The 60,204-nt window shown below is 36.4% G+C and overlaps 5 protein-coding genes across 12 annotated transcripts in view; 2 read left to right on the top strand and 3 right to left on the bottom strand.

The window, feature by feature from the left end:
- Positions 1-7,296, bottom strand: part of LOC147544768 (RING/FYVE/PHD zinc finger superfamily protein) — a 7,806-nt gene extending 510 nt beyond the window's left edge. Inside the window, exons 1-9 of one of the 4 annotated variants that reach the window (XM_086673417.1) lie at positions 6,938-7,148; positions 5,827-6,740; positions 4,747-5,096; positions 1,614-2,819; positions 1,367-1,522; positions 877-1,222; positions 683-753; positions 459-581; positions 1-167 (exon numbers count right to left, since the gene is read on the bottom strand). The exon at positions 1-167 is cut by the window's left edge and continues 510 nt beyond it. In XM_086673417.1, coding sequence (XP_086529543.1) covers positions 1-167; positions 459-581; positions 683-753; positions 877-1,222; positions 1,367-1,522; positions 1,614-2,819; positions 4,747-5,096; positions 5,827-6,694 — 3,287 coding nt within the window. In that variant the 5' untranslated portion in view covers positions 6,695-6,740; positions 6,938-7,148. Of the gene's footprint in view, positions 168-458; positions 582-682; positions 754-876; positions 1,223-1,366; positions 1,523-1,613; positions 2,820-4,746; positions 5,097-5,826 lie in introns of all 4 variants that reach the window. The other 3 variants (XM_086673420.1, XM_086673416.1, XM_086673418.1) reach the window with 3 other exon arrangements.
- A 14,042-nt stretch (positions 7,297-21,338) lies between these two features.
- On the top strand, positions 21,339-25,697 carry LOC147544767 (polyadenylate-binding protein-interacting protein 12-like). 4 transcript variants are annotated; one of them, XM_086633683.1, is made up of 12 exons: positions 21,339-21,702; positions 21,867-22,372; positions 22,476-22,586; positions 22,702-22,746; positions 22,835-22,907; positions 23,025-23,137; positions 23,284-23,343; positions 23,416-23,463; positions 23,572-23,640; positions 24,690-24,751; positions 24,881-24,939; positions 25,389-25,697. In XM_086633683.1, exons 2-11 carry the CDS (start codon positions 21,929-21,931, stop codon positions 24,936-24,938), a joined length of 1,083 nt encoding a protein of 360 aa, XP_086489809.1. In that variant the 5' UTR covers positions 21,339-21,702; positions 21,867-21,928; the 3' UTR covers position 24,939; positions 25,389-25,697. The 4 variants fall into 4 exon arrangements, 3 of the variants coding, with proteins under 3 accessions (XP_086489809.1, XP_086489807.1, XP_086489808.1); XM_086633681.1 differs by having other exon boundaries at positions 24,881-24,953; XR_015223262.1 differs by lacking the exon at positions 21,339-21,702 and having other exon boundaries at positions 21,705-22,372; positions 24,881-25,276; positions 25,348-25,697.
- Positions 25,698-28,665: 2,968 nt separating this feature from the next.
- On the bottom strand, positions 28,666-32,506 carry LOC147544766 (RNA-binding (RRM/RBD/RNP motifs) family protein). Of its 2 annotated transcripts, XR_015239753.1 has the most exons (7): positions 30,917-31,392; positions 30,689-30,824; positions 30,430-30,538; positions 30,290-30,326; positions 29,972-30,191; positions 29,607-29,860; positions 28,666-28,870 (listed from the first exon to the last, which is right to left on the bottom strand). XR_015239753.1 is itself a non-coding variant. In XM_086673415.1 (6 exons), exons 1-6 carry the CDS (start codon positions 31,124-31,126, stop codon positions 29,769-29,771), a joined length of 804 nt encoding a protein of 267 aa, XP_086529541.1. In that variant the 5' UTR covers positions 31,127-32,506; the 3' UTR covers positions 29,098-29,768. The 2 variants fall into 2 exon arrangements, 1 of the variants encoding a protein (XP_086529541.1); XM_086673415.1 differs by lacking the exon at positions 28,666-28,870 and having other exon boundaries at positions 29,098-29,860; positions 30,917-32,506.
- Positions 32,507-39,862: 7,356 nt separating this feature from the next.
- On the top strand, positions 39,863-42,788 carry LOC147544765 (putative pentatricopeptide repeat-containing protein At3g08820). Its single transcript, XM_086637186.1, has one exon. It carries the CDS (start codon positions 40,086-40,088, stop codon positions 41,955-41,957), a length of 1,872 nt encoding a protein of 623 aa, XP_086493312.1. The 5' UTR covers positions 39,863-40,085; the 3' UTR covers positions 41,958-42,788.
- A 1,896-nt stretch (positions 42,789-44,684) lies between these two features.
- LOC147544764 (pyruvate dehydrogenase E1 component subunit alpha-3, chloroplastic-like) lies at positions 44,685-48,356 on the bottom strand. The gene is made up of 3 exons (XM_086634491.1): positions 47,157-48,356; positions 46,169-46,949; positions 44,685-45,199 (listed from the first exon to the last, which is right to left on the bottom strand). Exons 1-3 carry the CDS (start codon positions 47,415-47,417, stop codon positions 44,922-44,924), a joined length of 1,320 nt encoding a protein of 439 aa, XP_086490617.1. The 5' UTR covers positions 47,418-48,356; the 3' UTR covers positions 44,685-44,921.
- Positions 48,357-60,204: the final 11,848 nt, after the last annotated feature.

The following is a 60,204-nucleotide window of genomic DNA, read 5'->3' as shown; positions in this document are numbered from 1 at the left end:
CTTCTTCTCTTACGGGCTTTCCTCTTGCCCTTGGGGAAGTCTTCTCGTTGGGAATCTACATATTTAACTTCTACCTCCTGCAATGTATTGCTCTTCTCATATTCAGTTGAGATACCTTCAACAATAGGTGATTCAGAATCAGACTTCCGTCTCTTCCTTGCATTTGTCTGAAACAGATTCATGAATTTCATTTTTATTTGCTGAAAGGACAAATTAGAACAGGAGAAACATTTTTGGGCGAAAAACTATCTAAAATGGCTTCTAGAATTTTCTTCACAAGCCCAAAGATACTCTTTTGGGATAATAGAAGCATATATGTCTTCTTGCAGTTGTGTTTGCAGTTATTAAGGCAAAGTTCGTCTGTAGATATATGTCTGCTGCATCTTGTATTGTTTCATACAAAGGAAAGAAAGAAAAATATGCCTAACTTGGTCAATAGTATCAACTTATGTGCATACCTTAGGACCACGGTCAACCAACTGAGCCCACTCATTCCGGTTCCGCAGGCAATCAAGGACAGCCTGCGAGTGACTTGTGTATGCATATCGTTCCCCATTGTGCTTCCTTAACTTAGGCCAGTGCTGCATGTGAGATGCAAAAAATGGAAAGACTGATCAGAGCAAAGAAGCAAAAATAAAAAAAGACACGTTATCTAGAAGGAGAAGGATGGATTCAATCTTACAGGGAGGACAGCATTGCAAAGTTCTTCGTAGCTCATCCTTTTGCCTTTGCTCATAATCTCGTCAAGCAGGCCTATCACATGATTACAAGTAAATGTTTATATGCAAGGAGAAGAATTCCAAAACTCTTACAAGAGATGAAAATTCAAGAAGAGCTTTAAATCAGAAACCCAAAACCCATAATAGTTACATATACCTGGTAAAGTCCGTGGGAGCCTCAGAACTGCACCAGTATCATCATCTGAAATATCCTTAGATGAACTACGGTTGGACGAGAGATTCTGGTCACTAGCCTCAGCAGAGGAGGGTGGGCCCTCGATAGCATTGTGTGTAGATGGAGAAAGCCCGTTCTTCTTAGCAGGTATTGAATCTGCAGATCCATTGCATGATTCCTCCTTGCCAGAACCATTTACTGATACTGGATCTCGCCTTCCATGGTCTGAGCAAGATGTCGATCTCTCTCTCCTCTTCATTTCCTCAGTAGGCTCGCTGGGATTGCGGGAGCCACCTCTTGTTGCATCATCTCTCTTTCTTCTAGAAAACTGCAAAATTCGAATTAAGAAAATACTAATTAATGTAACTGAAAATGTGTTAGAGCCTTATGGATGCATTATCGATGCAAATAAACGCTTATTGCTTCATTGAACACGAAAACAGTGTAAAGAGAGGAGGAAAGGGCATCTTACCATAATCTGATCCTTTGCACCTGAACTGGTCCGTTTAATGAGCGTACTTGTAGCCGTAGGGGATCCCAATTGAGATACAGACCCCACATGCCGCACGCGTGGCACTCGAGGAACTCTAGGAGAGCTATTAAGTTCTTGATGTAACAATAAAGCGAGCTGCCAAAAAGAACAGTACGCTATATCAGAAAAGCAATGTAACCTTCATTAAGTAAATCATCAATAACTAAAAACACGATTCTTCTCTCACCTCTTCATCACTTAATGTTGCGGAAGAGTTAACAGGTGCTGGAGGATGCATTGAAGGTGAATGGTTCACCTTAGATGATGGCTGGGAATTTGACTCAGTCACCCTTTCACCTTTCTGAAAATATCCTAAAGATGTCTTATTTTGTACATGTGAGGAACTTGTTGTCTGCAACGAACCGCCAGCTTCAACAGAGCTTGAAATAGCTTCTACCTTATGGGTCACGTATGTCTTAGAAGATGGATGAAGTGCCTGTTCTTTTGACTCTGAAACCATACGGCTGGGAATAGAAGCTTGAGATATCTTGCTGGTCTGTGGTGCTTTCAACCCAGAACTGGAGTAGACCTTTGTGTGCTCTTTCCCTGTCATTCTCTGTGTCTCAGGTATTTTTTTATCCTTGATTACATCAATCATGGAGTGATCTTTCTTAGCTTCAGCATGAGAGTTTGTCTTCACACGTTGTTTAGAGGAATACGTAGCCCTTGGTACATTTTGGAATGCCTTGGTTGCACTATTCTTGGAGCTAGAAGACGATCTAGAGAACACAATGGTGGGTGCAGTTGAAGATTTTCCAACATCCGAAACCACTTTACCTTGAACGGGTATTGTATTAGGGATGGGGCTCATTTCACCAGATTCTGATTGCTCTCCAGCATTACTTGAATCGGGCTTTCCATCTTTTCCCGAGATTGGATCTACTGCATCATCCAATTTTCGTCCATGTTGATGAAGATCGCCAGATATGGAAATCTGCCCTTCTATAATTTTGTTCATATCACAAGGGCCAACTATTTCTGCTTCCCTGTTACCCTTTTGAGCTTCATCATCAGGACATGGTAAAACATTCGCTGCTCGGTTCTGAATCTGAACCTTTTCAAGCGGCTTCGTATTAGCAGATATCCCCGTACGTGAACCCAAGTGCTTTGCCGATTCGAGTTTTACATCTCTATGAGAAGCAAAAGGAAAAGAAGCTAAATCCTCTCGAGGTTGTTCATCACTAACGTCATATTTTACTTTCTTATCCTGTTGTACAGGGCTAGGAAAACCATCTTGATTGTCTACCACGTCAGTAATAGCAGTATGAGGATCTTTAACATGAGGCTTCAATTTTCCTGAGTCCTCTATAACAGCAGAAGAACTTCCATTTGAATCCTGATTATGGTTCCCATCCTTCAGATGGTTTAATCCATTAACAGCCATGTTAACCTCCTACATCAATAAAAAACAGTAATCCAAATCAGTCCATTCTAACAGCAAATTAAGTAAGAAGAGAAAAAAAGGATATAATAGCCCTGGATGGCAGGATCACACCATTAAACTAACTAAACGTTTGCACAAATAGAAAAATCTCAACTTAGTCAATCCCAAACAAACCGGTAACCAATGATCCACTTGAAATATGCTACAAAAAAAACTTATGTTGATATACATATATATCCAACAATGAATCCGCCATATCTTCAGAATATTCACCAGTTACTTAGAAAGCTATTTATGATGTTATACTTGATAAGATAGTCAAAATTTGGTGCAACGAAATCAACTACTGAAATTATGCGATTCAATTAGTACACTTCACAAACCGGATGTTACTAGCATAAAAACCAATAACTAATCAGATTTTTCTATTAACCTCCTAAAATCACTAAATATCAGAACTGGATCAAATAAATCTGTTGTAGATTATTTCATACAATTTCTTCCTTCTGTTAAAAAACATAGACAGTTTTGGATAAAAAAAGGCAATTTGTGGAACGCAATTGTGATAAGTAAAAATAACTAAGGGGTCGCAATTTCTAACATATTTTCCGCTAATATCGAAAGTAACTAAGAGATTGCAATCTCCAATATGTGTGCTTCCTAATGCAAAATATAACTTGGGTGGTTCTAAAAATGCAAACGGCAGATTCCCACCGTCACCAAAAGTTTCAAAGGTATCAAACAGATAATAATGTTTGGTCAGGGAAAATAGTATTTGCAAAACAACATTCACTACCAATTTAATTTCAGGTTTAGAAATTTAGCATCGTTGAGACTATCAGAAAAGCTTTATTTTATTTTAAAAACAAACTCATTTGCAGCAATGAAATTTGAGTTTACTAATTTGAAAATGTTAACAAAATATAAGGAAAAGATTACCAAAATTATAAATATAGAACCAAAAGCTACTGGAAAGAACTATCACAGAGAAAATAAAAAGGAGCAGATCATATTCGAAACGTCTATGTAAACGCTTATAATTATATTATATTATATTATAGCCCTAAAATTCCGATCAGTTTTCCACTTTAAAAATATGTATTTTAAGAAAAAAACATTTGTAGAAGTAGTTGGTCTGAGAATATGATCCCAAGAAATAGGAGGACAACTAAAACCTATAACTGTGCAGAAGGTCTAACATTTCTTTTTGAAACTATGAAGAAGACCTAGCATAATATCTTAATAGATTTTCCTCTACACATTCAGAAGTAATGCATAGCCTCCAGTATTTGTTGAAGAGACACTCAGCGCCCCAAAACACAGTAAAACGGACACTACCAAAAGGTGCATCAAACAAGTTGTAGCAAAACTACAAACATAATCTGAAGGGTACCGCTGACAATGTGACACATGGAAGAGAGATCTAGACTAATCCAAGCAATGGTGAAATTCTTTAAATAATTCATTTGCAGATAAGAGGAGCTCTTGTGACAATCTCATCAATTTTTTCAGTAGAGAAGTCCATGCAACAATATAAAGAGGTAAATAAATGAAAGCGGGATGCTTTTTTCTTACATGCAAAAGTATCAGAGAAAACTTTGAACTAATTATTCAGCCCTCATAGCACATCACCTTAAAACAAAAAAAGAGACTTGGAGCACACAAAACAATATGAAGTTGGTTGTGTGAACAACAACTAAGCATGACATAGAGAGAGAAGAATATGCTCTGGGATCTCGTTGGCATTTGTTTCGTGGTAGAGAAGGGTAAGACTGTTATTGCTACTCATCACAAATGTTTCTATCCTGTAGAACTAGTTAAATAGCCACTAGCTATAACAGAAAGGTCGCGAGTTCGTATCCTAAGTCGCAAACACTAACGAGAGAAGATGATTAGAAGAAAATGTCACCATACAGCAAAAGTTATTATTTCATACCTCTTTGTTGGTAAGAGAAGCACTAGTCTCGCAGGAAACGGCAACACTTTTTGGAGAACAACCAACACTTGTCGGAGATTCCTGGTTTACTTTCTCCGATTTGACACCTGAACCTGATAGTACATTATTTTTTTCGGCCTTGTAAGAAAAACATTCAGTGGCAAGAACCCTAGCCACTGACATTTCTTTTGACTTTTCAGAGTTACCAGCTACGTCAAGCAAACAATCAAAAGGTTCTGTGGACTTCGCTTCTGCCTTAAGTTCAATCTTAACATCATGAAAGTCTGTTTCGTCAACCTCAACACCTCCGTTGCTGTAGAACTCCACTTTCCTTTCACCAACTGTGGAAGCTAATAAATTGAAGCATGTTCAAATAGCTAAGAATGACATAGAGTAGAGTTACAGGATAGAACGTACGGTTGCTTATTAGCAATCACCTTATTACTTTCGTTTTGTATGCGAACTATTTATTGTTTACAGTGATATTGTTGACTCTAGAAATAATTCGGTACAGTAATTCGTGTATATAAGGCACATCTATGTTGTCAGAGGTGTGGGTTCCCAGCGTAAAAGGTCAAAAACATGACCACCTAAAGCAACAAAATATGTGTATATCCTATTGATCTCGAATGTGGTGTTAAAGGGTTTATTTAGCACCATCTACAATCTGCATATATAAAGATATTGAGGTAATTATCATGAATATTTACGAAAAATTATCGAAAATGCATGTAGGAAGTTAGAAACTGCACAGAAAAATACATTTTAGTTTAGCGAGGCAAGATGCTTATCATCGAGCCTTCCCTAGCACCTCAAACAGCATAAATGGGCATGTTTTCCGATGCTAATCCATTTACCAACTACATATTAAGCTAAATTAATAAAAGATACATTTGTACTTTATTAGTGCCGAAAACTTTCACCTAGAATTTTGAGAACCAACGCTAAAAATTGTTGAATGGCTCAGTCATTGAGTACCACAAGTTTTTCATGAGGTGGACTTCTGACAAGAGTCTGCCAATCATAAAACAAAAAACATATAAAGAAATCAGGTGATATTTCTGCATCTAGTGGACATACCTTTCTTCTTGCTATCTGTTTCTTTATCAGTACTTCTAGCTCTCTTACTCCTCTCTTTGGATCTTAGAAGTTCTTCCTTTTGTTTTCCCGTATTAACAAACGGTGTATAGGGATAGGTTTTTTCTTGCTTTGCATCAGCCTCCAAACTAATACTTTTATCATTCCCTCCTGATTTCTTAACCTCTTTTGAATAAATCTTCCTCCCACAATCTGCTTCATCCGTCGAACCTCTAAGACTTGTGTCCCCCTCAGCTGGTTTGGTCAATACAATCTCCTTGGACAAGGAGAATAAAACGTCAGCACCTCCTCTATCAGCCGGAGTATCCATTTCTTCCTCAATTCTTGCATCAACCATTTCTTCTTTCTCATCCCAACAAGGAAACTCTCTGTACTGAAAATTGAACTTTTTGGGTATGTTACCTCTACACTTCCACAACTCGGACGTGAAAACCGACGATAACCCTTGAAAGAGAGAAGGGTCTCCGCCAGGGACACCTTGAACATGAACTCTCTCTTCAATTGGAATTTCAGTCCAAAGCCTAAAAGCCGGACGAGGAGGAACTGATGGGGCACTAAGATTATCCATCCTAAGTGTCTTACTGGTTAACTCAACTAGGAATTGAGCAACCTCAGTCTCCTCATTATCGTTTTTATTCTTCTTACTTTTACACTTGTCACAAGAAAATGAAGCTTGCCCTTTGACGAAACGGGAGCATCTTGTATGAACCCAAACGCCACACTCATCACAATTCACCATTTCTTTCCCATCGTCAAAATTTACACCACAAACACAATCAACCGTCCATGAACCATTAACCCAGTCATCTGGAGGCTCGGTGCTCGCCAAACGGTGAGACCGGCCTTTCATGGTTTCCTTTTTCTCTTATCTCTAAATCCAAACCCTAATTCGTTCCCTACAACAGATTAACCCTACCCTTGTTCAAAACCACCATAGTTCAGTGATGGAAGAACAGAAAAACCCTAACTTGATTGAAATTTTATGCAAAATCAGAAGAAAAACCTAACTTGGGAGGAATTTGGTGTTCATTCACTACTACGCTCCAACAACAACGAATTCGCAGAACAAATAAAATTGTTATAGAAAGCTTACCTCAAAACTTGATTCTCAGATAAATCCGACGGAGAATAACCGGAAGCAAACTGGAAGCTGATCTCACCGATATCTCTCTCTCTCTCGGAGTTTCCTCTCTCTCTCTCTCTAGCTCGTGCTCCGACTTGCTATCTCAAAAGGACGGAAAAAGAGAACTTCTGACACGGTGAACCGGAACTAAAAAACAAAATAAAATTATAATTTAGGAACCGTTTGGCGTCCGGGGTACTCGATTGGCTTAGGGACCCATTGGCTTATACGGCTTGAGTGAGAAATACTTTTTGATATCTTAGTCGCGTATCAGCGTACGATACTCACGTGATTCACTCTGAAGTACGGTGATATTTGCCCTGTTTATCAGGCAGATCAGACAAAGAGAGTGGGCTGGTCATAGTCAACTCATGTTCTAGCTCAAATTCATTTCCCCTGAGGGTCCATGTGTGAAAATATTTGGTGGGACAATTAGAGTCTCGGCTAAGCAAAATCAATTAATGGTGGTTTGATTAAATCATCGGTCGAAATCGAGCCGATCAAATCTTCAAGTGACTTCATTCCATTCTGTTCGACTCGTCGGTGGCAGAACTGAATTAACCAATTCAAACATGAGGGAGGGGGGGGGTAAACTTAAGCAAGAAGAATGAACTTTAAAAAAAAAAAAAAAAAATGAAAATAACTTATCGGTCTTTCAACTATTACATATCTAAATACTTAAAAAAATCTATTTCTTAGTTTACGATCTATATTAGTAATGATGGTTAACTGAGTTATTTCCTTTTTGGCCCCCTATTTTGTGATCAATTTCCTTTTTGACTCCCTATTTTTCATAAATTCAAATTTGGCTCCCTATTTTCAACTCCGTCAGTTAATTTTGATAAAGATGCCATAACTACCCTTCTTATAAATATATTTTCAAAATAAAATTAATTAAAAAAAATTAAGCCACCTCATCCCACCTACTTTACCTCCACCTCACCTCTATCTCTCTTCACTTTGACCTCAAATCTCTCTCCACCTCACATATCTCTCCACTTCACATCTCTCTCCACCTCGACTCTCTCTCCACCTCGACTCTCTCTTCTCGGTAGAAGGTCGCCGGCCGAAAAAATTTCGGTCGGCGACCTTCAACACAAAAAAAAAAAAAAAAATTATTTTTCTCTTCTCTCTCTAAAAACTCTAGCAAAGGGAACCCCTTCGCGTGGAGTGTTTAGAGAGAGAATTTTTTTCTAAAATATATTTATAAGAAGGGTAGTTATGACATCTTTATCAAAGTTAACTGACGGAGTTAAAAAGAGAGGTCAAATTTGAATTTATGAAAAATAAGGGGTCAAAAAGGAAGTTGGTCACAAAGTAAGGGGTCAAAAGGGAAGCTGATCACAGAGTAGGGGGCCAAAAAGGACATAACTCTTATTAGTTTATAATATTTTATAATTTATACATAATTATATATACGTATAAATCAGTAGGTTCGATTCGGGCGTTTTTCAAAAATTACTCCACAATCTTTTGTTTTTTAATTCAGTTCATCATTTGAATATGCGTCTTTGAAGGTACACAAGTTCTAATTTATAGAAAGAAGTACAAAGATCACGTAGCCTTCCTCAAAATGGGTTACATTGGAAAACATTAGTTTTAACCTAAACCATGTGAGCCATGAAAAATCCAAGAATTTTGCTTTTGAATTTTACGGTTTCTTGTCAAATTATTTTGGTTTATTAACTATAAAGATTAAAGAAATGTTGTTGGTGAAGGAGAAAAAAGATAGATATGAGAAGGAAAAAAAATAAGTATGAGAAATAAAGATTCGTCAGTAAAATGTCAATGACGGTATAATATTGACGAAGGGATATGAGAGGTCAGGAAATATATACAAATAATAACACTCATAATAATAACTTTATTTTTCATATTTTTTTTAAGTGCAAAAAATGAGAATCCCTAATTTTCAATTAAAATAAAGGTATCCCTAATTGGACATCAACGGGAGGGGGTAATCTTAATTTCCCCCAAAATTCCCACACTACCCCTTTAATCAAACTGATTTATTTTCTCTCTCAAAACCATGCATACTCTAAATCCAAAAAATCAATCCCCTCAATTCGGTTTCTCTCCCTAAACTTCTCTCGACGTGAACGAAATCGTCAAATTCGATCGTTTGATCACTTGATTCTCTAAATGAACTTCTAATTTGAATGTGACATCTAGATTCATATCTATTCTATGAACTTTTTGAATATAACCTACTAGTTTTTACTATGAAAATTAGGTTCATAACAATTATTATATGATTACATGAAGTTTATTAAATGTAACATTATCTTCGTTTTAAATTAAAACTACTAATTCATTCTTATATTTTGTTTGATCACATGTACTATGATGTCTTCCTACGAAATCGTGGTCTAATCGTGTTTAATCAAAACCTTATACATTTGCAATCTGATCAATCATGTATGTCATGATTTGTACTCGCCCAGACAACTCATTTTCTTTGTGTATGTGTAGCATAAACCAATTAAATCTAGGTGAGGCACACTAGTTGTAGCTAATAACATTCTTAAGTACTTACAATGGACTCGAGATTGTTTCTTAATGTATAGAGGGAGGGTAATCTTATTGTTGATGGTCATGTCGATGCGAGCTTTCAAATGGATAAAGATATATTTAAGATCTCAATCTGGTGTCGTCTTCTACTTAAGTAAAGGAACAGTTAGGTAGAAAAACTCAAATCAGAGCATTATTGCATATTCTACAACTGAATAGAGTACCTTGCATTCAGAAACAATGAAGGAAGAAGTTTGGATCAAGAAGTTCATCACTGAACAGTGTGGTGGTCCTACCATCGAGAAGGGAGTCATTTCTTGTGATAATAGTAGGAGGCATTGCTCTAGCTTAAGAACCATAACCACACTAGAAAGCCAAACACATCTAAAGGAAGTAAAGCATGTGATACGAGAGATTACCGAAACAAAGAATGTGGTAGTTTGCAAAGTTCACATGTGTGACGAATTTGGCAGATTTGTTGACTAACCATTATCACAACCAAAGCATTAAAGTCATACTAGGTTTATAGGTATTAATCACATTAAAGAATGTCTCTAATTATGTAATTATGAATGAAGATATCAAAAATTTTCGTTCCCCTGTCATTCAAGCTGTGAGACTGTTTTGTTGAATCTTGAAATGCTCCTCACCAACCGGGGCAAAAACTACAAGGAACTTGGAAATCTCTCTGACGTTGATCGAAACTGTCAGATTGTCCCTAAAGTTAAAATATTGAGTATTGAATGATCAGAGTTCAAAAATTAGACTTTTGATTGATGGTATGCACTTTGAATACCGTTGTTGTGATTGTGATCGTCGTGCCATATTGAAGGCAAGTTCATTACCTTTTATAGAAATGTATAGTCGAATGCATCGAGCGACGGAGATCCACGTACTGTAATAAAACTACTAATTCATAGTCTTGGGATATTATGATTCTTTTTTAGGATTGCCCTGTATATTTGATAGATGCAAGTTCCCTTATTCAAGGGTATATGGTATTTAGGATAAATCAAATTTTCAATTGTGTTTATCTTATGAGGAGAGTTTCCTCTCAGGGAGACTCTTGTATCCCAAATTTAATAAATACGTAAGATCATCATCGATTGAGATCTTAGACAGGATTCAGGCTTAAGTCGGTAAAGCATTAAACACAGTTCCACACCCCCTTCTCATGATTTGTTATTGAGGCGGCGACTCCACTTATGCGGACCCCTTATCTTCTCTAAAATTCCAAGGCATGCCTGGTGTATTTGAGTCAAAGTATGACTTAGGCGCCTAAGACACTCGTACCGGTCCCTAGTTCTAGGCTTGAGTTGTAGAGTTCTTTCATATTCAACCTCGCTGGTGACTTGATACGAGTTGACCCGTTGGACTTTTGGTCTTTTCTTGACTTGTTAACCGCAATCAACTGAAGACCATTTCATCAATGAGTATCATAAAAGTGTTTATGTTTTGAGACTCATTTAGTTTATGCTTGATATCTAAAATAAATATTTTATTTTGTCATTTAATTATAGTTTAGAATTAAATGAAAGTCCAAAATAATGTATTATTTTAAATTCGATTTTCAAGTATTCTCTCCGTCTCAAAATGAATAACCAAATTGCTATTTTGGTAGGTCCTATTTAAATGTATTTTTTCTAAAATTAAAGAGTGCTACTTTTTGTATTTTGAGATAATGCCTATCAATATTAGTTTAATGACAAGTTTGATTAAGGATAAGTCAAAATTTTGTTCTTTCGTTAAAGACAAGCTAACACAAAAATTAAAGTCTCGCTAAAACATTTTCAAATTCTTTTGGTTACTTCTAGGACAAAGATTAACAACAGTTAATTTTATTCACCATATCAACACTATTATCAGAAAAATAAATAGAAAATAACAATTTAGTTAAGAATAATTTCATATCAATTTCAATGTCGAAACTGCAAATGATTTGCACAAGCTCAAAGTCACGTTCAAGATTATTAGGAAAACCACCAATTTATGTTAACCTCGCATTTCCCGCATGGAGTAGTTTATAACCATTTCTTTCATAATTCTTCATTATCTTAACCATACAATTTTGCAATATTAAAAAATGTAGTTGAGATTTTTATTACGTAATTCTTCAAATGCTTGTTTTATGATACTAACAAGTTATTCCATTGTTTTTGCGACTTCTTCTTCTTATAAAGATTGAATTGCACGAAAAACTCTAGGATCTAAAACATTTAAATTGGACTATTCGGTTGTTGAAATGTTAACTGGATGTCAAGACCATCCTTGGAAGATCCTTCAAGATTCTCAACATCACTCACATCAATGTGAGGTCTAACATCATCTTGGTGAATAAATATATTTTTTGATCTACCTTGAGTATGTCATTTAGCTTGAATGACGGGTAAAACTTTGTTTATCACCCAATCTCTCATCACTTCTTTCATTACTGATAAAATAAATTGCGTTTCAAGTGTACCTGCTCACGATTTTTGCCGGTTCTTTGTAAATGGAAGGAAATTTTTCAATCTTATCCGAAAATATACAATTTCTCTTGTTATCGAATCTAGGTCGAGCCACTGCAATTAAGAACATTACCTTATGAACAAATTGCTTACTCTTGCAAGTGCGTAAATTTTTAACTTCTCCAGTAAGAAGGTAATATTTTTGTGATTCTTTCGTCACATAAAATCATTTATCGTCGATATGTACATAGACATACATATTCTGGAAAACTAAAGAATTGGTACTACTACTTGGATTACCTTCTTGGAGATTTGATAAACAAAGTAAGAGTCTAGATAATCTGTCAAATATGGCTTCAAAGCATTAGAATGTGGCCTAGCAACACCCTCCTCCATTCGCCTATTAATTGGAGATTTACTTGTACATAAAGAAGACCTAATATCATCACGTTGGAATTCCTGTGAACTTGTTAATGTCAATTTCAACTCTTTTTCGACCAACCCGTGAAGCTAACTTATTGGATACATCATATATGGAAGCACCGTTAATATATTTTCTCCGTTGATTCTATATTCGACGAATAATTCTCCACTAACACTAAAGAATGCAATGACTTTTTCTTCTGAACCATATTTCGATCTTCCAACCTCACTATGTTTTGTCTCCATCTTTCTCCCTCTCTCTCTATAACCGTCTCCTAGAAACCCTAAGGCATATCTAAATTTCTCTGGTAAAGGGAGGATTCCCTTTGCCGACATCTCCTTTCGGAGGGGATGTTGTTTGTTTTAGTTTTTATTTCTTTCTTTAGCAATATGGAGTAATAAAGGTGGAAGATTAGAGGGAGGATGAAGTTGTTTCATTACGAAGAAAGAGATATTGCAGTTTGTTAGTGTGTAATGAGGATTCTTTCGCTCAAACTCGACATCAAGAAGACTCCAAGCATAGTTGACATGAAGATGAAAAACTCATCTTTAATCAACAACCTCAATCCACAAACTCGTCAATTCTCCAACTTCTCCACTATTTGCTATGTTAGATGTGCAGTACTCTGAAATCCAAGAGATCATGGATTCGATATAAGGGTGGTATTCATTACTCATATGTAAAAATTTTGTGATTATATGGTATAAATAAAGTATAGATCTTCTCTAGGTCTTCGTAATGGACTTTAAGGGTCTTGGTATAACCTTTTAGGGTTTTGCTATGATGTTATTTACTTTTGTATCCACATGATGTAATCAAAGTCATGTAAGATGTTTGGGATTTACTCCATCATTAATGAAATGAATATTTCTTTCAAGAAAACCCTCACTATGTTTTAATAAAGCCGCGATTTTGAGGAATAAAAAAAATTCTCCGATAAATAAAGATTTAGTCAATAAATATTGATTCAAGTGCATATTTATTTTTTAGTCCGAAAATTAACTTGATCAAACATTGCTCCCTAATCTCTATCTCTCTCTCTCTCTCTACAACTGCAACCCGAGGAATAAATATTGATTCAGGGGCATCATGTTATTCTTGAATAGATTACCTGCTTCTCACCACTTCCTCTCTAGATTATTTCGTTGACCTACAAACGTCAATCATTATTCTCTTCTTTTTTTCTCTCTAGATTGATCTGCAACAAGTGATCTAATTTCTTAATCAATCAAGTTATACTCTGGAGAATCAATTTTCATCAATAACAAGGAATTCAAGAATTTTTACAAAAAGCAATTCAAGAACAAGGAAGAAAGAGTACACATAAATTTATAAATTACTAGAGTGAGAGATGAGAGAGAGGGAGGGATAGAGATCTAAAGAGAAAGAGAGAGACGGATAGAGGGAGAGTTAGAGATCTAGAGAGAGAGAGAGAGGGTGACAGATCTAGAGTGAGAGAGTGAGAATGAAAGCAATAATAGAGAGAGGGTAACAATGAGTTAGAGAGGGGAAGGGAGGAAAGAGAAGAGATGGCAATAATGGTCGGAATGGTTATGGTGGGAAGTTGTGATGGTGAAGGTGATAAAGAAGATGAAGATTAAGGGTCAATGTTTGATCAAGCGAGTTTATTGACTAAAATAAAATATTCCCCGAGAATATACAAAAAACATGGATTCCCTAGAGAATTTATTTCCCGGAAATTATTCTTTATTACCCACAGCCGCGACCTTTAGTAACGCTTCAAAAATCACATGTCGTTGTTGATTTGTTAGATTTCTTTGTTGCAATTATGAAAGATTATTTGTTTAATCACTTGAATTATCTTCAATTGGTAATTTAAGAGAGTTTTATGGATGAGGGGTTATATAGAGTGGTTTATACAGAAACAACAAAAAAACAACTCACATTTTTGATTTGGCACACAATTTCAAGGCTAGCGATTTGGTGAAATAACAATATTTTTCGTGGTGCAAATACTTTGTCAAAAATCGGTCAACTTTACTTTGTAAAATACTTTGTCAAAAAATACTTTGTCAAAAATCGGTCAACTTCAATTGGTAATTTAAGAGAGTTTTATGGATGAGGGGTTATATAGAGTGGTTTATACAGAAACAACAAAAAAACAACTCACATTTTTGATTTGGCACACAATTTCAAGGCTAGCGATTTGGTGAAATAACAATATTTTTCGTGGTGCAAATACTTTGTCAAAAATCGGTCAACTTTACTTTGTAAAAAATCGGTCAACTTTAGTTGACCATATTATTTTCTATTTGTTATGGAGAAGTAATTTTGAGGGAAGGTTTTTGGCTTTCTTCTCATCTTAATCGTTTTTTCTCTCTTTCGTCCATCTCATATTCTCCATCTCTTTGATTTCTTCCTTATACTTTCCCTCTCTTTGATCTCTCTCTCAGATATGTTTATTTTTCTCTCTGATTTCTCTTTACTACCTCAGTAAAAATCTTCAACAATTTCACCAATTTTATCCTAAACTTTTCTCTTAGATATTCTGACTTTCTTACATCGATTCAGTTTACAATTGGTCCGAGTTCTTCGTCTTAAGAGAAATTTGTGAAACTTCGGAGTATAACTTGAAATCTTGTAAAAAGTGAAGAAATTCATTGATCTAAGGCACGTTGAAGATTCAGACTCTTCAAACATCTGATTTATGAGTTGATGATTTGTTCAGTCTCAGAATTCAGAGATAAAGTGAGAAAATTGAGATATTAGATAAGTACAAACTTTTCTGTGAGTACAGCTTAGAGTCAAAAAAGAAGACGAGGATTGTGATGAATTAAAAAGGAGAATAAAGAGAGATAGAGATTTTATAGAGAGATGGAGATTTTAGAGAGAATTTTTTTTTTGCTAAATATAAATTCAATTATGTTTGGTTTAGTTCACGTAATGTCTAAAAGATTGTGGAGTAAAGCATGAAATAACTTAGTAAGTGAAAAGGCTCCAGGAGATTCTACCTTTTACTGGATTTGTGACTTAGTTTACAAAATAATTAATATTTTCTTTACCAACTCTCTTTTCTTTGTTTTATAATTGTCATTGAAGAGTTAAAACTTGAACTATCTTCAATTCATTTGAATGAAAGGGGATGAGAAAGCAAAAGAAGTGAATAGAAAGAGGGAAGAAAAAAAAAGGAGGTGGTGGCTGGAGTTGGCGATGGTGCCTGGAGCCGGAGGTGGTGGCCAGAGTTGGTGACGGTGGTAGTTAGAGTTGGAGGTAAGTTTTGTACCCTAGAAAAATTCTTATTTTCCCAAAGTGCAAATCATTTTCAACGAGAAAAAATAAACTTTCATTTTGAAAATTTAGAATTATATTTGAAGTATAGAAAATTGGGGTGTCAGTTTTGAAAATAAAGTTGAACAATTTAGTAATAAATCTCAGTGAGACCTGGGGATGGCTTTTACCTCAATTTTTTAGTTAGATACTAAATGTATTAAATTTCTGAATCAAAAATTGTATATTTGTTGTATAAAGGTATAATTGGAAAAGATGTGTTTATATTAGGGTTATTTCCCAAATAGCCTCCAACTTTGTGACCAACTTCCTGCCTATCCCCCTACTTTATAAAAAATAACCAGATAGCCCTCTTTTTCAGATTTTGTTATAACACCGTTAAGTAGTCATCATCTCTCTCTCATCGATCTCATCACCTCTCTCTGCCACCTCATCATATTCAACGACAGAAGTCGCCGGCCGGCCACCTTCAAACACAATTTTTTTCCTCTCTTCCTCTCTCTCTAACACTCCGGCGAAGAGAAACCTTCGTTGGAGTGTTAGAGTGAGGAAGAAATTTTTTTATTTTTTGTGTTTAAAGGTTGTCGGCCGAAAAATTGGTCGACCGACGACTTCTGTCGTTGAAGATGATGAGGTAGCGAAAAGATGAGGTGGCAGAGAGGTGATGAGATGGAGGAGAGAGAGATGATGACTAGTTAACAGTGTTATAACGGAATTTGAAAAAAGGTCCCATCTGGGTATTTTTTATAAAGTATGGGGCTAGGCAGGATGCTGGTCACAAAGTTGGGGGCTATTTGGAAAATAACCCTTATTTTGAATGATTACATGAATTAAAGATGTTCCTTTTAAAAGTTGGGCTTTAGGTCATTCATTTTGAGACGGAGGGAGTATATGATTTGACGAATGAAACCTATTAAGTCAAATTGAAGTTATAAATTATTTAATCCCTAGTCTAGGTATTCGAATTGGAGAATAATGACTCATGAAGCCTAGTATAAAAGTTGTTTAATAACGTAATTTCATGAGATATAAAGGCATTGGATGTCTAGTCAATAACATGGATGTACATTAGAGAATGTATGTTGGGTTAACCCATATGAGAATTCTATAAGATACTAGGAACGTCATACAAGTAGATCATTTGAGAAAATTCCTTACACATGATTATTACACTTGTCCTTTATGAGGATTCTCATATCATTGGTCCCGTTAAACATCGATCCGTAAAAAGAGATTACAAAGTCGGAAACGAGGACTGACATGAATTATATGGAGATAAGTTGGGAGTGCGAGAGTGGATTGTACCCCCTATCACATGAGATTGTTGTATGTGATCTCTTAAAGAATGAGAACATGAAATGCATGATCACACTCAAATGGATGAAGGAATTAATCTTTTGATTAGAAAGTTGAACTCTGATTTTAAGGAAAAGATCCGAAAGTGAAATAATGACGTACAATCTTACTTGATTTTCAGACAGAAGATATTAAGTGGCAAGGCAAAAGATTATGAAATTGCACACTTGTTCAATGACAAGTGGGAGATTGAAGGAGGCATCCTTTAATCAAGATCATAATATCAACTAATAGTAAAGGGATTGATTAACGAAGATTATCAATTCAGTTACTTTGGGTGGTCGTAATATTTATTTAGAGACCAATTACAATTTGGAGTTCAATGGTTGAACTTATAGATTAATTGGGTCCTACAAAGGTTACACATCTTCAACATCACACTAGATCGAAGGCTTGGAAGGTATATATGATATGATTAAGGTGGTCGAGAAAACCTGGAAAAGTTAAGGTAGGCAAATTCCCTTTACCGAGGGGCATAAGCAAATGGTTGGACCAAGGTGGGAACAAGCAAATGTCTCGATTGAAGTGGCCAATACTAATCCATGTCTCAACCAAGATGGCAGAGGTTATGACAGGATAAGTGTCGACCATGTCTGTGCCAAAGTGGTCGGGGACACGAGGCATTAGCCAACCTGTGTCTCAACCATGATGTCTAAGAAGGTGGTGATGCAGCCTAGATAGGCAGACCGGAAAACATACGGCCAGGTAGTGCCAATGGCGAAGCCAGAATTTTGCACATGTGGGGATCGCCTTTTATATTAATAAATAATAACCATATAAACAAATATAATAACAAAGGATATCAACATTAAATTTTTAAATATTAAGTATATGTATACAACTATATAAAATTACCATTTGGAATTTGTATTTTGAAAATTGCTACGTAGAAACTATCTTTATCAATTAAGGCAATGCAATGAAAGATTTACATGGTGAAGGAGAAGTATATTCAATCTCATTAGACTATGATGAATATACTGAAAACTTTATGGTCTTTAACGTATCCTTTTTATAATCTATCTTTATGTGATTGTAGATACAAATGTTAATTGTGCGGCAGGTAAGTTTAGAAAGATAGTCTCTACTCTCTGTAATATGTATGTTCAGTAGGAGATTGTTCTTCCTTCTCTGAAACATGTAATTTTGTGAATCAATATTGATGATGTCCGAAAGTGGTTTCCTGATATCACTCAGATGATGAAGATCAACGAACAAATGGTGAACTTTTTTTTGTATAATGTGGAAAAGACTAAGAAACCTCTTTGACGCCCCAATTTGAGTTTCAAATAAGAAACCCCAAATTTGATTTCGAAGAGAGAGAGAGAGAGACAGGGGGATGAAAAAGAGAAAAAAATGAATGTTGATGATAATGGTGGAAGAAGATGAATCTTCATAAGGAAAGAAACAAAAGAAAAGGTAAAATAATCAATAAAAAAACTTTTAACATAGGATAAAATTTCATAACAGTAAAGCTGGTAAAAATTGGGCTCAGCTGGGCACATTGCTCATGTTAGGAGGCCCTTTATTGGTCTCGTAAAGAATGACAAAATTATTGCATAGTATCATAGTTAGGAAAAATGCCGAGATGACCCCCTTGCTGTGATATCTATGTATTGACCAAAGAGTCAAATTTTATCTATCCAAAATTATCCTTCTTTTCATTTTTCTTCTTTATCGCTATCCAGTCTCTTTTATATATTTCTGTCACACTTTTCATCTTCGTCTTTTTCTCTTTCTCTCTATCACTTGAGACATTCATTAATGGAAGCCTTATAATCAATCTTTTTAAACAAGATATATTATTAACTAAGAAACTAAAAAGAGAAAGTTATGTTCACGAACAACTAGCTTAATCTCTTTTTGAAAGAGTTTTTGTTCGAGTCCCTCCATCAACACAGCTGCTCTTCAAAAGAAAAGAATGAATAAGAGAACTTTATATTTTTTATTTAGAAAGATTTTTTTATTTTAAAATGGTTATTTTAAAGATCTCCATTAATATTACTCATCATAAAGAAAGAGAGAGAAAGATAAAAAAGATGAGGAGAGGAAATATAAGTGGCTAAACGTAAATAAAATTAAAAAAAAAAGACAAATGAGGGTAATATTAGAGAGATTAATTTTAGAGTCCATGGGTTTTAGGCCCAAAATAAAATTCAAAAGGGATTAAGGTCCAATCTTCCCAGAAAATAGGATTTCAGTCATTTTCCTTTTTGGAAGAAACGTTGTTGATACATAATGTGTTATGTATGACGCAAATAAAAAATGAAATAAAGTATGAAACTTTAACAATAAAAATAACACGTTATTTATGAAGCAAAACAAGAATCAATAAACAGAAAAACGTTGTAACTTTGACATCTAGACATACTTTAACTATACTAAATGTGTTTTGTTGTAGAAATATACATAATTGATACTAAATAACGTGTATATTGCGAAATAAATAGTAAGTTTGAAATCAATCGAAAAAAAATCTAAGAAAAAAAAGAAAAAGAATTTTGGGGATTGATTTTCAAAAGTGAGCTTTTTCTTATATAAAAGGTTATAATGGATATTATGATTAAATAGAAATGATAGAGATTTTTTTTTTTCTATAGAGATTGATCAATTTGGACTAAATATCCATTATAATTATTATTTTGACTTAAAATCTTATATTAATATTAGAGTAGGTTTAGATTTTTGGACCACAGACTCAAAAATTATTAATTTTACCTTTTTAGTAGTTTTTTTTTTCTTTTGGTAAAAGAATTTTTAATCTTTTAGTCTATGAGTGAAAAATTGTCCATGTGTGTATTTTCTACTCTGAGATTTAGCGAGAAACTAGTCATATTTTAGAGGGTTAGTCTAATAATAGAAAAAACGTGGTAATGTCAACACTTAATTGTCCGAGTGACTGATAGTGTTAACATAAACTCCAATCTAGGGCTGGGAAAACGGTCCGGGAACCCGGGGTCCGGCCCGGACCGTTTTGACCCGCAGCCCGAGTCCTACCCGAGCCGGGCATACCCGGCCCGATGGCTCGGGCTTATTGGGCCGGGACTCGGACAGACCCTCAATTCCGAGTCCCGGCCCGTTAGGTCCGTCCGACACCCGCCCGCGTAAACCCGCCCGCGTCAACCCGCCCGCATCAACCCGCCCGCGTCAACCCGCCCGCGTCAACCCGCCAGCGTCAACCCGCCCGACAAGCCCTTATCTATTATAAAAACCCTCCTCTCCTCAACAAAGAAACCCTAATATTAACCTAATCTCTTTCTCTCTCTGCCTCTCTCTCTTAGCCGCCTCCTCTCTCTACTCTCTCTCCCCTTCTCATCAAACATCATTACACCATAACCATTATTCTTTCTCATCTATTCAACACCATTTAGTGATGTTGGTTGATGAAGTTGATAAAATCCATGAACCCTTGTTCTTGTTGATGAAGGTGAAGATGTGGGTGTTGATGAGTTAGATCTTCTTCTTGTTGTTGTTCTTCTTCTTCTTCTTCGTTTTCTTCTTAATGGGGATGGGTCTGATGATGATGATGATGATGAAGCTGATGATGATATTGATGATTCCTCTGAGGATCCAGACTCAGATTTTTGTTGTCCTTTTCCAATTTTTTATGATTTCTTAATGAGAATAAATTTTCTCTCTAAACCTATATTATATGTTGGACCTTTTTGTGATGCTTTAAGAAAAATGGTAGACAATGGTGTGGCGAACATTATATGTCCAAGCAGTGGTGCCCACGTAGTGCTTCCAGATTATTATACTCCAGATGACATGGGATTTATCATTCCTAAAACTAGACATGGGATTTATCATTCCTAAAACTAGACATGGGATTTATCATTCCTCTTCGAGATTATTATACTCCAGATTATTATACTGCACATCCACAACCTCATGCAGAGGAGATAGATTTTTTTTCTATATAAACTACACTCTCATTTTCTCTCTAAACCTATATAAACTACACTAACTCTATTTCTTAATGAAGAAGGTAATCTGTGTATGATGGTTAGGGGTGGGAATCTAGGGTTTCGGAAATAGTTAGGTTAATTAATAAAAAATCTTCTCAAAAAAAAAAAAAGAAAAAAAAAAAAAAAATCTCAAAAACCCGAGCCCGTCCGACCCGAGTCCGTTGGAACCCGCTCGGGCAGCCGGGCTCGGACGGGCTACGGGCACTTCAATTTCATGATTCGCCCGGCCCGATCCGCCCGGCTCACTACCTCGGGCTCGGCTTATCCGAGCCCGATCCGCCCGAGCCCGGCAGTTTGTAGCCCGAGCCCGACCGCGCCCGCCCGATTCCCACCCCTACTCCAATCTCATGTAAGTCCCCGTTATTTTACGAGGAGGCATACTGGAGCTGGAGCAGGCACCCTTGTTAATTTCACTTGGCGCCCATTAAGAAAGGAGAGAGAGAGAAAGTCGGAAAGGTCATTTACATTTCTGATTACGTAGTTAGTGCCGTAATGAAAACGGAGGATCCATCGACTTACTTTTGCAATCTCTAAAATTCTCTCTCAGACTCCAAATCTTAAACAAGAATTTGGAATTTTTATTTTTAATAAAGAAAGAGAAACAAGAACTTCTATTCTCTTTCTCTCTCTCTCTAAAATTCTCTCTCAGAGAAGTTCTTTCTTCTGATTCTGATTCTGTGTTTCATTTCTTATAAGCGATCTCGAGGAACTGAATTTTATTATTATAGACTAATAATCTTAACAAAAAACAAAACAAATATTTAGATAATAAAGTAAAAGGTACGATTTTTATTTTACTCTTCTCAATTTCTAATTTGAGAAGTTTTCTTCTTCTGCTTTTCTTCTTCTTTTCTGTTTTTGGTTTTCTAGGGCAGATTTTATTTCTTTCTATATAATTATTATTCATCTAATAAGACATTTGAAATGATACTATCTTTTTGCAGTGATAAGATCTCAGATTTCTAGAGAGAGAGAAAGATAATAATAAGAAGAAGTTTTTTTGATCATGGCTATTGTTGAAAATTCAACTGTTGATTTGGGGGTTTCTAATGTTGCTGGTGGTGGTGGTGGTGGTTCATCAAATGGGAATTTTGAAGCAGCGAAAAATGATCAAGGGAAACAGAACAATTTAGGGTTGGGTATGGCCGATCAGACCTTTCAATTGAAACTCCAGCAATTTCAGAAGCAACAGAGAGGAGAAATGAACAATGGGTATGGGATTTTGAAGAATCAACAACCAAAAGGGGCAGATTTACATAGGAAAGAACAAGTGAGTGAAGGTTTTCAAAGGGATATGAGGGATTTGGAAGAACTTCTCTCTAAGTTGAATCCTATGGCTGAAGAGTTTGTCCCACCTTCACTATCTAATCATGGATCAGTTGGTGCTGCTTTTTACCTTAACAATTTTCTGATGCAAAATTCTCCTGGTCATGGAAATACTAATCTAAGGGTATGATGAAATCATGGCTTTTTGCACTTTTTTTGGTTGAAAATCTCAGTGTGTGTGTGTGTTGTTACTTATTTCTATGTTTTACTTTTATTTTCACTTTCAGAAGAAGATTATTACTAGCCAAGGGAGGCGGAAAATGAATGCCCGAACGAGTATGGCACAACGAGAAGAGATAATTAGAAGGACTGTATATGTATCTGAGCTTGATCACCAGGTAAAACAAGATACATTTGGTTCCCCTGAACTCGACATCTGATCTATGTTTTGTTTTGTTTTGTTTCGTTATCCACTTGCGCAGCTAGCTGACTTTTTTATTGTTTGGAATCAAGGTTACCGAAGAACAGCTTGCTGCCCTTTTCATCAACTGTGGGCAGGTAAATACGTGTTTCATTAGGTAATTTGGCAGTAAATTTTCGTAGTAAAGCCTTATTTTTAAGAAAAAAAATCTGTTTCTGGCTGAAGGTTGTTGACTGTCGCATTTGTGGTGATCCAAACTCTGTTCTCCGTTTTGCTTTTATCGAATTTACTGACGAGGGTATCTCTTGCAACCTTAATACCTACGTTTATTTTTCTTGGGTTGTTTGAGTTTCCATGAATTTCCGACATGATGTTACATTTAAATTTGCTTTCTCTTCGCTACATTCTTATTTAGATGGTGCAAGGGCTGCATTGAGTCTGGCAGGGACTATGCTTGGCTACTACCCTGTAAGGGTTTTGCCTTCAAAAACTGCAATCGCCCCTGTCAACCCTACATTTTTACCAAGGGTGAGTCCATCTAACTGTTTTTTACCTCTTATTTGATGCCACCAATCCGTTACTCTCTTGAACTTGGGTATCTAGAAATAGGATACGTATTTCTTGCTAATGTATCTCAAGTGTATCCTTGATAAATCTGTTTGTATGGTTTTCAGTCTGAAGATGAACGTGAGATGTGTGCAAGAACAATCTATTGCACAAATATAGACAAAAAGGTAGTCTTGAAGTTCCTCTAAGATCCTTGAATTTGGTTCAGGGTGTGAACTTTTTTCTCTAACTATGTGTAGGTAACTCAAGCGGATGTTAAAATCTTCTTTGAATCAGTATGTGGAGAGGTTAGCACCTTCTTATAAAAATACCAAAACCCCTGCTTTGCTTCATGAAATTGGGTTTCTAGTTTTATCAAAAGAAAGAGCTAATGCAGCGCATCTTGTGTTGTGTAGGTTTACCGCCTTCGACTTCTAGGGGATCATCAGCATTCTACTCGTATTGCTTTTGTTGAGTTCGCACTGGTAATTTTCTGTTGTTTCTTTTTGTTCTAAAAGTGTTACATTTTGATATATTTGTCGTTGTTGGAACTGCGACTGCCGACTCCGTGAAATTGTTTTTTCTATCTGTGTACCTAATGGTGTGGGGTTGAATGATGCATATGCCAAATTAATGTGTAAGAAAAGAGAAATCTGGTTCGAGGAGAAAATAAAGGTTTAACGGCAAGGTTTATAGAGTAGGATCGTTTAACAAGTTTTGTATGTTTACGTGGAAAACATATTTACTTCTTAAAGAATCAGTGTAGTCTCTGGGATGTATAGTGGGACTTCTTTATACAGAAGCACATGTTACCACGGATAGACCTAAAGTTGAGTTAGATAATTGTTCTTTACGTGCCATAGGGAAAAAATTATGGATGACAAAGAAGCTCGTATCTCCTCCATAGATATGAATACAGGTTCATTGGCCCAAAACTTCTCTGACTTTACTTCTGCAGTGCAAAACCTTAGGAAGGACTTATTTGTGATAATGATTGAAGGCACTCTGATTAGATGCGTATGATGGGGGTTACTAGTATAAGGGAGTAGGTTTTATAGAAGGTTATTGTTGCTGAGTTTATTTCACTTAAGAGTATATAGTTTTGAACTGACAATACCTGTCTTTCAAATTTTAATAATTTAATAAACGAGGAAACATCTAATCTGAGAAGCTACCATCTAAAGTTTATACTGTATTAGAAATGTAGTTTGTCGACTTATAAATATGGTACTAGAAGTTGATATATTCGACCGAAATTATTGAAAAAATTCTTTGGTTTGAAGAAATTTCTTTCACGCTTTCCGTTTATATACATTTTTATGGGAATGACTGAAATGAAGAAAAAAAATTCAATGAACTATTTCAAGCGAAATTTAATCAAAGTGAGACAGAAAAGTTCAATATTTGTGAGCATAGAGGTTTAAGCAAGTTGATGGAATGTGTGAAATGTTATTTATCATTTCCTGTATTGCTTTGTAGACTACAGTAGTTGTACCCATATCTGGATTTCTCATGCTTATTTTTTCAATGATAGGCTGATAGTGCAACTGCTGCTCTCAACTGTAGTGGTGTGGTGCTGGGATCCTTGCCAATTAGGTACTTTTCGTTATGACTTCTTGTTGTTTTTTGTCGGCTTGAAGGTATTAGATTATATTAAAAGTTGCATTCTAGTTGGCTTTGATCTTTTAAATCTGTCATGACCTTCCAATTTTTCACTAAATGTAGGGTAAGCCCTTCGAAGACCCCAGTTCGCCCTCGTGCTCCTCGTACACCAATGCATTGAGGTATATGATAGCAGGTTTGTGGACTAATACTTTTTTGTTTCTTAACTTCATTTTTTTACCTTTATATCAAATTTGTGAAGATAAATTATCAGCATATTCGTCCTACTTCACTTCAAACAATCTTCCTCACACCAATGGACCTCATCATATAGACATGAAGATGACTGTTTGATTTTGTGGGAGGATGATTTCCCACCTTCTATATCGTTCTTGAAGACTCAATAAACCCATCAAGAGTTGATCAAATTTTAATTTTCTGAGCCATCAATTGTGTTCATTTTTCATTAGCTTTGCCGGTGGGGTTTGAGTGGTTTAAACCTCGACACAAGTTTAAGTGGCCTAAAAGGAAAACGTTCCAAATGTACATAATTATCCCTTGAGTTTGTTTTAAGGGTTTCATTTTTGCAGTTTCATTTTTCTTTACATTGATTACCTTTACCTACCTCCAGGGAAACCAGCCAAAGAAGATGGTTCGTTCGACTTCACCAACCATCCGTTGAATCGAAGTTGCAGGTCTCTTAGGTTACAGCTTTATGTATCTAGGATACAGATATCTACTGATCTCTGGATAATTATAGTTTTTTGGCAATCTCATACTTAGGTTGGTGTTTGTTTAAGGGTGAAGTTATATCATCTGTTGTTTTTAGCATGTAGAGAGAGTTTGGATGGAACTTCGAGGTTTTGAATTATTAATCGGTCCGACATTAAGTGCACAACTATAGGAAAATCTTAAAAAAATTAGACTATTTTGATGGATAGTTCTTGCTGTGGTTTGTTCTATTCTCATAATTTCTTTCTTATATTCGTTCAGGAAGCTTTGTTGATACTGTGGGTGCCTCTTTGAATTATGTCCCTTTCACTCTACTGGCTAGTTTAAGGCATTTCTTCCTGGTTTGCAAGTTCAAGTTGATATGAGCTAAAAAAAAAATATTCCATGTGATAGTACTCACCAAGGCACAAGTAGAGTAAGAAAATTGGTAAAATTGGCCAAATGCTTGTTCTACTAAGGTGTTGTTTTACAATAGAAAGTAAAAAAATAAACAAAGAAAGTTTTCGGTACAAAATTTCATAAGGTGGGAAAATAAAAAATTTCTCCCAAACGCACCTTTTTTCTCATGTCACTGGCAGAGGTTCGCCGGCTGGCGACACTTGCATGAATTTGGAAATTCCATCCTTCTGCATTCATCTGTCTCTTTTTCGGCCATAGACCCTTTGCAGGAACTCTTTGCTTGGATCAGGAATCTCCAGATCCAGGCGAAGCAACTAGAAACTCTAGATGGAGATGAAGCAACTAGAAACTCTAAATGGAGACGGAGCAACGTCTGGTTTACCGGGGGTTCCGGTGATGGGGCACTCTTCTTTGTCAGAACAGAGGAGAAGAGAGTCTGAGGAGAGAAAACAAAGGGGGAAGAAGAGATAGAGAGGAAGAGAAGAGAGAGGAAGGAGTGGTAGTGGCGCCAAAGAATGATGGTGGCCGGAGTTGATGTTAGTGGTGGGAAGGGAAGCTGGGAAAAGAAAAAAACTGAAAATTTTTTGTATGCAAAATTTTGTTCCCCACAAATGCTCTTTGTTTCCCCCAGAGAAGTAGCTGAACAAATCAAGTATTCCAAGCAACCAGTGAATCCTATATGGGATTAATTCCCCATCTTGAAATCCCACCCAAAACGTTTTCTAGATAAAATTTATCTCTGCTCATTTAGGAATCTTATTTCAATTATGATTTGGAATTTAGAAATCTGAATGAAAGGACAAGATTAAAACAAAAATAGTGTGAAAAAATCTCAAAAGTTTTGTCTCTTTAACTAGACTGGCATAAGATGACAAAGAATCAATTCCGAAGTTGTCTATCTAGTCAAAATATAAAGTGCCTAGAAGACTCAGGCCGACCTCCCTTGTCACGGTTAAGGTGGCAAGGTTCTTTCGGATCACTTCTTTGATGGCTTCGACGTGATGAGATGCCCTCGAATCAGAGTACAGTTATAATCAGAATGAGTTGTAAGATTACCAACATCACGTGTTACGTGATGAGAAGTCCCATAATCAGGGCACCAAGATTGAACGAAGTCTTGTTCATTAGGAGTCAAATGCGATGCAACATGAACATATTGTTGAGCGTTGAAAGTTGTTTTTTTTTTTTGTTGAAACTGTTACTTCATTAATTAATAAAAGCGTTATTACAATATTTATCAACTAGAATACCTGGATCATTTTTTCACTTTTTGCTTCTGTTCTTCTGTCTTGCTCATTAGCTAGCTTATCTGCTTGCGAGTTGAGTTCTCTTATGGTGTATTTGAATTGGACCACCTCAAAGTCTTTCCTGTTTTCTCGAATTCTGTGGATATGTATTAACGTTTGCCAGTGTATGGAATGCGTTGAAAGTTTGTTGGCGAATAATATATTCTTGAGGCTCTTCGTCATAACGTTTGTAGCATCGTTTCGCAACATGTCTATTTCTACCACGAGTTCCTTGTAATGACCTGGACTTCCTTGTCCACGACCACGACTGAACTTTTTTTTGTTAGGATTGATTAAAGAACTATGTGGAAGACCGACTACTTTATTTTGTTGGGTGGTCTTGGGCCTCTATTACCCCAAAAGCTAGCTCAAGAGGTAAGGCTTCTCCCACACTTATTAATACACCTCCTGTCCCTTCCACAACAATGTGGGATTAACCTAACAATCTCACCCTCACACATTGCCTCCTAACTTCAATAGTTATTGGGCCGAGACTTGTTATTACCGGGCTCTGATATCAGTGTTGGGTGGTTTTGGCCTCTCTTACCCCAAAAGCTAGCTCAAGAGGTAAGCCTTCTCCCACACTTATTAACACACCTCCTGCCCCTTCCACAACCAATGTGGGATTAACCTAACATATTTTTCCTGCAATATAAATATGATGTTTACATTAGTAGTCATAGTTAGGAGGTTCTTGGGTAAGTAAAATACTTGCAAATCAGCAAATGTTATTGGAGAAGTCCTTATAATAGTAGATGTGACAAATGCATCGTATTTTGGTCCATGAACTCCAAGTACATGAAGAATTCGTCAGAATTAGTCCATGAAGTAGCTACAAGTTGATCGACGATATTTTTCATGGTGGTAAGGTTATCTAAATGGAGGAAGGTTTATTGATTTTATGTAATTGTAAATGGAGATGCATAAGACGAGTTTGAGATGGAGATACAAATGCTTATTCTAGGCAGCACCATGCCTCACGAGAAGTTGTAGAGCTAACTATTTGAGAACACACTTTCAGAGAAAAATGATTATATACAACTTAAGGATTAATAGACATTGAAAACTACCATTTACGTACAATTTATACCCTAATAAATTGTAACCTCTCTAAAAGCAACAAAGTGTGAGTGTCACAATATGTAATTGGTGGGATTCAACTTAACTGTAATGGTAGATCCTACAGAAACAAGATGTTATTATCTCTCAATTCTTTATTCAAAATGAATAATAATAGAAGAGACTACAAGTCAAAACCTACTATAGACCTATACAAAATCAACTATTTTCATTTTGCAGTCAACTCTCTTTTCCCTTTTTTTGATGGTTTTTTCACTATTGATGGAGGGTAGGTTTAAATTTGTAGCCTCTTTTATCAATTTTCTTCATGTTAAGTCAATTCATACTTGGCTTTTGCTCTGTTTGGTTTTTCAGGCTCTATCACACTCTCTCTCTCTCTATCAACACACAAAAGCAGAAAAACAAAATACATTGGCAACAGAACATTGGATTCCATTATCACCCTTCATTTTTTACAAGAAGCTTCTCCACTATTTCTCATCAAATTGGAAGAATCAGAAAGAAGCAAAAATGATGCAAACTAGCATGCACCAACTTTATACTAGAAAAAGTAGAACTTAATTTCCCTGGGCCCTTGGATTCCAGACATAACTCTATAGCACCCTAAAAGTTGATCCTATATAACAAGGATAAAGAACCATTAAATTACAAACAAGTTACTAGTACTGAAAGTGATATATGAGATTATAAGTTAGGTTTTAATAAACAAAGAAAGATTGAAAACAGAGCAATATATTATGTATTTTGAAGTATCAATACTGAAAGAGAGTTAAGAGGACCGGAGCGATAAACACATAATAAGCTTTTCCACTACCCAAATTCTTCATTAGAAAGGAGTAATAATGAATGAAGAAGATGAAGATAATGATAATTGATAATGAAGATGATGAACAAACAAAGAACCAAAAAACAATAACAAATTACAAATATGATCAAGCTACCCGAAGTTCGCTTTGTTTCGATACGGAGACATAAAACAAATCATCCGAATTCGATTACCTCTAACATAAAAAATAGTGTCTCGTCGAAGTCCTACTTGGCTTCTTGAGACTCATATCAATAATCTAAGAATGAAGAATTTTTAGGTTGAATACAAATCAAATATTTAGATTCAACCTTGTTTTGATGATAACATAAACACATATAAATTTGATTCCTTCTAAACTAACATCTAAGACTCTATTATCCTAAAACGATAATGTATGATGATAACAATGAAGAAACCATTGAACATGACGAAGAAGATCGAATGGATCATAGTTAACTATATTTTCAATTGTTCTTCCCATGAAGAAACAATTTTATGATGCTATCTTGATTCTTTCTATAATTTCTACCCTTGAATGAAGTACCTTTGAAGAAAATGAAACCTCCCATATTCCTTCTTCTTCTTCTAACTTAATAACTATTTGTTATAGATATCCATTTCTTGTTCTTTCTCCCCACTTCTCTTTCTCTCTACATCAATTCTGTTAGTCATGGAAAGACTTCACATTTCCCTCCTGTAATTTGAACTAAGTTGATGAACTCTGTTCTGTTCTAGTTCCTGGATCTTTAATGGTGATTGATCTTGTGGGTGAAGAACCTTCAATTGCAATTGTCACACCTATATATATCATCAAAATGGTTAAATTTCATTGTTGAATGAATGACAACATTAGTTAAAGAATTGGGTAATCAAATATCAATGTGAATAGTTCATAGATTCGAAACGTGCCTGTAGGGGAAGATGAAGTAGGAATCGGAAGTATCGGTGGTGTGTAAGGCTGAGACAAGTATGGGTATTGAACCCATTGAGGATACTGAACTCTCAAACCTTGTCCATTGTTACCTTGAAGGTAATATGGATAATAGTTTGGGAAAACTCCACCGGGTGCCCCCGAAGCTGCTGTATAGTAAGGTGAAAGTTGTTGCCCTCCATATACATTATAGTAATTCTGCAAGAACTCAAATGTTATCTTCATCATCAACTTCTCAATTCAAGAATGTCAATAAATTAGATAAAATGTTCAAATGTAGGAAATAGAATTCTCACCATTTGATACATGTTCTCTTGAGAATATCCAGTATACCTAATAGCCAAACAAGAAAACATAATTAGTATAAATAAAGGGAATCAATTTGAAGGCTAAAATTATCATTAGATTTTGAAGTTTTTAGGGTTTTCTTACATACCCATAAGTTGAATAAGGAATTGTATAAGGAGTTTGTTGGTGAAAGTATGAAGAAGATCCTTCATAAGTTGATGGAATTGATCCTAGTGTTGGTTTGAATCTCCCATTACCTACACAATTTTTACAAATGAATGAAGATGAAGTCATTGAAGTCTTAGATCAATGGTTATAAGTAAATCTTGAAAAAGTAATTAAAGTGAAGTTAGAACAACAAAGATGAAAATGGGGTTTAGGATTTAACTAGAGAGAGAGAGAGAGACCTGGTTGAGGAGTAGATGATGGGTAAGATCTATTGGCACCAAGATATGCAAGATTACAGTTAGCTCTTCTTCCATCAATCACAGGAGATGGATCCTGACAAGCTCTTATAGCTGCATCTGGATCCTTGAATGTGACCTATTCAATCAAATATAATAAAGACAAGAAATAAAACAACCATTTCTCTAAACATCAAAAATGAGGATCAAAGAAATCAAAAATCTACTTACAAATCCATATCCTTTAGATCTTCCTGTATTCTTATCTGTAATCACAACAGCTTCTTGAATCTCTCCAAATTGTTCAAAATAATGTCTCATAGTGTCTCTCTTTGTCTCCCAAGCTAATCCTCCAACAAAAATCTTTGTATAAGTTGTGTCAATTAATTGACTACCATTGTTTCTTCCTCCCACCATTCCCAATTGCCTTTGTTGAGACATGCAAATAGAAACTCACAAAAGAAAGAAAACCCAAGATTCCAAATAGAAACAAGAACAAGAAGAGAGAAAGTAGAGAGAGAGAGAGAGAGATTGATCTAATATCAAATATCAATCAACCAAAATAAAGAGAGAAGCCCATGGATGGAATGTATTACTTTTGTAGAATTACAAGACCTATGAAGATTCCTAAACAGCAATACCCTTAACTAGAAAATCATTACTAGGTGAGGGTTGGAAAGATAAAATTAAAAGAAAGAAGACAGATTAAACAAAAGAAACCAATACTCATATATATAAGTAGTGGAGTAGTATTTCGTTCTTTCTAGAGAGAGAAAGTGAAACAATTTTGAAAACGACAAAAAGCTGCAGTGGGTACCCACGACTACACATAAGTAAGGCTAATAGAGATGGTCCAGTGAAAATTTAAAGATAGAATTTCATTTTTCAATCTCAAAAACACTTTATATTTCTACCTGTAAAACCATTTGCTTTGCTGTATTCAACCTTCTCACTATCTCAAACCCTTTCTCTCTCTCTTCCTTGTGAGCTTTGGTGTAAGCTTGCCAAGTCCACCAAAAATTTATTGATATCTCGATACAATTCCAATGGAATGCCGGTCGTTCGCTGTCGAATACTGTTCGGATGATGCGATCCCACATAATTTGGAGATAAAAATATTCGACAAGATTATTTTATTAAACGTTAAGTTGGATGACCACAAACATAACATGGTATGAGAGCTAGGGTCACACGTAATATGTTTAAAAGCCACATGGACTCCAAGTCACTCGAAAAAAACACGTGTTAAACTAAACGTTAGGAGACGTGTGAAAATCTCAATACAGTGGTCTCCAACAACGAAGAATATAACGACTAGGTCCTCTTCACTCATTACCAATATAATGGCCTTACACTTATAAGCGTGGCCCTAATATTTTCGTAAGGGCTGTGGGCCTACATTAGTCAACCTCTTATTTTCTTCTCTCAAATGTTGAAATCTGCAACTGGGTAGTCCTTAATGTGCCATGTCTTCCCTGGCAGAAGCAGAGCAGCTATACTAATAACAGAAAAGTGCATTACAGATAGAGAGAGAAAAAAGAGAAACAAAGAATGTGTACAACATCTTATTTTATTACTTTACTATTAATTAGGAGAAGACTTGTAATAATAGCAAATTGAGAGTTTGTTGAAAGTGATAATTTTGGCCTGGTTTTTATTGTTTGAAAACAACTTTATTTTTTTCACATTAACTTGCAACAGAGGCAGGAAGTGCTCCTGATATTCTAATGGGGACCAAAGTGGCCATCATAGGATATATTTTTCACTATTTTAGTATTTTTACCTTTAACAAATGAGATTAGGAAACAACCCGCTTACATCGAATTTCAAATGATAGTTTTGAACTTATATAATTCATTACAAACTAGCGTTATTCAAACTAGCGCTACAACGGTAAATTGTAATTAATAATTAGTATGGACGGTTACTGTTTTCCTTCTAAACAGTCGTCCGTTGTACAAAAGTATTCCTTTTATGTGAGTTGATGTTTGAGTGACTATTTTCCGTTTTGGCGTTTACATATCATGATATTTTTTCCGTTTTGGCGTTTGAGATGAGGAATGACCTATACCTCCTGTGTATTTATGTCATCAAGAGTTTAAAAGTATGAGGATATAAAAAGAAAAAGGGATATCGAGTATTTGGGTCAAGAAAAAGTACTAGAATTAGCGTTTGGGACAAGAGTTTGTCTGTTATAGGGTCTAGGTCATGGACTGACCCTTGACCCAGTTGACTACTGACGGTCGTCAACAACCATTAGTTTGTGACCCAAATACTAACGTCGAAACTTTACGTTGACCCTGAAACTAAATATTTCTGAAGTAAATTATAATGCCAAAATAAAACACATATTGATCGATCTAACAAAACTTCAATGTAATTCAAAAACATAAATGTTCATCAGATTCAATATGTCAATAGTAGAGGGAGCATGCTTTATTCTGCAGTTAATGCGCGTCCTCAAATTATTGCGTCTTTCCGATGCAAAAATTGTTGCACCAGTGCCTCAAAATATTTTTTACAAATATCACATGGACTTAATTTTCTTTCTGAGAGTTTGATACAATCGCCCTCTGAAAATCTCATTGGATGAGTTCTTATGACTATTTCCTTGATACATTGAAGGGGCCTATGCTAAGTAGTAGATCTATTAGATTGACCTATGCTAACACAACTTGTCAATGGTAGGTCGTCGGTGTTCACAACTCTCTACTGGCGGGTTCATCGGTCAGGGTTCGTGTCTTTCGCAGCGCTAACGATGGTGGAAGAGCTAGCTTAGGTCTAGGCTCCGCTCTACGTCTGACAAGTTCTCAAATCTGAGAAGTTCTCCATCAAAATGTGTACATCCCTGAAACTCACACACCTTTCACCAAATTCTCTTAAGACGCCCATGTTCCAATGATTAAAAGCTAAAGTTAGCGTCAGAGTCAATAAAAAAGTACGACATTAGCATTTGGGTCAAAAACTAACGGTTGTTAACGATCGTCTCTAGTCAACTGGGTCAACAGTTAGTCTGTGACCCGGACCCTATAACGGACAAAATCTTGACTCAAATGCTAATCTTGACCCAAGATAAACACGAAATAAGAAGTTTATATCTCTTCTTATCTTACACTGACAGCGGGTCCGTGAGACATGTTGTTGTTATTACTCTCCTGTAAATTGAACTTCGGTGAACATCGAAGATTCAAATTTAGACAAAATTCGAAAAATCGAAAATGAGACGAGCTTTTCGTCAAAATATCAGCGGGTTGTTCACGAGATGAAACAAACAGAATGTTCAACAAACCAACTGCCACCTTTTGCATATAAAGTGATGGTCCAAGGCAATGTGTTGGAACGCCCATGAAACACAAGGTTTTTTTGTTGCAAATGAACACAAGGTTAGATGTCATAAAGTTTGCTTCTTTCTCTCCTCAGTCGTTGATGTAGAAGTCAAGATGGACATTTGTACGCTCTCTTTGTTTTTGTGTCTGAGAACAATTCTCAGAGTTTTTTCCGGCAGAAAGTTGTCTTTGTTCAACTTCCCATTCTCAAAGATTGAACGACGGTTGTATTTATTGCAATTATGCCACTAGTAGCCTATAAAAGGGAATGCGAAGTTATAAATTTGTTACCAAAATAGCTTCTACAAGATTTTGGGCTACACTTTGTGAATGAAAATCGCCTCATTTTGAATAAAGTGATTCTAAGATCCCACTCCTTTGAGATCAAGCGGACAGAGGCCATGCCCTTGAATGCATTCAAGGTAAGTAAACGCATTTGTTAATTATACTCTTTCTCTTGGTTGATAGGTCACATCTTTGCGTTAAAACCTATCTCTTGTCCGGAATTCCAAAATTTAGCCTTTTGATAATTCCGTCGAGCAAACCATATAGACTTGTAAACCTCTAAACCCATAATGTTCTTGTGAATTATGGCCAATCATGAGTCTACTAGTATGTCTCTAGATAAGAAATGACACTTTGCGGAGGTAGAACTGACTATTAATGATCGAGGGCTTCACAGATGTCTTGTTATAAGCGGGCATACTACTCAAAATGCTCTTAGGGACTTTCTGTCTTATAATAAAATTTTATAGTTAATTCATGCATAAAATCTTTACGACGTAAACATAAATAAGTAAGTAAATGCACACAAAAATCTAAATCAACCACGTAGATCTTAGTATGACCCCTAAAATCTAAAAGATTTAATCTTCTTAGGATCTTTTTTTATTCGCACTGGATCCCATCCTCGACCCCCATTGATTTCTCGTACTCGAACATAAGTCTCCATCTTTTTAGTCTTTCAATGGACACTTAACCCTAAACTTTCTAATTAATTGCAAGACCCAATAATATGCAATCGTATAAACTTGAAATTAAATTATGAGGCGAAACTCAACTATGTTAAAAACAAGGAGAAATTACAAAACACACCCATTTGTGCTTAAAATAAAAGAAATAAATCTATGGGTCATACTAGTCTCTACATTCCCAAACATCCACAAGAACCATAATATGCCCTTCATAATATTTTAGAATTAAACTATGCATCTAACAAGGATATATCTCTAAGATCTAAAACATTTCAACAAAAAAAAAATCTAAAACATTGTTTGCTACATTTTTATAATTTGTTAATTTGTATGTATCTTGGGAGAAAATTTGACAACTAAATGTCAATATCAATTTTGTGTTGTATTTTGTAAATTATTGACGTAAAACATACTTTGTTCCTTATGGTCCATTTCGCAAAACTATGTTCTTAAGGTTGAGTCTATGGATTTGCTTTTATCATGGAAAGAAATGAGATTTTTCTCAAAATTTGACCTACTCTTCGTAAATTTGGGTGGACTTGGTTGGAACGCTTGTTAGAGAACCATCCTAAATTAGAGGCAGAAGTAGACCGAAAACGACCTTTCACTAGGTCGACTATATTTCTGAAATTAATTTGAGACCATTTCAGATAAACTCGGAACACATAAAAATGAAACGCCATTTTGTGCAGAAATGAGCTTAGGAAAGTTAGGGAACTTTAGGAGTCCCAATCCAAATAGGTCGCGGAACAAACTTTTTTGCCTCAGGACATGCACGGGCTAGAGTCCAAATTGTCCCAGACTTCTTGTCCGAGAAATCTCTTACAGAATTCTAGGACAACATGATTTTTTGTACGAGTTGTCTAAGTCAGTGTTCTGGGACATCAGAACCCTTCATCAGAGCATCACTCGAACAAAGTCTGAGATATCTCGGATAGAGTCTTGAATCTCTCAAACTTCCCATCTGAGACATGTTCGGATGGGAGTCCGAGATCCTCGTTGTCTATGGTCGAGAGTTTCTTGGCCAAAAATTATGCGTGCCTTATTGCTTAATTATTGAAGCCAAATAAAAATATCCAATTCAAAATCTGTTTTATGCTAATTGAGGGGTAAAAAAACAATTATACAAATTGTCCCTGACTAGGAACCCCTTCAAACCAATTAATAATTCGGACCCAAAAGCAATTATACAAAGTACTTTTAGAACTTCCAAGGGGAAACTGTTCATTTATAAAGCAAATAGCTTAAAAATAGAGTATATAATTTCACATAATAAATTAATAGTATAACAGAATTACCGGTGGATCTGTTAGTCTAAATGGTATTGAGGAGAGAGAAAGATTTCCACCAGCCAATCTGCAGGTCCAAACAGTAGTTTTTGTTTCATAGAAAATCTGACCTGAACCAAATCATAACTGTCTCCACCACTTCCTTCTTTGACTACAGATCATCGGTCAAACTCTTTCTCTCTCTCTCTCTCTTTCCACCCTTTCTTTTTGTACGCTTCTCCTCAGCCTCAGGGCTCGCGCCTCGCCCACCGTTTCAAATAACGGTATATGGACTTAAAAAATCCCCTACCATTTTTCTTGTTGCTTTTAGAATCAAATCAAAGTTTAATTTTTTTTTTTTTTTTTTGATGAAATCAAAGTTTAATTGATAATGGGGAAAACGAGAGGAAAAGGTGGTGGTACAATATATCCATATGAAGGCTCTGCAAAACCAGGCAGGCAAGTCAGATTTTGCACATGCCATTGTCACGTACTCTTCCTCTCTCTATGTCATTGCCTACGAGGCTACTAGATGTTACTATAGGCAGGCGCCCAACTTTTTTTGGCTTTACGCCTGCCATTTTATAGGCGCGCCACCTTTTTTTACTTATAGGAAATGACTTTTTGGATAGAAAAGATTACGTAATAACTAAAAAAATCAATATTTTTTCCGAGGTGAATATTATGTATTATAATGAGTAAAGTTTAAAATAATATTGATAATTAATGATCAGGTGATTTTCTTCTTTTTTCATTGTCAGAATATCCTTACCTACTAAAACACTTCATTCTTAGGGTTTTTTTGCTTCTTTTTCTTTTTTTCTTCGCCTTCTTCTTCTTGATTCATCTCCTTCTTCCTAATTCTTCTTCCAATTTTCTTCACGAAATTTTCCATTCTTCTTCTTATCTTGCACTGGATTTTTTCAAGATTTCGATCACAACTAATAAATACCCAAATCTTTATCTTAAAATCAACATGAAGATGATTTCTGAGTTAAGCTTGGTTGATGATTACGATGAAGATTTTGACGGTGGTGAGTCTTTAGAACTGATGGAGGCGAACCAGTCGAACAAAGAAACAAAGAGTTTCCCTCTCTAGATGTGTCGTGAGTGTGGAGTTTAGAGAGAGAAAATGAAATGGAAGTTGCCAATCCGACCCGCATGTTGTGATGAATCTGATGTTGAATACAACCCTAGAAAAACTGAAACCTTAGTTCTGATGATGAATCTGATGTTGTTAATGAATCTGGTGTTGATGGTAGAAGTAATTTTTCAGATTTGATGATGATGATGATGATAATGCACAACCAGATCTAAAATCCTAATTTATCTCATGATGATGAACAAGTAATTTTCAGATTTGAAGAAGCTTCAACTTTTTTTGTTCTCTATTTGCAAATGAGTTTACAAGATCTCAAACCCGAAATCACTTATGCAATGCTTGCAAATCTAGTTTGCAAAATCTAGTTTGCAACTTACATTTTGCAACCCCCATTTTGCATTTTACATTGTGCAAACCCCTTTGCAATTTACATTTTTCAGGGGTCTGCAATAATTACAAATCCAATTTACAATAATTGCAAACCCAGTCTGCGATAATTGCAAACCCTATATGTAGAAAAACAGAAAAAACGACGTTTTTCTGAATTTTTTTTTTAAATATTGAAAGTGGATCTTGTTAAGAAGCTAATGAAAAATCATTTCTAAATATATAAATCATACAAATTCGACATCTCAAGAAAAAGTTATATAGATTTAAAGTTTTTTTTTTAAATAATAAATTAGTTATCCAAAATGACAAAAGAGTACTTTAGTCTTGTATATTTTTTGACCTGAATAATAATTATGAAATGTTTTCTGATTTTCTACTTATTGTCCATTTTATTGTTGACACATCCAACACTCTTTGACTTCTTCCTCTGCTTCTTCCCCAATTTCTGTTTCGATTTTTTGTCTAAATTCTTCATCAATATTCTTAGAGTTCTTATTGTTTTTTTAAAGGTATCATTTAAAGATCTCCATTTCTCACTAGAAATCGGTTTTAAAAATCTTAATATTTTGTAGTAAGTTTAACTTTTAATCTATTTGTTGAAAACTTTTCAAAGTGGTCAAATCCTTGAGAAACATTTATCATCGTTTTTTGTTGATTTCTAATGATTCTAGAGAGATTTGTAAGCAGTTACGAAATTTATGAAATCTGTAAAGTTCTGAATAACATCGGACTCGTAATACTCCGAGAGCCCAAGCCAAGTTTCGGACTGGAACCAGTTCGTGACCACTCGAACTACACAGTCTGAAAGTATGTTTAATCTCTCGGACTGGATAATCCAAAGAAAGTGTGCCTATAAAGTTTTTCAGTCAAATTGGATATAGTAAAGTCAACGACTCCTGGAGCACCTATAGCAAAAAAGTGGGGGCCTAAGAGGCACCACAGAGGCAAAGAACCACTCTTCACCCTTTTTTACTCTCTCTTCTCTATAAGATAAGTGGACAACCTCGAAACTAAAGCCATTTTCGGTCTCTCAACTCTTATTTTATTGTAACTTTTTGAACAAAATTTTGAGAATTTCTCACAAAACACGACCAGGGCAACAAATTGCCACGATATTGGAGGTTGATCTTCACCCACAAATGTAGTGGTGGGTTCCCTAGTTCTTAAGCAGTGTGAATTCTCTACTCATTCGATTACAAACATAATAACACTCTTAAGTAAACTAGCACAATAACCCATTACAAGAAGTCCTAATTTTAACCCCATCCTCCAAATAATCTCGAGAACATTCATAAACACCATTCAATCTATCCATACTAACCTAACTTGATTAACATATAACGATTTCATGATTTTCACTGTTACCATAAGATTCTTTAATGATATATTTCACGGTGAAGTTATATAAAATACTTATTATAAAATAATTCATACCAAATTTTGTAGACTTACATCTTAAAACGATCTAATTGGTAAACCTAGCTGGAAAGATCAATTTCTAGGGTTTATCATCTCTATTTGTTTCTAGGAGTTCACGGTGAAGAGGAAAATGGGAACACTAAGTGAAAACTCTAATTTCTACAGGATGTGAATTAAGCATATTAGAGTAATCTCCTCCTAAAAATTGTTGTTCATATAACATTTCTAAATTTTTTTCTACATAAAATTGTAGTTCACATAAGATATTTAATTGTCTATATATTGGCCATCATTACATTCGTACGGTTCTTTATTAGTAATATATTCATTCCTCTTCAAAACAAAATAAAAACTCTTTTTTTGTTGTGGCAACAATCCCACATTGGTGGTGAGACGGAGTGTGGTGCTCCTCTTAAGAGGTTAAGCACCCTTCCCTAGTGAGGCCTTTTAAAACCGTGAGGCCCAGGTGTGCCAAAGCGGACAGTATCACTAGCAGCCCAGAAGGTTGGTCCGCACTATCCCATAACGCATTATCAGCACAATTTGCTCTACTGTGATGTAGTCTTGAGAGGGTGTGTTGTGGCAACAATTCCACATTGATGGTGAGACGGAGTGTGGTGCTCTTTTTAAGAGGTTAAACACCCTTCCCTAGTGAGGCCTTTTAAAACCGTGAGGTCTAGGTGTGCCAAAACAGACGGTATCACTAGCAGCCCAGAAGGCTGAGCCGCACCATCCTATAACATTTTTTTATTTATTGGACATCAAACCTATCGGCTCTTTCACTGTCCTATTGATTTTTGGTTCTTAAACCATCCCAACGGAAACAACCACCACCTCCCATGGATATCATTTTTGGTTCCACATACAATATATCCATCATTTTTGGACTGTCCTCTTGACGACACAGCTTCAATAGAATTGATGTATATCCACCAACATCACCAGCTCACAAGTACCATTTCAAAGCTAAACAAAGTGTATTCAACCTCTCCTACTGATCTCAAATCTTTGTCTCTCCTTCTACAAGGTCGTATTTCAACCTCTCAACTCCTTCAAATACACGCTCAAATCTTTCGAATTGGTGCCAATCAAAACGATATCATCTCAACTCGCTTGATTGGTCATTACCCACCTCAATTTGCTCTAAGAGTATTTCATCATCTCCAAACTCCTAATATTTTTCCATTCAATGCCATTATCAGGGTTCTTTCTGAACAAGGATTTTTGTACCAAGTTTTCTCTATCTTCAATACCTTAAAGTTTCAATCACTTTATCCAAATGATTTCACCTTTTCTTTCCTTCTCAAGTCCTGTTTTCGATCAACTGATGTTAGAAATGTACAACAAATTCATACCCATATCTTTAAATCTGGTTTTGATTGCAATAATTCTGTTTGTAATGGTCTTCTTGCTGTTTATGCCAAGGGTGTTAGAGATTTAGTCTCTGCTCATAAGTTGTTTGATGAAATGCCTCAAAAGGGTATGGTTTTTTCTTGGACTTGTTTGATTGCTGGTTATGCTCATTTGAATCAGTCTGAAAAAGTTGTAACTCTTTTCTTAAGAATGATGAGAGAGAAATTGGTACCTGATGATGATACTCTGGTAAGCATCTTATCTGCTTGCTCAACTATTGAAATTCATGAAACTGAAAGATGGGTAAGAACTTTATCAGAATTTAGTACTCATTTTGACATATCTGAGGATTTTCGTCGTGATTCATTTGATACAATCCTTTTATATTTGTACGGGAAATGTGGAAAGATTGACAAGAGCAGGGAAATGTTCGATAAAATAACGGAAAGAGGAGGAACAAGAAGAAGTCTACTCCCTTGGAATACGATGATTGGTTGTTATACACAAAATTCTCGTCCCCTTGAGGCTCTAGCTCTTTTTCGGTCGATGATAGCAGGTTCAAATCCTAAACCGAATCATGTCACAATGGTTAATGTACTATCTTCTTGTGCTCAAGTTGGTGATTTAGAACTTGGGTGTTGGGTTCATGAACTCATGGAAATCAGAGGAAGTAAGAACTTGATAGAGACAAATAAAATTCTGGCAACTGCCTTCATAGATATGTATTCAAAATGTGGGGATTCTAAGAAGGCAAACGAGGTTTTCTGTCAGATTGTTACGAAAGATGTAGTATCTTTCAATGCTATGATAATTGGTCTTGCTATAAATGGCGAGGGTAGAGAAGCATTAAAGCTCTTCACCAAAATGGAAAAAATTGGTGTTCGACCTAATGCCAGTACTTTTCTAGGCCTCTTGTCAGCGTGTAGCCACGCAGGATTGGTAGATGAAGGTCGTCAATTGTTCCGAGATATGCATCAAAAACATTTGGTAAGCCCTGAACTCGAACATTACTCTTGCTATATCGATCTTCTTGCACGCTTTGGGCATGTTAAAGAAGCTCTTAACGTTGTTAGCTCCATGGAAATTGAACCCAACTCTTTTGTTTGGGGAACTTTGCTTGGTGGGTGTCAATTGGATTCGAGGCCAGAATTGGCTATGGATATTAGCAGAAGAGTATTCAAGGCTGATCCAAATGACTCGGGTGGATATGTGATGTTATCGAATTTGTATGCCAAGGATCGCCGATGGGTCGAAATTTTGGAGTTAAGGAGAAGAATGAAGGAAAGAGGAGTGAGAAAACAACCTGGGTGTAGTTGGATTAGAATTAATGGTGGTGTACATGAATTTCATGTCGGTTCTACTTCACACCCTGAAATTCAAATGATATATTGTACATTGGATGGGTTGTTCAATGAGATGAGTTCATTAAGTTATTATTGAAGACGAAATCGGATGAATATGAAATATATATATATTGGTCGGGGTAGAGAGCTAAGCTCGGTGACAATGAGGCTCGTGGCTTTCAGCAGAGAGCGCAATATGGAGACCTAGAAAGCTAAATTTCAGTTTCTTGAGCAGATTCAAACTATCAAGGATCTATAGAAATAAGATATTCTCAAACAATTGAACTTGGTTAGGTTACTCTTCCCTGTCCTTGAACAGAGCAGATCCCACAATAAATTGGGACTTTTTTTGACGGAGAACCCTTCATATGGTGAGTTGCTTTCACGGAACGAAAATGCCAGGGTCACCGAAAGCCAAAGCCCACTTGGGGGAGAACCGGAAATCAACGATCTTAGCCCTTGATTTCATTTTCTCTCCCAAATCTGTCTACATATTTATGTGGCTGTATCATTTCTGTTCATGAATCAATGGTGATACAAAGATCTTCAACATGGGGTAGGCGCCTATAGAGAAATAGCTTATGTTCAAAGGGGAACTTGAGGAAAGGTGAGTTGAAGGATTATCTTGAAGATGAAAAATCAGATGAACCCTTTCTGAGGTGTTTTAGACTCCACTTTAGGTATAAAATCAAAACAGGTGAACAACTATGGAGTTGGTTAGTCAACAAAAAGGAAAAACTATGGAAGTTTGACATGGGATTCTCTCGAGTGGAGGGCCTTCTCTTGGTCTTTTGGCCTTTGTGGTCAATAGCTAGCTGCGGCGGATTCAAAAATTATTTTCAGGAGTCGCTCAACTTAAAGAGAATATTTTAAAGAATTTCCACGTAAACTAGTTATTCATTTGACACAAAAGAGTTACATTACCAAATTACTCGTGTAATTTTAATTTATTTAAAATTGCATAGACTCAAACTAAATAAATTACTTAAAATTGTTTCAACATTAGATATAATAATGTACAATCTTTCAACAAAAAAAAAATATAATAATGTACAATAATACAAACTCAAACTTTTATCTTAAATAAGGATGAGTCTGGGAAAAAAGGAATAAATGTCACTTCCAAACAAATTTATTTTCATTAAGTGACCTTAGTTTTAAGTAATAAAATAAAAATTTAATCCAATAAACATTTTTAAATTATATTATCATTGTATGGTGTGTTTGGTTGCAGGATTTCTAAGTAGGATTCCAGTCAAAAGTGAGATTTGTTAGGAATCAAGAATCTTTGTTCTATTTGGCTACCAAGAATTTTAGGACTCTTGAATCCTAAAGATTCCTAATTCCAAAATTTGTATAGGATCCAAATCTCACCTTACCTAACTTTAAAAAAAAAAAAATCTCACCCTATCCCAAAGGATTTGTTAGGATTTTGGATTAATAAATCTTGATTTGAAACTTAAAATAAAAAAAAGATTTCCATTTACAAAATAATTTTTTTTTTCAAAAATCCTATTTTTCCCAAATAATGTTTTCTCGATTTTTTTTTCTTTTTTTTTTTTTCCAAAAGTCGATTTTTCCAACAACCGGTTTTTTTCCCCGAAAACATTCTTCCCTAAATAACTTTTTTTTTTCTCCAAACCCGTTTTATTTCTTTTACCGGAAAAATTGTTTTCTTTTCTCTCGAAAAACATTTTTTCTTTCTGGAAAACCTTTTTTTCATTGATTGAAATTTTCTGAAAACTTTTTTTCTCCATGAAGACTTTTTTCCCGAAAAAAAAAATGATTTTCGTAAGAAAAAAGTTTTATGAAATCTCGGTTACCGCAAAAAATGGTTAAATTTTTTTTTTTTGAGGAAAAACAGTTTCCGAAGAATATACGAGTTTCGAGAATAAAATTTCTTCAATATTTTTTTAAAAAAACATTTAAAAATACTCAGATTATAATAAATTATAGGATTCTTATTAGTTGCAAAACAAACCTAAAAATATTACATGGATTCAGAATCCGTGGAATCATGAATTCGAAGGACTCATGAATCCGCAAATTTTTGATTCCGTCATCCAAACAAATCATGAATTTTCTTTTTGGTGTTAAGAGAATTGACTGATTTTAAAAAGACAAAGTTGAAAAAAAATATTGTAAGGGGAATTTGGAGTCCTTTTGGCCCCAACGCCTGCACAAAAAGACATCACAAATTTAATGCAGTATTAGAGCTGCAATTACACGTTCCGATCTATTAGCCAAACACATTCTAGGACATGTTGCGAGAGTAGTCCCACATTGGAGAAGGGAGACCTAGTAACTAGATCTTTTTCACGCATTGATGATTTGAGTTGGATGACTACAAATTTAACATGATGTCAAAACTAGGTCCAAAAGTGATAGGTTTAAAATGTTGGCTCAAATATTGCCACATGCGAGAGAGCGTGTGAGAATAGTCTCTCATATGGGAGAAAAACGATCTAATAATCAAGAATATATATGTCCAGGCCTTTTCCACTCATTGTCATGTCTTTAGTTGCAGGACCACAAACTTTAAATTATCCTTGATTACATCATTAGTTTGATATTGAGCACCAAACTAATAACAACTAACTCTAGTTATCACAATAATAAGTTGATCTAACAAATTGTTCAATCTTTTGAAAGAAACCCTTAGATTCTTGAGTTATTTCCTTAGTAAGTTTTAAGGATCACTAATTCGCTACTAAGGACTAATCAAGAACTAGAACATGCAAAATATTGGATTGAAAGTGGAAACAATCACAAGAACCACAAGAACTAACTGTGAAGCCATTGCCAAAAACTTGTACCAACATCATGGCAACAATCACCCTTCGATATTTTTAAACGAAAACAGTTGGTCTGTTTAAACAAATATGATGAACTAGAGAAAAGATTAAACACACCTACAAAAGTTCATAGATAAATAAAAAAGAACACCCAAAATGGAAAAAAAGAGATCTAAAATCACAGAAACAGAAGCTGCTGACCGAAAGAACAGTTCACAATGAAAGGGGATATATAGATTGGTTTTCAGTTGATCTCTTGAAGAAGCTTAGACATGAGCAGTTCCTTCTGTGAATTTGGGGTCTTCACATCTGTATTTCCCGTCAGGTCCAATTCCAAAACCTTTTGGATCGGCAAATACGTTCTCGAGAAGCTGACTCCGTTGTGGATGAGGGCTTGCATCAGCAAACTCCACAGACTCTTCAATCACTTCGTCTATTTTCTTTTCTATGGCCTTCAATTCAACTTCACTAACTAGATTGTTTTCAATCATGTAGTTTTTCAATGCCTTGATTGGGTCTCTTGCACCATAGTGAGACTTCTCATCTGTAAAACAAACCCAAAATTTAAGAAGTTGAGAATCTCTTTAGGTTTCAATTTCTCACCATACTAAAGATCTGTAAAAGAAAATAAATTAGACTCCCAGAAAAGGTTGATCGACGATAACCAATGTAAGGGTTTTGTACTTAATAAAAGTTCATAAGAGTAAATTAAGTACTGAAGAGCACATCTCAACGGGTTAGTGCAGTTGATCGATACTGTCATTTTGAGTTTTGACAACTGAGAAAAATAAACGTTGACGGAAAACCTTACATAGAGGATTACGGTTAACCAATCAATTAGAGAAGTACAAATTAATTACGAAAAAAATAATATGAACATAATAACATTCTTATACAATGACTGAAACTCTAAAGCTCGTGCATATGAACCTAATCTTGAAATTACACAAAAGATGTCTCGAAATCATGATACAAACTTGTCAAATTGTTTCTAAATGCAAGCTTTTCAGTAAGTAGCAAACACATTTTTTCCTTGCACAGACAGAAAGGTATAGATTACGTAGTAACTTGAAAGCAACAAATGCAATACAATCTGAATTTAATATCCTGTGTTCTTTAACTGCACAAAAAGACATCTAGCAATCTCATTTTCTATGTAATCTTGCATTCGCTAAACTATATCTCTCTTATTTTCTATATGAGATTCACAGTATACCTTGGTCATCGAAGATAAGAAAGGTCCACGCATATTTATCAAAGAATAAAAAAATGACAGTTAAAAACAAAGATAGATGGTTCTATCTAACTGGTATAAGTAACATGAAAGGGTATATCAACATCAAGTACGAAGCAATCTTAAACCCTGAAAAACAGATCCGAATAACGAAACCAATAAAAAGTACATAAATCTACCTTAACTCATAACTCGAAATTAATAGAATCAGACAAAAACTAGTATAAGTTAAACAGAAACAAATGGAAGCAATAAGAAGTAGAGATTTGAACGTTATACCAGGGTCACGGAGCTCATCAGGGTCAGCCAATGAATGTCCTCTGAATCGGTAAGTCTCACATTCAATCAAAGTGGGTCCTTCTCCTCTTCTCGCCCTTCCAATTGCTTCCTTAGCAACTTCCCTAACCTTCAAAACATCCATACCATCAACATGAACTCCAGGCATTCCAAAAGCAGGACCCTTTTTCCAAATCTCCGGATCAGAAGTAGACCTTAAATGAGACATCCCAATTGCCCACAAGTTATTTTCAACAACAAACACAATCGGCAATTTCCATAATGCAGCCATATTCAAACACTCAAAGAATTGCCCATTGTTACATGTCCCATCACCAAAGAAAGCACAAGTAACATGATCACAATCAGCCTCTTTCAGAACCTCTCTTTTGTACTTCGATGTAAATGCAGCTCCAGTAGCCACGGGAATTCCTTCACCGATAAAGGCAAATCCACCAAGTACATTATGTTCCTTTGAGAACATGTGCATTGACCCACCTTGTCCTCGACAACAACCCGTTGCTTTACCAAATAGTTCGCTCATAACTTGACGAGCGGGAACACCTTTACTTAGGGCGTGAACATGATCACGATAGGTACTAACAACAGAATCCTCTTGCTTTAAAAGCTTAATAAATCCTGTAGAAACAGCTTCTTGCCCATTGTAAAGATGGACAAATCCAAACATTTTACCTCTGTAGTACATCTGAGCACACATATCTTCAAATGCTCTTCCTAAAATCATATCTTCATATAATTCTAATCCTTCTTCCTTAGTTATCAACTATACAAACAAAAATTATTCAAATTTTAAGAAGAATCACAAGAAAAAAAAAAATCAAAAGTATAATACTAGATAACAACCAACATACAGAAATGTGGAACAGAATGACATTTTTTAATCTTGAATAAAATTAAAAGAAAACCCAAGCATTTAAAGTTTGGGTATTCAAGATCTATAACTATTAGGGTTAAATTAATTAAAACTTACCAGATTGGGAAGAGAGGAGTTGGATTTGATCTTCTTTTCCTTAAGAACATCTGAAACAGCATGGATTGAAGATCTGCTACGGTTATTAGAAGGAGGAGAAGCTTTTGATGAAGAAATGGATCTAAATTTCTGGGTAGAGGCAAGGAAAGAAGTTGGGGTAGATTTGAGTGGATCAAAAAGGGAATTTTCAGGAGATCTAGTAGTGGAGGAAAAAGAGAGAGGTTGAATGATTTTGAAAGGGGAGAAAGCTGAAGAAGACATTGTTTTCCTTTAGGTTTTCTCTCTCTCTTTATCTGTAATTGTATGAAATTCTTCTGTGGGTTGTTTTTTTAGAGAGAGAAAGTGAAGAAATGCAAAATATAAGGAAGGGGGAAGATGAAGGGCGGAGAAAGCAAGGGAGTGTGAGCTTTGAACTTGCCGTTTTCTTTGGATGAATTAGTAGAGAGTGAAACTTACCCACTATTTCTTATTGTGTAGATTCAATGGTGAAGGGTGACTCTAACCTAACTTTGTCCTAGTTGGATAGCTAAAATGAATCAGTTTTATGACGTGGACAATCTTATCTCAAAGTTATGCCACTTGGAGTTTACATCAGATATTCAGTTTTTTCTTTTAAGTGAAGTGATTCATTCATAAAAGCCAAAAGATACAGCGCAGTTCATAAATTAACATGGCTTATGGTTCTGAAATATGGCTTCACATTTGATTTTCCAGATAATCCACCAAACTGTAACAATACGAATGAATGGTTGTCGTCAGACTCTAGTGTCATTATCTCCTTCATGCAATATATAAAACTACCTCTCCTCAAAGCATCAATACGTAAGGGATTAGGGAGCGCAAATTAAGCAAACAACTCTTGTGAAGGCAATTAAAGAGAATATGATCTCATTTATCTGTCTGACTATTACATAACCCACAAATTTTGGTTTCAATTGGGATGAATCTCGAGAGAACTTCAACTATTGGAAGAGTGTTGTTAGAAGCTTTCCAAAGGAATAGTTGAATCCTTGGAATGCAATTCACTTTCTACAGTTTGGTCCACTACTTTGATTCTTGTGCTTCATGTTGATGATGTTGGGTGAGTGAATTATACATTTAAGGTAATATCTTACAAACATAGTGAGATTTCTACGTATTTTGTCTTCTTCATTTGTGTTGATGGGCATTGTGGTTCTTTTATTGAACTCAAAATACTCTAAAGTGTTGAAGAGTATTGATATTGTTATAATGTAATAAGAACAATTGCAATGTACACTTATAACCCTTGAATATAAAGCTAATTACAATCATGCACACTTTATACCGACACCCCCCTCTTAAGCCGAATACACAAGAACAAGAGAGAGCTTGAAGTTGAGTTCATAAAAGCGAGAACAAGTCGAACCCTTCATAAGAATATCAACAAGCCGTAACTCTCCTTGTAGGAAGTGAACTTTAAGATTTCCATTGGGCACTTGTTTTCTAATGAAGTCAAAATCAATGGTTGCATGTTTTGTCCACGAATGTAGCATAATATTCACTGTGAGATAGGTTGTGCTGATGTTATAATAGTAAATGATTAGGGGGGTAGATAAAGGAAAGTCCAATTCGAGTAACAAATTCTTCAACCTAAGCAATTCAACAGTTATATGGACCACAAATCTATATTTTGCTTTTGTTGACGACCTGGAAATAATGGGCGGTGTTTTGGAGGCCCATGCAATTATATTAGGCCCAAGAAAACACAAGATTCAAATGACGATCGTCTGTCATTAGGTGAGACAACCCAGTCAACATCAAAGTAGCCAGTTAGATGGAGACCAGTGGCTTGCCGGAAAGATGGACTGTGAGAGGGAGATCCTTTGAGGTACCAGAGTATCCTTTTTACAACAGAAAAATGGGCGTTCGTTGGTTTGCCCATTGTTGGGTTTTACACCCTTCTACTAGTGTTTATAGCGGAATTAAGACATCTAATGTCTACACTAGTATTCCCAGGATCACATGCATAAACCTATGATAATCATTAATTAAAACTAGAAAGATAAATACCTTGTTCGCTAGTTTTCCCTCGAACCTTTCCAATTGCTTATGAGAAGATCAAGAGCTTCAAGTGTAGCTCCTCTACTTGGGACACGAGCAAACAATTTGATCTCCCACCTTGTTGTATAGCTAGCACACCAATGGTGGTTGAAAAGAAGAACTCCTTTCTTCTTGACTAGATAGACAGTTAATGGGAATTAGCTCACTTTCTCCTCTCTACTTGATGTGGTAGAGTAAGAAAGCTTAGAGAGAAATTCCACACCTTATTCTCTGCCCTAAGAGTGTTTATATAGAACCCTAATAAGAATCCACCTCCTTTTAGGTTTCCTAAAACACCCTTTAGAATAAGATTTAGGGAAATAGTCGAAAATAGCAACTATTGATATTTTCTAAATTCCCTAAGGAGGAGGTGTCCAAACACCACGAAAATTGGCAGATATAATGTTTATTATATCAGAAACCAACCCTCCAAAATTCAGCCCAATCCGAGTCCTAGAAGTACCCGAACCGGTCTAGGCCCAAAAACCCTGTTTTTGGCCTTTTTGTACTATCTTTGCCTAATTCCTTTTTAGGCCTATGAGATATGTTTATGGGACACTCCCATGATTATATCTCACTCCCACTAGTCATATCCTAGATCAATTTGTCACTCTTATGTGTAACCCGTTGTAGGATCCGATCGAAGTTAGCCGCGAATTACTTCGTAATTCGACGATCGTAGTTGGTCTCTAGCTACAACTCTACGATCCCTAAATCAATCGGACTTGATGATCTTCCACATCAATTGTCCTATCCGACAAATTGTTCGCATTGTCACCTTGGTCGAAGGACATCTCCTTCAACTCCTTCAGACTCCCACTTGGACTTAGAACAAGTACAATGCTCGATTCCCATGTCACTTAGTATCCCATCTGATACGTCACGTCATTCAGACTTTCTTGATCTCGAGTACAACTGTCAAAACAAATGATTAACTTTTAATCCATTTGAGCACGGCCATGCATTTTCAGTTGTTGCTCGTCAAGTGGCCCGAGGACACTGTACCCTAACATGGTTAGGAGGACATAATCCATTCTTGCGCTCCCACTCAACTTCATGTCTATCCTGTCCTTCCCAGTATCCGCCTTTATAACCTCCTTTTACGGCGCGGCGTTTAACGGAACCAAAGTCGGGCATTCCTTACATAAGATGAGCTGAGCACTCATGTTTTGAGGAATCTCTTCAATCTTGTCTTTGTGAGAAGTTTGACGATTTCATCATTCTTTGGATGAACTTCTCATGTTGAGGGTTATTCCAGTGTATAATCCCTATTATGCACTCACGTAGTCGAATCGAATACACTATTTCTATAGCCCATGAAACTGCGCTATCCCATCGACTCCCGTACTAGTCTTCGTGAGTCATTGTTGTCAATGCAATGACCTGGACTAGGGAATTGATAATGAATCACTCCAAGTTCACTTAGTAGGGTTTCATTCATCAGATCACGTATCTGACAAGCCTACTCGGAGCGTTTTCTTTATCGTGTGGACTGTCTCTTAAAATACCAAACCAAATTTTAAGGACAAAATAAAATTTCTTTTATTTTATTTATCGAATGTAAGTAATTAGGTACATAAACTCTATTATGAATCCAAATTACATTTGTTGCCATTCCCCAATGCGCTTTATACCAATGTCCCTCATGTGTGAATCATGTTTGGGCTGAGGTAACGGTTTGGTTAACGGATCTGCAACGTTATCATCCGTATGAACCTTGCAAATTACCACATCTTTTCTTTCTATGATTTCTCTAATCAAGTGGTACTTCCTTTGGATATGTTTGGATTTTTGGTGCGCTCTTGGTTCCTTGGCTTGGGCTATAGCTCCGTTGTTGTCACAATAGAGAGTCACGCCCTCTTCCATGCCAGGTACGACACCAAGTTCTATCAGGAACTTCTTGATCCAAACTCCTTCCTTTGCAGCTTCCGAGGCCGCTAGGTATTCTGCTTCAGTGGTAGAGTCTGCAACTACCGCTCCTCCATTCAGACAGTAGACGAACCCAGATTGTGATTTGAAGTCGTCTCTATCCGTTTGAAAGCTTGCATCCACATGGCCTACAACTTTTAGTGTATCTTCCCCGCCATATACCAGGAAATGATCCTTAGTCCTTTTCAGGTACTTTAGGATATTCTTGGCGGCGTGCCAGTGCGCTTGGCTTGGATTTGATTGGTAACGGCTACACATGCTCAAAGCATATGAGACGTCTGGGCGAGTGCAGATCATGGCGTACATGATTGATCCTATTGCCGAAGCATAGGGTACTTTCATCATGTATGCTAGCTCATCAGGACTCTTAGGACACTGATTTTTGCTAAGCACCATACCATGTGACATGGGAAGGAATCCTCTTTTGGAGTTTGTCATCTCGAACCGTTGAAGAATCTTATCTATATAAGTTTCTTGACTAAGTCCGATCATCCTCCTTGATCTATCTCTATAGATCTTGATTCCCAATATGTATTTTGCTTCCCCTAAGTCCTTCATAGAGAAGCATTTCCGAAGCCAGTCTTTAACTGATTCCAACATCGGAATATTGTTTCCTATGATTAATATGTCATCGACATAAAGGACTAAGAAAACTAGGTCGCTCCCACTAACCTTCTTGTAAACACAAGATTCTTCTGCATTCTTGAGAAATCCAAATTCTTTGATTTTCTCGTCGAATCGAAGATTCCAACTCCGGCTTGCTTGCTTGAGTCCATAAATGGATTTCTTAAGCTTGCAAACTTTTCCAGCATTTTTGGAATCTACAAAACCTTCGGGTTGTGTCATGTACACATCCTCTTCCAAGTGTCCGTTCAGGAAGGCGGTTTTGACATCCATTTGCCAAATCTCATAATCATAATGAGCTGCAATTGCTAGAATGATCCGAATGGATTTAAGCATTGCGACAGGTGAAAAGGTTTCATCATAGTCTATGCCATGAATCTGTTTGTATCCTTTTGCCACGAGTCTAGCTTTGAAAACGCTAACGTTTCCATCCTTGTCAGTTTTTACTTTGAAAACCCATTTGCATCCGATTGGTTTTGCTCCATCGGGCAAATCGATCAAGTTCCATACTTGATTTTCTGAAATGGAATCCATTTCCGATCTCATGGCTTTTAGCCATTTTTCAGAGTCGGGGCTCGTCATAGCTTGGTTGTAGGTACTCGGCTCATTATCTTCTAACAGTAGGATATCTGTTTTCTGAGATAATTCCTGGAGCCTTTGAGATCTACGAGGGGCCTGAGCAACTTTTGGAGTGTTCTCAACTAGTTGAGATGTCTCCTGCGAATTTGATTCGACTTGAGCGGGAGGTACTCTCTCGACCTCATTTTCCTCTTCCATACTTTGTGTATAGATAGGAGCCGCTAAACCTCTTGATATTTCTATATCTGTGTTTATTTGTTGCTCATATCGAATTTCATCGATATCTACATTTCTCCCACTTGTCTGTTTGGAAAGGAATTCCTTTTCAAGGAAGACACCATCTCGAGCAACAAACACTTTGTTCTCAGATTCGTGGTAGAAGTAGTAACCCCTTGTCTCTTTTGGATAGCCCATAAAGAGACATTTGTCTGATTTAGGTGCGAGTTTGTCTCCTTGTAAGCGTTTTACATAAACTTCGCATCCCCAGACTTTGAGAAAAGACAGCTTTGGAATCTTTCCAAACCATAACTCATATGGCGTCTTTTCTACAGCTTTTGACGGAGCTCGGTTAAGTGTGAAAGCAGCCGTTTCTAGAGCATACCCCCAGAACGTGTTTGGAAGATTTGCTAAGCTCATCATAGATCGAACCATGTCTAACAAGGTGCGATTTCTCCTTTCAGAAACACCATTCATCTGGGGTGTTCCTGGCGGAGTGAGTTGAGATACTATACCACAACTCCTAAGATGATCGTCAAATTCTTGACTCAAATATTCACCTCCTCGATCGGATCGAATGGCTTTTATTTTCTTGCCAAGTTGATTCTCTACTTCGTTCTGAAATTGTTTGAACATGTCAAACGATTCGGACTTATGCCTCATCAAGTATATGTAACCATAACGAGTGAAGTCATCCGTGAACGTGATGAAGTAGCCATAGTTACCTCTCGCCGGAGTACTCATTGGTCCGCATACATCCGTATGTATGAGTTCCAAGGGTTCTTTGGCTCGGTCTCCTTTTCCTTTAAAAGAAGACCTCGTCATTTTACCCATTAAACATGATTCGCATGTGTCATATGATTCTAAATTATACGAACCTAGAAGTCCATGTTCATGGAGCTTCTTCATGCGTGTCATGTTAATGTGACCCAAACGACAACGCCAAAGGTAACTTGGATTTGAATCATCTGACCGTAGCCTATTGGTTTCTATGTTGAAGACTTCGTTCTCAATATTCGTAATATAGAGACCGTTGTATAGCTTAGCACTGGTATAAAACATTTCACCTTTGTATAAAGAACAACGCTGGTTTTTTATTAATAGGTGATATCCCTCTTTGTCTAATTCTGAGACTGAGATAATGTTTCTAGAAATAGAGGGTACATAATAGCAATTATGAAGTTCTAAAACTAGACCAGTTTCCAAAGGTAGACTGAAAGTTCCTACAGCTTTCGCAGCAACCGTTGCTCTACTTGCTACTCGTAGGACAAGCTCCCTTCCAGATAAATACTTGATTCCCTTAAGGCCCTGCACATCATAAATGATATGAGCACCACATCCGGTATCGAATACCCAGGATTGAGAATCAAATGTATTTGCTAAGTTAACTTCGATAACATAGATACCTTGGTCGGAATCGTGAGTTCCTTCCTTTTTCCTTTTGTTCTTCTGAATCAGTCGAAGTTCTTTCTTTGATTCAGACATTCCAATGCCTCTCCGGATTGCCTTAGAAGTTCCGTACTTCCTCAACCGTGATTTGTTTCGGGACATGTCCCTTAATCGACGGATGATTGTGTGCGCATCCATTTTCTTGAATCTCTTTTGAAGATTAGGCTCCATGGTTGCCAACATAAGGCAAGTTACTGAAATTGATTTCATCCGGATACTTTTGGCCTGCTTTTGTTCCTCAATCTTTGAGTTCGCAGTTATTCTTGGAATAGGGGTATCCAGTACGCTTTCTTTGTTTGTAGATTTGAGAACACTTCTCAATCTCTTTTCCCAATCAAGGAAGTTATCCATGTTCAATTTGTCCTCATCAAGGATTGAACATAGGTTGAAAAGATTGATTTTTGCCATAGTAAAACTACATGAAACAGAAAAAAGGATTTTGCTAAGTATTACATTCGATAATTTTTGCAAAAAGTCCTAAGTTTTTGCCACATTATTCAAGATAAAACGTGTCCCTAGATGAATAATGCGATTCCGAGATCCCATCTCTCAAGGATTAAGCGGACTAGGGCCCTGCCCTTAATTCCCATTGATTTAGGTGAGTGAATACTTTCACTGATCATACCATATGATTCTCGGTTGATGGATTACATGTTTAGTGTAAAATCCATCCTTTTGCCTCGAGTATCCAAGACTCTCTTGCTGATCTCGTTGAGTAGAACCATTTAGACATGTAGGCCTCTTCTATAGGCCTACCCGCAATGTCCCAAGGTAGAGGAGGTACTCTGCGAAGGCCGACCCACCTTCCTCGAACAAGGGCGCAAGGAGTGTCTTAATTTGGATAGGCACTGTACTCAAAATTACTTTTAGGGACTTTTACGCTAGTCTGGCGTTCGTTTTAGTGAACTAATTAGCCTAACTAACATCCACGACATAAAGCGTAAATAAGTAAGTAAATGCGCGCGAGAAAGTAAATCAAGCACATATGGATCCTAGTATGGCCCCTAACCTAGAAGATCTAATCTCCTTTGGTTTGCTTCTTGTTTCGCCTTTTTAGTTCGTCTAGATCTCCGTCTTTGAACCTCCATTGATTTCTCCCACTCGCCTTTGAATTTCTTCCTTGAGTTTCATCAATGGACTCATAAACCCTAAACTCTAATTACAAGACTCAAACGATTCGCAGATCGTGTAAACTTGAAATTAAAATTATTACAAAACATGCACCCATCCGTGCTCAAAACAAGAATAAGAAATAAATTCTATGGCCATACTAGTTTCCGCATTCACATCACATGCAATCATATAATATATTTCAAGGCTATCAATTATATATGCATGTATATCCGGGAGATACTTTTGTCGACATCCGTATGTCATGTACGCACCTTAAGTCTACATCAAAAGATTAGACTAATGGTGTGTCTTGGTTTGATTTTAAAATTTGATTTTAAAGAGAAATTCCGTTTGGGCCTTGAATGGCCCGGGTTAATTTCGGAAATATTTGGATTGGAATTTTGGGAGAAAATTTGGATAAAACTCTCACTCGAATAGTGGTCCCTTTTCGTGGTCCGAAAAGCCTTGAAAAGACCCGGGACAAGTCCTAGACAAGTCCCGGCCCAAGCCCACAAAAGGGCTTGGACAAGGTCCGGATATGGCACGGCCCATAGGGCCGGCATGTCCGAGCCGAGGCCAATAGGCCTGATCTCGTCCTGGCCGGAGCCAGGACGCTAGTCCAAGCACCAGACGCGTCCTAGACGCATCTGGTGCTGGACCGGACCAGCACTACGTGTCTCGGACTTAGTCCGAGACACCCAGGACCCCAGACGCGTCTCCAAGACGCGTCTGGTAGTAGCTATTGGACGCGTCTGGAAGACGCGTCCTGGTTAAGCTACTGGTCGCGTCTGGAAGACGCGACCTGGAGCAGCTGGACGCGTCCTCAGACGCATCCAACAGTAATCTGGGACGCGTCTACCAGACGCGTCCTCCAGGCTACTGGTCCGGCCAGGAAGCTTCCTGGCCGGACCTATTGAGTTTCTAAAAAACTCAATAGTTTCCCTTTTTTTTTTTTGTGTTGCAATTTTAAATTGCTTTTTCCAAAATTTGAAACACTTCTAAAATATTTCAAATTCTTTTTAGAACTATTCTAAATTTCCAAATTTTGTTTTTCACAAGTTTCCAAAAAACTTAAAACAACTCTTTTAATCAAACCAATTTGGATCAAAATTTTAGGTTTTGAAATTCTTTTCAAGAACAAATTTTGAAATCTTTTGACAAATACTTGAATCTTATTCAAAATTAATCAAAAATTTTGTGTTTTAAACACTTTTAAACACAATAATCTATCTAGAAAAGCATGGAATTGGTCCAAAACTTAGATAAGATAGACTAATTGCAAGAGGCTCTGACGCCACTGTTGGGTTTTACACCCTTCTACTAGTGTTTATAGCGGAATTAAGACATCTAATGTCTACACTAGTATTCCCAGGATCACATGCATAAACCTATGATAATCATTAATTAAAACTAGAAAGATAAATACCTTGTTCGCTAGTTTTCCCTCGAACCTTTCCAATTGCTTATGAGAAGATCAAGAGCTTCAAGTGTAGCTCCTCTACTTGGGACACGAGCAAACAATTTGATCTCCCACCTTGTTGTATAGCTAGCACACCAATGGTGGTTGAAAAGAAGAACTCCATTCTTCTTGACTAGATAGACAGTTAATGGGAATTAGCTCACTTTCTCCTCTCTACTTGATGTGGTAGAGTAAGAAAGCTTAGAGAGAAATTCCACACCTTATTCTCTGCCCTAAGAGTGTTTATATAGAACCCTAATAAGAATCCACCTCCTTTTAGGTTTCCTAAAACACCCTTTAGAATAAGATTTAGGGAAATAGTCGAAAATAGCAACTATTGATATTTTCTCAATTCCCTAAGGAGGAGGTGTCCAAACACCACGAAAATTGGCATATATAATGTTTATTATATCAGCAACCAACCCTCCAAAATTCAGCCCAATCCGAGTCCTAGAAGTACCCGAACCAGTCTAGGCCCAAAAACCCTGTTTTTGGCCTTTTTGTACTATCTTTGCCTAATTCCTTTTTAGGCCTATGAGATATGTTTATGGGACACTCCCATGATTATATCTCACTCCCACTAGTCATATCCTAGATCAATTTGTCACTCTTATGTGTAACCCGTTGTAGGATCCGATCGAAGTTAGCCGCGAATTACTTCGTAATTCGACGATCGTAGTTGGTCTCTAGCTACAACTCTACGATCCCTAAATCAATCGGACTTGATGATCTTCCACATCAATTGTCCTATCCGACAAATTGTTCGCATTGTCACCTTGGTCGAAGGACATCTCCTTCAACTCCTTCACCCATAAATTTCAATACTTGATTGACGCCATAGACTATATCTGGCTGAGCTAAATTCAACTATCGTAAGGATGCAATGAGGCTTTGAAAATTTTGTGGATCGGTTCACCATTACTCTTTAATAACTTAGTATTTGTGGTTACAGGTGTAGAGACGGGCTTCGATTTTAGTAGACCAAACCAGCGAAGTAAATCAAGAGAATAGTTTTGTTGAGTAAGAATTATAGAACCAGATGTGTGATGTGCTCCCATTCCTAAGAAATAACTCAGATCTCCAAGGTCGGTCATTTCGAATTTTCCGTGAGGACTTGCAATTAAATCTTGTAACAATAGGTCAGAAGTGACAAGAATGTTGTCCACATAAAGTAAAAAAATGTAAAACCTTTTGAGAAACTGTGATAGAACATTGATGGATCTGAAATTGACTATTTGAAACTCATTTTTCGAATGCAACTACTAAAACAATGATGTAAAACTCTTAACGTCTGTTTTAAGACATGGAGACCATTATGGAGTTTACATACATATACATGAAGGATGTTCAAACCCGTTTGGTTGAGTCATGTAGACTGGCCTCTAAAGCTCTCCATTAAGGAACACATTTTTAACATCCAGTTGTTTAATTTTTCAATGTTCAGAGAGTGCAAGAGAAATATATAACAGTTCTGATTTTCATCGAGTGAACCACTAGACTGTAAGTTCCAACATAATAAATACCTCATTGGTGAGTGTATCCTCGAGCAACGAGTCAAGCCTTGTAACGTTGAACAAAGGCATCGACTCTTTATTTAGCTTAAAGAACCATTTGTAGTCACTATGTTGCCAGTAGAAGGAGGACGAACTAGAGACCATGTATCATTTTCGTGTATGAATTTCCTCAGCCATTACTCGTCTCCAAAGAGCATGCCGGCCCGGAAGCTTGTAGGAATGTAGTTGGTTCTTCAAACATCGAAGTATGTGCAAGAGATAATAGAGGTAGATAAAGAGTGAGATGGCAATAAGCAAACTCCTTGGTTTTCTTGTGCCATCATGAATGCGACTGACCATAGGATGGGCGAAGGTTGAAGAAGGTGGTAATGGAATACTATTAAGAACAACATTTTTAGAAAGAGGAGCAGGTGCAGTTTCAGAAGTTGGGTGGTTTGACGAAGGAATATATTTGTCTGGTCATGGGATCAGCTATTGAAAAGCATACGACAATTGTGGGGTATGAGAAATATATGGCACGAACCAGAAATCGTGTTGGAGTTTAAGTGAAGAATTAAGAACATGAAAAAAATTTGGGAGAGTTTCATAAACGCGTGGTAAGTTCTGATTGTCAACTAAAGATAAGGGGACAAATGGCATTTAGATAAACTACGCATTTTGAAGATGCGTTTGTAGGACAAGTGATGATCGAAGTAGTATTTGGAAGAAAAATAGTAGGAACCGTCCATTGTAAAGAGATAACAGAGAAATGAGAGCTTTTAGCTTTGTTGTTTTGAGATGATGAAATGGCGAAGCTAGGGAAATACTTCTTCGTCATTGAGGACATCGCTGGAGATGTAGATTTATAAAGAAGGTTCATCGAAACATTAATATCTTTTATGACTTGGACTAAAGCTTAGGAAGATACAGGGTTTGGATTTCACATCTAGTTTAGAAGAATGGTAAGGTGAAAAAAAGGAGTAAATCACGCCAATCGGAACTTTTGAGATCATTTTAGTTTAATTTGGTGTGAAGTAATTTCCCAAATGGAGATAATCCGTCAAGATCTGAACTTGGAAAACGATTAATCATGTAAATATCAGTTTGGAAAAGCCTTTGGTCAAAACTTCCGAGGGACAGAGACTTGATGAAGAAGATAAACAACAGTTTCGACCAAATGTCGGATCTTGGGCTCAGCTACTCCATTATGTTATGGAGTATGCGGGAAAGACTGACAATGGTGGATTCCATTTTAGTAAGGAACCCAGACATGCCAGAACTAACATATTGACCACCTCCGTCTGACTGGAGATTTTAATTGGTTTGGAGAATTGCTTTTTAACGAAAACTTTGAAAATGAGGTTTAACATCTGATTTTGTTTTAAGAAAGGGTTATTTCCCTAATGGCCCCCAACTTTGTGACCAGCTTCCCGCCTGGCCCCCTACTTTACGAAAAATACCCATATGGCCCCCTTCCGTTATAACACCGTCACTCTCTCTCCTCCATCATGTTTTCTCTCTCTGCCAAGTCACGCCACATCATCTGTTACGCCACCTCATCATCTTCTCCGGCATGGGTCGCCGGCCGGCCAAATTTCCGGCCGCCGACCTTAAATTTTTTTCTCTCTCTCTCTCTAAAATTTTTTTTTTTTTTATTCTCTCCTCTCTCTAAACTCCGGCGAAGGGATTTCCCTTCGCCGGAGTTTAGAGAGAGGGTGAGAACAAATTTTTTTTTTTTAGAGAGAGAAAAAAAAAATTTGAAGGTCGCCGGCCGGCGACCCATGCCGGAGAAGATGATGAGGTGGCGTAAAAGATGATGTGGCGTGACTTGGCAGAGAGAGAAAACATGATGGAGGAGAGAGAGTAACGGTGTTATAACGGAAGGGGGCCATATGGGTATTTTTCGTAAAGTAGGGGGTCAGGCGGGAAGCTGGTCACAAAGTTGGGGGCCATTAAGGAAATAACCCTTTAAGAAATAAGTCCAAGTAAAAAAGAGTATAATCATTGGATAATAGCAAAATATAACGATGACCGGGGGAATGTCACTGGTGATGGTCCCTAGAGTCAGAATGCACGACTTCATTTGGAGCTGACGAAGAATTAATAACATTAGTAAATAGAAGAC

This window comes from Eschscholzia californica, unplaced genomic scaffold (assembly GCF_041429995.1).
Source record: "Eschscholzia californica isolate CP2 unplaced genomic scaffold, dmEscCali1.0.p SCAF_4, whole genome shotgun sequence".
Taxonomy (NCBI): domain Eukaryota; kingdom Viridiplantae; phylum Streptophyta; class Magnoliopsida; order Ranunculales; family Papaveraceae; genus Eschscholzia; species Eschscholzia californica.
The sequence above is the reverse complement of the archived record's forward strand: the minus strand, read 5'-3'. Positions and strand labels throughout refer to the sequence as shown.

Bases quoted from the DNA above. Each gene is read 5' to 3' on its own strand.
- LOC147544767 (XM_086633683.1), top strand. From the start codon at position 21,929: ATGGCTATTGTTGAAAATTCAACTGTTGATTTGGGGGTTTCTAATGTT. The intron at 23,464-23,571 runs GTTAGCACCTTC...TGTGTTGTGTAG, and splicing joins TTGAATCAGTATGTGGAGAG to GTTTACCGCCTTCGACTTCT. The intron at 23,641-24,689 runs GTAATTTTCTGT...TTTCAATGATAG, and splicing joins CTTTTGTTGAGTTCGCACTG to GCTGATAGTGCAACTGCTGC.
- LOC147544766 (XM_086673415.1), bottom strand. From the start codon at position 31,126: ATGTCTCAACAAAGGCAATTGGGAATGGTGGGAGGAAGAAACAATGGT. The intron at 30,539-30,688 runs GTCTCTCTCTCT...AAAATTGTGTAG, and splicing joins ATCATCTACTCCTCAACCAG to GTAATGGGAGATTCAAACCA. The intron at 30,327-30,429 runs GTATGTAAGAAA...TTTGGCTATTAG, and splicing joins ATTCCTTATTCAACTTATGG to GTATACTGGATATTCTCAAG.
- LOC147544765 (XM_086637186.1), top strand. From the start codon at position 40,086: ATGTATATCCACCAACATCACCAGCTCACAAGTACCATTTCAAAGCTA.
- LOC147544764 (XM_086634491.1), bottom strand. From the start codon at position 47,417: ATGTCTTCTTCAGCTTTCTCCCCTTTCAAAATCATTCAACCTCTCTCT. The intron at 46,950-47,156 runs GTAAGTTTTAAT...TTGTTTGTATAG, and splicing joins ACTCCTCTCTTCCCAATCTG to TTGATAACTAAGGAAGAAGG. The intron at 45,200-46,168 runs GTATAACGTTCA...TTTGTTTTACAG, and splicing joins TGATGAGCTCCGTGACCCTG to ATGAGAAGTCTCACTATGGT.